This window comes from Phodopus roborovskii, unplaced genomic scaffold (assembly GCF_943737965.1).
Source record: "Phodopus roborovskii unplaced genomic scaffold, PHOROB, whole genome shotgun sequence".
Taxonomy (NCBI): Eukaryota; Metazoa; Chordata; class Mammalia; order Rodentia; family Cricetidae; genus Phodopus; species Phodopus roborovskii.
In genome coordinates this window covers 1,291,874-1,363,962 of record NW_026126559.1, presented here as the reverse complement: position 1 = coordinate 1,363,962, position 72,089 = coordinate 1,291,874, and the positions used below count along the sequence as shown (strand labels likewise).

General features: G+C 40.4%; 1 protein-coding gene across 1 annotated transcript; it reads right to left on the bottom strand.

The window, feature by feature from the left end:
• Positions 1-60,938: 60,938 nt before the first annotated feature.
• Positions 60,939-61,205, bottom strand: LOC127234846 (40S ribosomal protein S26-like). The gene has a single exon (XM_051201879.1). The coding sequence runs from the start codon at positions 61,203-61,205 to the stop codon at positions 60,939-60,941; it is 267 nt and encodes an 88-aa protein (XP_051057836.1).
• Positions 61,206-72,089: the final 10,884 nt, after the last annotated feature.

Below are 72,089 nucleotides of genomic sequence, written 5' to 3'. Positions count from 1 at the left end.
CTTCATAAAAATCGTACATACCTCATTATCCCAATGATAATCTTTGGGTCAGAGGTTAAAAAAGATTGTGTGTCAGTCTGAACCATAAAGCAGTTATGAGAATGCATAAGAAAGAGCAGACATGAAATAAGTGGTCACTTAGAGGTTGAAAGGAAGGCCGAAGTAACAAAAATCAAATCAAAGATTTGGTGGCTTGACAAGATGAAGTCTGTCAAAACTATTGCCCAGAGAGAAGATACAAATTATGGAAATGTGAGACAAGACATACAGTGTGGAAGAAAGACATGTATCATTAGGGCACCTTGGGTGTGTATGATGGGAATTGTCTCTAGAGATGTGATAATCGTGACAAAAGGTAATTTCTTGAATCATAAAATAGACCAACATTGATGGAATATTATTAAACCCAGGTACCATTTGCTGCCTTCCTGCTTCCATACCCTAGGTGTGGTGATCAATTCTGGATGTTTCAAAACATGCAAAGGAATCCATGTAGGGATAAGATGGAATGAGTAATATAATTTCTGCTCATAGAAAATCCCAGGCCTACAGATTACATGATATAACTTAGTTCCAGTTCTTACAGTAAAGATCAGTTCTCCTCAAGAAGCAACACCAGACACAGGAAAGCATCCTCCAAACTTAATTAAAACTTGTAACCCCATGGCTGAATTCTTAACTGCACACAGACACAGACACAGAAATACAGTTTTACACACACACACACACACACACACACACTCCAACAGGCTAGGGTATTCTCCAATGTCTTTGATGAATTTCCACATGTGCATGTGTTATGAGATTCCATGGTACTTGATGGGAAGTTCAAAACACATGACACAGTTGATGCTTTATGTTCATAGTGAGTTCAACAGGGAATCCTAGAATAATTCTCGGGAATCTATTGGACAACAAGCATGGAAAAAGGTCCAGGGGGGGGGTCAGGCTCAGAAAAAATAACAAATGAAAAACAAATGGATTCCTGTCCTGCTCTGAAGTAGAAATAAACATAGGGCTTGTGACTGTAATCACAGGTCTAGATGCATTGTGATCCTGACTAGAGCCATGGAGCAGCAGGTGGGCCCTTAACTGAAACAGGGGCCTTTAGGACACACAAGGGACAGCTGCACTGTCACAGAACAGAGGAAAAGATCCCAGGTCAGTATGCATCTCCAGAAGTGTTACAGGGGAATGCCTAATGCCACACAGTTAATGTTTAAAAAGAAGAAAAAATAAACCAAAGTAAAAAAAGGGAAAGAAAATTTTATACAGCACAATTAAGAGAAATGTACACATAATCAGAAATCCATGCCTCATCCAAAAGCCCTGGGTTCATGCATATAAAGAAAAACAGCCTGAACCTAAAGAAATGTCTAGAGGCCTACAAGACTGCGCCAGCTAACAATTTGAGCAACCGTGGAAAGGCTACCATAAATACCCTTATTCGATAGTGAGATCAACAACTAATGTATCCATGGATCCCTCATCTAATAGCTGCTGGAAACAGAAGCTAACAGGCATATCTAAACACTGAGTCGAACTAGAATCCAGATGCAGAGGGAGAGGAGAAGACCATGTCGCAGAAACACATAGAGACAGCTGACATGAACAAGGAGGAGCTAACGGGCCCCCAGATTGATAGCTGGGAATCCAGCATTGGACTGACACTGGCCCCCATCAATATGGGTCTCAGCCAGATTGACTGAGCAGAATAAAGGACCTCAGACTTTATAACCAGGATGTATTCCTGGTGCACAAAAGAACCTTGCAGACACATCCCCCATGGAGGGATACTGCCTTAACCTAGAGACATGAGGTGTGACACCATATCAAACCTGAGGAGCACACTTTGACTTTAAGAACCTAGTAACTAGGTAACATAGTAACAAGGTAACATGTGCCATAGTAACAAGAGGGACAGAAAAACTGTGCTGATCTTTCTTATGGACACAGGTATGAACTAGTTAGAAAATAAACTTATGATCTGCCCTAAATTCCTTTGCACTCTGATAATTCTGATTACTACAGGCCTCATCTCTACACTTAAGATATTCAATTCCTTTATCTAAAACTCATATAGGTGGGTGTTTAAAGGATGGTAGGCAGCTCTCCCTGAAACTTGGATGATCTAAGGAAATGGACTAATACCTCATGATATATGTGACAGTGTTTGTTCGTTTTTTGTTATGAGTGACATAACAACTGTGGAAATAGCTACCAGGACAGATGAGCATTGAAGTGCATCAAAGACTGTAGGAGACGATAAACATTCACATGGTGATGAAGTATAGCATAATTACAGCTTGTCCATGAAACAAAATATTTAAAACAAAAAAATTAAATGCATAAATTTCAAAGAATCATGCTGAAAATTAGACATATGCGGCCAATAAAAAAGAAGGTGAATGGAAAGCACTAATTAAATCAACAATCAATTAAGGGATGTAAATCAAACCAACAAACTCATTATTTGAAAGTCTAAGCAGATGAACAATGTCTCTTTCTCTGAGATCAAAGTTTATGTGACCCAATGTCTCAGTGCAACAGCTCTGCATCAAGCAAGCAATAGCCTCTGGGTAGAGTGAGAAGCCTCAACCCCACTGAGTTCCTGATGTGTGTGGAGTCTGCAATTCCTCACAATGGCTCCTGTGAGGATATAGGAGGGAATCAGCTAATCACACCTATCCACAGCTAGAGGGGAGAGGTGGACAGAAATTCTTCACTTTCTGTCTCCAAGGACAGAAATAGTGTTCTCACAGCCAAGACCAATTCCCTGATATGCAGCAACATGTGGGTGCTACACAGGTTTTGCTCTGGCTCAGGCATTAGGCAGAAGGAAACCATGTCTGGGGACATGGAAAGATGGGTCTGAAGCAGCAGCTTACGTGCCATTGGCAGGTCCTGTTGTCTCCAGTGTGCAATTGCCCCTGCTGTGTTCTACCACCATGGGGTTTACACCCTCCTGATTGTACCTCTGATAGACACCAAGAACTCTTGGTCTTGAGATGATGTGAAACCTCTCCCATTCAAAACCTAGGGAGGACATTTGGACTTCAGCAGCAGTAGTAACCACAAGAATGGACTCAGTTAGCTTTGGGCAGCACAGGTAAGAGATACAGGTTATGGACTAGTTAGTGAACATACAAGCTTCATTAAGGTCCTTGTCCTCAGACTCTCATACTCTCTAATGACTCCAACAACTGTGAATCTCTTCATCTCTACATTCAGGATGCAATTCCTGTTCTTTACACTCGTATTTATGGGTATCGAAATGATGGAAACCTGTGAAGATTCTAGGCCATGAGGAAAGTGTTGCTCCTCAAGATACCTCAGAACTGTTAAATTCATGAGTGGCATGGTGGGCAAGAGAAGACTCTTACCATGATAGGAGGATTTATAACCACAAGGAAAGTCTGAAGTAAGTAACAATTTAGGTGTGTATGCTCCAAGCAAAACCATATTCCTTCTCTTTTCCAGCAAATATAGAGAAGCAAAAGTCAAGGTAAAGAAATAAAGCAACGTAAAAACTGTGAAAGATAAATGGATAAGGAATAATAGAACATGGTTGATAATAAACGGAAGCTGACACACAAACTACATCTAAAACAATCTAAATCAATATTTAGAGGAAAACCCATCGCACCCGTCAGCACACTTTCGATGTTCAGGTCAGTGGTGATCACAGATGTTCAGTGTCAAAGACGGACAACAAAAAATAAAGTTCTCACGACCAAAGTCTTGAGTGAATCCTCTGCAGCCAACCAAGAGCTTCACTGCAACGAAAGGACAAGATCCAGGCCCAGCTGGTTCCTTATATGGGTGACCACTCTCATTCCTCACAATGGCTCCTTGTGATGTCACCGAGCCAGGTACCAATCACATCTAGCCAGATGCCAACATGGTCTTTTGAGTTCTTTGCCTATGTCTCCTGTCAAATTGATGCCAAGAGAGGCCCAGGTTAATTTGTCTCAGGCTTTCAGAGATCAGGCACAGCCCGGTGCTGGCTCAGCTGGTGGCAGCAGGGCCTGGGGCAACTGCTTTCCCTGCACTGATATCTCCTCATGCTAAAAACTATTTAAATATCCTTGTTATCTGAGATACTCCTACAATCCTTTTAGTGTCAAAAGCACAATCTTGGCTTATCCTGACTCAAGATCCCTAAAGGATGTACATTCATACAGATAGATAGATAGATAGATAGATAGGCAGATAGATGATAGACAGACAGATAGAACATGTCATTCTTCGTTCCCTCTCCCTCCCATGCCCACAGAACCTCCTCCTGCCCCATTCCCTCCTACAACACAGGGAGGGTGATGCCTTCCAGGAGGGATCATCAAAATCTGTCAGGTCATTTGCAGTAGGGTCTAGGCCCTTCCTCCTGCCTCTAGAGTAAGGGAGTGTCCCTCCATGGGGAATGTGCTCCCAATATCTTTTCATGTGCCTAGTATTATTGTCAGAGGTCCCTTAGACCTTCTAATTCAGACCCATGTTCAAGGAGTCTGAGTTGGTTCAATTCTGGTTTCCCAGCTATCATTCTGGGGGTCCATGTGCTCCCCTTTGTTCATGTCAGTTGTCTCTGTGGGTTTCTGTAGCCTTGTCTTGACCCACCCCCTTTTTTTAATCACTTCTCCCTCTCTGCAACTGGATTCCAGAGTTCTGCTCAGTGTTTAGCTGTGGGTGTCTGCTTCTGGTTTCATCAGCTACCTGCTGAGGGCTCTATGATGGCATATAAGTTAGTTATCAATCTCATTATCAGGGTTAGGCATTTAATGTAGCCTCTCCACTGTTGCTAAGACTTAGTTGGTCATCCTTGTACGTCTCTGGACATTTCTGTAGAGTCAGCTTTCTCTTCACACCTACAATGGCTCCCTCTATTATAGCATTCCCTTTATTATTCTCATGTATTCATTCCCTGATTCAGTCTTCCTGGTCCCACATGTTCTCTTCTCCTCACTTGCTCCTAAATCCCTCTCCACTAATTGCCTCCCCACTCCATTCCCAATATGCTCAGAGGTTCATTTTCCTTTCCCGTTCTGTGTGGAACCTTGCATGAATCTCTTCCTCCTTGTATCCTAGTTTCTCTGTCGGTGTGAATTATAAGCTGATGATCCTTTGCTCTATGTCTAAAATCCATATATGAGTGAGGACATACCATGTTCCTCTTTTTGTAACTGGGTTACCTCATTCAGGATGGTTTCTTCAAGTTCCATCCATTTGTCTATGAATTTCAAGATTCCATTGTGTATGTGTACCATGGCTTCTTTATCCATTCTTCAGTTGAGGGGCATCTAGGTTGCTTCCAGTTTCTTGATACTACAAATAATGCTGCTCTGCACATAGTTGAACACATGCCTTTGTTGCATTGAAGTGGAGCATTTGGGTATATGCCTAAGAGTAGAATCGTCAGGTCCTGTGGTAGACTGATTCCCATTTTCCTGAGGTATCACCATACTGATTTCGAGAATGGCTGTACGGGTTTGCACTCCCACCAGCAGTGGAGGAATGTTCTCCTTTCTCTTCATCCTCTCCAGCCTAAACTGTCATTGGTGCATCCAATTTTAGCCATTCTGACAGGAGTAAGATGGTATGTCAGAGTTGTTTTGATTTGCATTTCTCTGATGGCTAAAGATGCTGAACACTTTAAGTGTCTTTCATTCATTCTGGTTTCGTCTATTGCGAATTCGCTATTCAGTTCTGTATCCCATTTTTTAAAGGGTTATTTGATGTTTTGGTGCCTAGGTTCATGAGTACTTCGTATATTTTGGAGATAAGCCCTCTGTCAGATCTGGGGTTGCTGAAGATCTTTTCCCAGTCTGTATCCTTTGCCTTACAGAAGCTTCTTCATTACAGGCGGAACCATTTATTAAATGTTGATCTCAGTGTCTATGCTACTGCTGTTATGTTCAGGAAGTGTTTTCCTGTACAAATTCATTCAAGCGTACCTCCCACTTTCTCTTCTACGAAGTTCAATGTGGCTGGATCTATGTTGAGGTCTTTGGTTCATTTGGACTTAAATTTTGTGCATGGTGATAGACATGGGTCTATCTCCAGTCTTCTACACACAATCATCCAGTTGTGTCAGCACCATTTGTTATAGATGCTTTCCTCCTTCCATTGTATAATTTTAGATGTTTTGTCAAAAATCAGGTGTTCATAGGTGGATGTGTTAATATAAGGATTTTGAATTTGTTTCATTGGTCTCCCTGTGCCAATACCAAGTTGTTCTCTGGACTATAGCTCTATAGTAGAGCTTGAAGTCGTGGATGCTGATGCCTCCTGAAGTTTCTTTATTGTACAGGGTTGTCTGGGCTATCCTGGGTCTTTTCTTTTTCCATATAAAGTTGAGTATTATTCTTTCAAGGTCAGTGAAGCGTTGTGCTTGTATTTTAATGGGGATTGCATTGAAACTGTAGTTTGTTTTTGGTAAGATAGCCATTTTTACTCTGTGTACCCTACCTATCCAAGATCATGGGAGATCTGTCATTTTTGTTATCTTACTTAATTTCTTTTCTTTTTTTTCTTTTTTTTTTTCTGTGTGGTCTTTGCTTCAGTTCTTGCCTCCAAGTTCCTGTCTTGAGCTCCTACTCTGCTTGACCTTATGATGGGCTATAACCTGTAAGTCTAATAAGCCCTTCCACCCCCAGGCTGTTTTTGGTCAGTGTTTCATCACAGCAACAGAGAAGTAAAATACAACACATTGATGCTGTATTATATACGGCCCCACTTTTCCTTATTTCCCCACCTTTGTATTTTCTCTCCTTTTTTTCCCACCTCTCTTGGGCAAAATGTATCCAGAATCCTACAGTTTGTGGGGTTTTGCGTGTGTGTGAAGAGTGAACCCAGGGGCTTGTGTGTACTTGGTATGTACTCTATCACTCTACTACCAGGCCCCATGTGTGTACATAATTTGATGTGTGTACATAAACTTACATGTTTATGTGTGACGTGGAACACTTTAATTTAAAAATTAACTTATATACATAAAAATCACACATATATGAACACTCTCACACACACTCACACACAGGCGTACTCATACAAGCTCACACATGAGCACTCACACACACATGAGCATTCACGCTGCTACACACACATGTTCATTCTCTCTCTCTCTCTCTCTCTCTCTCACACACACACACACACACATACACACTCATTCAAGTCACTGTAGTTGTTTGGATGTTGGAAGAAAACTTGTGGGAATGGGTTTTTCTCCTTCCACCACATGTATTTTGGGCATCAAACTCAGGTGTTCATGACTGGGCAAAACTCAGGTTGTCAAGCTTGGCAGCAAGTGCCCTTGTGTACTGAGCTCAGATTTTTGACTTTTTTATTTTAAATCAGCTGTAGGCTATAGATTTTGTTTTAGAAATCATCTTTCCAAATTTCTCATACACAGTTCATAGGGGTGTGGAGGAAAAGGTTATGATGCAAAGTTCTGATAAATCAGAAACGTGTGACATACTGAAATGTGAACTTTTCGAATGCATTAACTCACACGCTCTTCTGGTAGGTCTGTTAGCTGTCATCACTTCAGTGGGATGACTTGGTAACAAACTTGGGATGTATGCCAAGATAATGGCTGTAATGTTAAATAACATCTGTGGTTTCCAAACAGGGACAAAATGACAATTGAAAAGAAAAATATTATAATTCACTTAGAGGTCAGTGAAAATTAAGGTCTGCGTAAATTTTTCATCTTGAGTCTGGAACCACCAACGTTCTGCTAATTGACCCCCTCAATAAAAATGCCATTTATAAAGTTGATTTTCAATATACATATATACATGCATACAAATTTATTTATTTGAAACAGAGTCTCATAGTGTAGCACTGGGTGGCCTCAGACATTCAGAGATGGTCATGTATTTGCCTCCAGAATGCTGAGATAAAATGTAAATGTCACCACTCCCAGCATATCTGTCTGTCTGACTATCTATCATCTATGTATCTATATAACTATATATCTACATGCATGCATTATAATTTTATTCCCTTCCCCTTTCTTTCCTCTAAATCCTATACACTCCTCCTTGCTGTCTTTCAGATTCATGGCCTCTTTCTCATTAATTGTTGTTACATACATACATGTATATTCACATACATATTATTAAGTATATAAATACAACCTGCTCAGTATGCATAATGTTCATTGGGTGTTTGTTTTTACAGCTGACCATTTGGTATTGTATAACCAAGTGATGTGAGGACTATTTCCCCTGCTCACGGCCTTCCTTAGTTGCCTGTAGTTCTTAGTGGAGGGCTGAGACCTCCATCCATGTTAACTGCTGTTGTCCTTGTTCAGCCAATGTTTAGGCAGTCATGTTGATGAGACTTTATGGGTGTGGCTGCTGACATTCCTAGGAGACATAATCTCACAGTAGATTCCTCAATCCTCTGGCTCTTACAATGTTGCTACCCCCTCTTTTGAATGACTCTTGAGCTTTAGGTGTGGGAATTGTATATATATGTCTTTTTAAGTAATTAAAGTGAATTCTGCAACCATTAAAACTACCAATATGGCATGGATACAAATATTAGATTTACATGATAAAAGAAAAATTTAAAACATTAAAAATTCTGTACAAAATGTAATAACTCCCAAATGATTACTTACTAAGTATTAGAATGCAGTAACTGAGGATTTCATCTGTTTTGTGGGGACAATTCATAACAGACAGTGACATTCATGAGATAAATACAGAATTTAATGTAATAAGAACCCTATGGCTGCTGAATTGCTACAATGGAAAATGTAGCCTCTCTTTTTATTACAGAGTTTTTGCCAATTACAGTGGCTGTTAATTCCTACAATTGCAGGCAAGTCATGCCTTACTTCAGGGAACAGGCTGAAGAAATATTACCTTCTATTAAATGTCACTACAGGTGTATTACTTCTAACAGCTCTTTGTTGAAATAAAATGTAAATAAAGACAAATTCTCACTGAATTAATGGGGTTCTCTGAGAACTGAAATGGCTTGTGTGATTAATGGAGCCTAGCAGGTCTAAAGTGTATATCTCCATGGGTGGGGGAGGTGGGTGGGGACGTCTGGCAGGCTGAACATAATATCCAGGGAAGGGCCAGGTTTGCTCTTCAAGTCTCCAGGCTCCTATCAGCTTGGCTGTTTCTCTGAGGTTCCCTATAGATTTTGGTGTTGGCCTGGCTGTCTGTTTCTAAGTTTTCTTTGAGTGCTCATGTCTTTGAAGGTATTACAATGGTTATGTAAAAATGTGGCCTGCTAACCAGATGACATTTTACACTGGCAAATCCACTTCCATTTACTTGTAGATTTCTCCTCAAAGAAAGTTGCATGAAGGTGCAATAAGTGGCACTCATATGTTGGTGGTAACCAACAGCACTCTAATTAGTGTTAAGGCCCACTCAACAGGAAGGAAATCCTGCCTATTACTGGAAAATACACCCTGGGGCTAGGAGGTCATGGACCTTGGCAAAGAATCTACTACCACCACTTTGTTAGAGCAGAATTTTCCTTACTACATTCTAACTTTATCCTTATATCCACCCCTAGTCAAAGAAACCTCTTTTAAAAGCAATTGAAGACCATCATGGCAAACTATACTGTATACAATGCAGAAATTAATGCATCGTGGGGAGCAAAACACCAATTGCTACATCTTCATCATAGCTTCTGTATCTATGGCTCAAAGGATATCAAGGAAGAAGGAGCAGAAGGGTTGTAAGAGTCAGACAATCAGGAAGTCTGGTGTAAAGTCTGCATAAAGAATACCAGAACAATGGAATATCAATGGACATCTTAATATGGAAGGGAAAAAATTTCCAGGGTTCCCATTCCTAGACAAAGAACTGCAGGCAGCAATGACTGCAGGGAGAGGAAGAATTAGTCTGTCCCAAGGATGAGCCCCTGTATTGGGTGTCCAGTGCAGAGTGGTTGTCTCTGAAACCATATACACTTCAGTAACAAACACAGACTCAGCAGGTTGTATTTCTTTGTAGCTGTGTATACACATATGTACACACACATAAACATGTATATGTATATTGCAATAATAATCACAGAGAGGATATAACTTTGAGATGGGGTCATATATGGAGGTTAGAGGGAGGATATCTGGGAGGGGCTGGAGGGAGGAAAAGGAAGGGGGAAGTGATGGGATTCTATTTCAATTTAAAAATGTAAAAAGGTTACATAATTTAATGAGATTTTTGAATAATGGAAATGCATGCCATTTAGTTTTTGTCCGAAATCTCTACTTGTGTTTTCCAACCCTCCCACTGTCATTTCTAAGCAAACTAGCACGTCCTTCCATGCTTGAATCTGAGTAATTACATCAATAAGACAGTGTCTTAGAGGAATTTCTTCTATATTTAATCTTGAAAGTGAAAAATTGAGACTCTTCTAAGTGTGTTTCTTACAAAACCACCTTTAAAGAACTGAGCACCTGTGTGTTTTCCTAGATTTGTCTGTGTACAAATATATCTGTGATGAGCTTCTTTACTTTGTGGGGTAATAATTAGCTTTCTCTCAGAAATTCAACCCATTTCTGTCCACCTTATTTTAGATAAAAGGGAAGTATATTTAGAAATTCAATTACAGGTGAAATGTAGAGAATTAGGTAAGGTTGGATTTGAACATATGCCACTCAGTTTAATCCCTTGAGAAATCTCAAATTGAAAATAGCTGACTTGGTCCTAGATGTCTAAGATTAGAGTGTCTAAGGGTGGGAACTAGGAATTGCAACTACAAAGAAACAACCTGACTCTTGAGTGTAGTATTACTCTACCACTGAGTTAAGTTTTATCTTTTGTTTTGAGAGAAAGTCTCACTAGGGTGCATCAGCTAGCCTTAGGAATTCTGTAGTCTAGTCAAGCTTTGGACATTTGACCCAGGTTCCCCAGTTGTTGTGATGACAGGCAAGAGTCAATAGCCTTGGCCATTAACTCATCAATTTTTGTATACATTAGTCTAGTTCACAATCTGAACTGTCCACTTCATAGTTAAAAGAATCGATCTGAGTGAGTTTTAGCCACGTGCAAAATATGAGTATTTTTTTATTTTGATACAGGGGTTCTCTATGTAGCCCTGGTTTGCCTGGAATGTGCTATTTAGGCCAAGCTGGTCTTGAACTTACAGAGATTCATCTGCCTATGCCTCCTAAGTGCTGGAACTAAAGACATGGATCACCATGTCTGACCCTTATTTTTTTATACTTGATTCAGTTAACATTGCATAAATGCTACCCTTTTATAGATTATGAAACAATCTTGTGTTTCTCTTGCAAGCAAATTTACTGAAGAGTTAGTTCTAAGAACCAGGGCTAGCAAAAGATGCTTTGAAAAATTCATTTGTCTTAGAATAATGATACACATTTATTGCTATTGTGTGAAAGTTTGGTATATATATGTAACATATAACACATATCTTATATATCTCATATACAATAATGTATAATAAAACAGAGTAATTAGGATTTCTTTCCCCAAAAGTATTTATTATTCCATGTGTTGGAAACTTGGAAAGTAAGACTGTATATGATTAAGGGAATTAACTATTACAACTAGTCCACACTTCTTGTGAGACAGCATCTCAATATGTATCTCAGCTACCTTGGAACTGTCAATCCTCCTACCTCAGCCTTCCTAGGACTGGAATTGTGAGTGTGTCTTCATACACACTGAAATTCCTTTCATATTAAAGTGGGAGATGGAGATGTAGCTCAGTGGTGGAACTCTAACCTAGCAAGCGTAGAGCTTTGGATTCAATACCAAGAACCTTAAAAAACAAAACAAAACAACAAAACTTCTAAAGCAAGCAAGCAAGAAAGCTGTGAGAGAAATGCAGCCACTGTTACTTTTGTTTTCACTCCAATTTTTGTATTTATGAGGAGTATTTATTTTAGAAACTCTTTTGGCTGAAAGTAGAACACAGCATAGACAGGTGTGTGCTGATGAGAGGTAAGGGATGGGGAAGGAGATGAAATCTAGAAACCAGAAAAATAAGAGGTAGCACAATTTTGATTCATCTCTCACAATAGAAATATGGCACCAGACATTTGTAGTTATATATTCCTCTAATAAAATGCCTAAAGTTCCTACAATACCAATAAGGATGGTCAAGAATGACTTAAAGAGTAAAAATTATGTTCAGTGGCAGCTGGCAAGGATGTTTTCATTTGCTTTATTACAGTTAAATAAAAGCCCTTCATAGATAGTTTCTTTTAAGGACTAAATTCAAAGAAACAGAAGAAAACAAACAGAAGAAGAAGCCATGCAAATTCAACAGTTTTTTTCCCTTTGCACAAGAGTAAATGGGTCACGTGTCAGTGACCTACTCCTGCAAGTCAAGTGAAGTGGATTTAAATGTGTGGATGTGTTTGAGGGACTTCTGAGTTCTTGTCACTATTGCTTACTAAATTTTAGAGACAGGATATGTATGAGAAATCAGGATGGAATGCCCCCCCCCCAGAATAATGCCTTTGGACAATGAGAAAACATGGCTGGGATTTTGCTGCTGGGATTCTTAATTTTCACCTAGTGCATGTAGAATTAATAAAGCGATCATAATGTCAGGTATAACCTTGGTGCTAGCCACTGGAATTAAGTGTTTAGTATGCATTCTCACATTCAGTCATTGCAATGATTCTATTAAATACATATTATTATGGCTCTGCTTTGACAAGTGAGGACACCAAGATGGAAAGCTCAGAAAAAGTGTCCTGTGTGAAACAGCTAGTGAAGGAATGGATTACAGCTTAGAGCACCTGCTTCTGAACTTCACATCCCCCCCTTAATTCCTCTCCTAGTGTTCTCCCTGTGTGTATATCTGTTATATTTTTATTGACACTTAATTTGTCCTCTTATCTATAGTGCTTGCCTTTAGAGTTGCCCATAAACATTAATGACAACCCTTTCTATAATTATAAGTTATCTGTGCTAACCAAGTGACAGAAAGCACAGCTTTTGTTTCCTCCTCCCAGAAACAGACATCCATCACTGAGTTGGAGAGACTGCAACTATCTGAAAGGAAGCTCAAGACATTTTAAACTATTGCATTTTCAAACTATCTGAAGCTCCTTCCACACAACATCAATAAGAAATGAGACTTTCTAAGGGCAGAAACTTATTTCTATCCTCCATCTCTAGTCTCCAACTGTCGTAGTATACAAAGTGTATAGACTGTCTATAGACCAGTCCAAACCCTACCTAAACGGACATTTTATTTAGAGTGAATGGGCAGATCTTCTAAGTACATAACTTCATTACTGTATCATGGTCACCTATCTCTTTAAAAGCAACGAATGAAACCATGCTGACTTTGATGTCTTAAAGGCTCTGGATCCAGAGGAGAAATGGGTTGTAAGCGATAAATACTGTCGGACATCCTCCAGTGGGTGCAGGTGAAGGTGGAATGGCTTGACAGACTCTTGGGAGAACATTATTTGACTTGGCTACTAGAGACACTATGAGTCTTTCCTAAACGTTTTGCCTCTTTGTGGGGATGAAACAAAGTTTGAAAACACTTTAATATCTTTAAGTCTTAAGTCAGAAGTGGTGGTACATGCTTGTAGTCTCAGCTACTAGAGAGGATGAGCAGAGGATCACAAGTTTAAGGCCTCACTGGCCTACAGAAGGAACACAAGGCCAGCAATGTAGTTAGGTTCTATAATAAAATAAGTACAAAAAAGTGGAAAAAAGATATCTGGAGATATAGCTCAGTGGTAATAATTTGCCTAGCATGTGTGAGGCTCTGGGTTCATTTTCCATTACCACAAAAAACAAAACACAAAGCCTAAGTCACTGCCACAGTGCTTTCTGATCCATTTCTATTGAATATGTGCTTCCAGATCTATACAGGAAACAGCTGCATTGTAGGTTACTTAGAGCCAATTTCTACCATTTACAATAGGGTCGCTCACATCATACACACCACACTTGTAGGCCAAGGACACAAAAGAAATATTATAGAGTACTAATTCAGGTACATACCTGATGATGATTCCAAGTGAAGGATGGCTACATTTGCCTTCACTCTTCTCTGAATTGTTTTATGAAGAAAAGTTTGGTGTTGATGAAAACCAGGCATTCAGCATTCCCAAGACTCATGAAGCCAGTCTGATATTGTCAATGTAGGTTCCAGAAACATCTTGTACTGTGTGGTTGTGCACTTAACAGTAGTAGGGAGATTTTGAAAAATAGAACTCATAGGTTTGCTTGTTTAATGAGGGTTAAAAAGTACATAGCTTGGCTGGGCACATCGGCACACATCTATAATCCTAGCATGAGAGGCAGAGGCAGGAGTATGACAAATTCAAGGCCAGCTTTGACTATACAGTGAAATTGTATTTTAAAAAAGTATATTTGCAACTTCATATTAATAAGGATTGAAACACATGGATTAATATTAAGATGACATGATTCCAAGAGTTTTTCCTGAAAACATTTTCATTTTATGTTTTCACTAAAAGTATTTATGAAGATCATCCACCTGACAAGTGGTTTGTGTTTCTAAAGGAGAACAAAAGTAACATGAACAGATGCCATCGTCAAAGAGATTAATCACTTTTTTCAAAGGGTGGTCCTCCCTTGCTGTCACCTAATGGCTTATTCCAAATCCTAGACTTCTTTCTCAAGCATTTTATTTAAAAAATTCAGACAAAGTCTCACTGTGAATTCTAGCTGGCCCAGAACTCTCTATGTGGATGAGGGCAGCCTTGAACTCACCAGGATTCACTAGTCTCTGTCCCCAGAGTTCTGGGATTAAAGGAATGTGCCAACAAGCTCAGCTCCTGTCTCATATGCTCCTGTTCTCAAACCCTAATAAATATTGCAGGCTTTGCATTCAAACCGGTACAATGTGGCCTGCAACCTCTGGTCCTCATTACCTTGTCCAAGCCACCATCTCACACTTGAACCATTGCATGGGTACTGTCTTATAGATGACTCCTGCTCCTCCCTCCTCTCCTAACCCATCCTGTAACTTCTTATCTTCTTTTTCCCCCTTTCTCCACTCCTTCTCTATTGCCTCCTCCTCCCTTCTCTCTTCTTCCTCCTCCCTTCTTCCACTGCTGGGGATCAAATCTAGGGCCTTTCACAGGCTGTGAAAGCACCCCACCACTATGCTATACCTAGAGTTTCAGACTGTTCTTTACTCAAAAGCCACAAGCCAAGTTAGAGTGAGTGAGTGATCACAAAGTTTGCAAGGGCCAACCAGCCCCAAGGGGATTCAGTACATTTTCACAGTCCCATTTCCTTAAGACTGCACTTTCTTTTTTTTTTTTTTTTTAGTGATATATATTTTTTAAGTTTAATTTTGAAACAAGCTTGTTTCAAATGTCAATCCCAGTTCCCTCACCCTCCCCTCTTCCCCTGTTCCCCTCCTAACCCCTATCCCATCCCCTTTCTGCTCCCCAGGGAGGGTGAGGCAAGATGCACTTTCTACAACTGCAGTTCTGCTTGCTGATGTCATAGTGATGGTAGCTTTCCCGCTGATTCCAAACATTGGAAAAATTTTCTTGGGTGTATTGGAAGGTAATTTTCCATTTTCCTGAATTACTCTTCTGTTGCACAATTTCCCAGTTTATTCTTCCCTCATATGTCACCTTCTGAGAGAGCCCTCCCCAGTTTACAATGGAGTCCTTTGTCCACTTACACAATCCTTACTCTTCTCTGCTTAGTTTCCTTCCTGTTGTTTCTTATCATTTGTCATTCTGTGTGCTGCACGCTTTGTCTCCTGGTTCATCTTATGTCACGGGGATGGCAGGTATACAAGGACATAACCTGCTCCCACCCCCTTCGTGTCTGTGTCTCAGTGCTTGATGCTAAGTGCCTCCTATTGCTTCTCATCACTTACCATTCTGTGTGCCTCACACTTGACCATCTTGTGTCACTGGGATGTCACTTATGCAAGGTCATAACCTGCCCCCATCCTCTTCACATCTGTGTCTCAGTGCTAGGTGGTAAGTGCTCAAGGCATCATTTGCTGAGTGTCTGCATTCTGAAGATGCCCAGGGAAGCTTAGGGCATTCTGTGAGGGTTTTTAATGGCTTTTAGCACATTACTTAATTTTGTTTTAACATATTCCTTTTAGAGTTGCTTCATTTCCTTCGTTCAGTCCATTCTTTGGGATCTGTTTTGGATGTTCCTGTGAAAAGAATTGTTTTCTTGACTTCTTTCTCAGCATGTTTGCTATTGGTGTGCACAAAACCTACTGATTTTTTGATGTTGCTTTTATGAACTTTGCTAAAAGTGGTGCATCAGTCCCAAGAGGTTTCTGATGGAGACTTTATTGTCTCTCAAATACATGATAGTGATAATTTATGCAAACCTTTTATTAGAAATAGGTATTTTAAAAACATGCTTTACCATTATTATTTTTATTATCATTATCATTAATTATTATTATTTTGCCTGGCTTCTGAAAGCATGCTTTATATCAGGGCTACTTAATTTTTTTCTGTTCATGACCCCTCTTCACCCAGGAAAAATTTGCACAACTCACCCTGTATACACAGGCACACAATCAAACATTTACTGTTAATAAATCATTAGAGGCATTTATTTAAAATAGTTATTTGACATATGAAATTTTATAATTCATCAACGATGAAAGCAAATTAGCATCCTAATGAGGTGGTTGCACTTGTTTCATTTTTGCAGAGAATTAAATCTTGGCTAACTATCTGATGCTGTGGGATACAGTGCATCCTTAATGTTTTCCAGAGTTGATCAATATTTTGATTTTATATTTGTCAGTGCTGAGAACAGCACTTCACATAAATACATAGTATAAAACTGCTGAAGTAAGTTTGTCAGACTGTTTTGGTAATTTGTTGGCAATTCTGTCATAATTCCCAAGTTAAATTCACTTAACACTTAGGCAAAATAAAACCCCATCAGCAACTCAAACAGTAATTTAAAATCACCATTCTAATCCAATACAACCAATAAACTAATTTAGACTCACATACTGTGGAATGATGGTAGGACAATGTCATCATAAGTCTTTGTTTTATGTAAGTAAACTATTATGTTTAATTTTTAAAAAGAAACATTTTATTTATTTTGTTTATTTGTGTGTGTGTGCACGCACGCACGCATACACACACACACACACACACACACAATAGTTACATAAGTGCTCTGGAGCACATGTGGAGGTCATAGAGCAACTTGTAGGAGTTGGTTTTCCCTTTCCACTAAGTGGGCTATGGGATCCAACTCAGGTCATCTGCTTAGCAGCAAGTACCCTTACCACTGAGCCATCTTGTTGGCCCAAACCATTTTCTGTTTTTATAAGAGAAGAAAATTTTTTATGTAAACAAAAGCATTGCATTTTGTAACAAAAATGCATGGTAGTTTCAAGCCTGAGCCACGGTGTCTCAAACTGTGTTTGTTGGCATAGTTTGGTGTGATGTCATGTACTTGAGAAGCGTTCAGGGTGTGTCTGATCCAAAGTCGCTGTGAAGTTGAGGGTGCTACATTGATGAGCACTGCCAGAAACTCACTGCAGTAACTGTGTCTGATTTTGAAATACATTTTGGTCCTTTATTGCTCAGAAACCTTTTACTGTTGCCAGATTAAAAAAAAAATTATTTATTTTAGGTGTATGGGTATTTTGCCTTTGTGTATGTTTGTGAACCATGTATGTGCATTATACTTGTGGAGGCCAGAAGAGAGTGTTAGATTCCCCTGGCACTGGAGTTATAGATGGTTATCAGCAACAATGTGGGTGCTGGAAATCGAACCTGGGTCCTCTGGAAGAGCAGTCAGTGCTGTTAAGCACTGATCCAACTCTCCAGGCCCTGTCACCAAATTTTTCATGACCTTTACATTTAGTTATAAGACCCCATTTGAGTTCTAGACCCAGAGTCAATGAAGCTGATCCCTACACCATGGTATTCCCACTTCTAACTAGATGAACTGATACTTCTTATCACCGTTGTTCCCCAATAATGCATCCAAAGGGATAAGAGTGGTGATGGACTTAATAAGTCCAATTCTACCCTTTTCCGAATGCATTTCTGCAAAATGCTCAAAACCACTCAACCAAACTGTGTCTCTGTGTCTAATGGGGACAATGTGGTCTTTTATGAGCATTAAATTAAAGCTATATGTGTGTACACACAGGCACATACACATAGCATCCATTACACAGTAGGCACAGAATTAATAATAGTTAAATTGCTGTCAATGATGGTAGTGGGACAGCTTCCCCTGTCGCACTTCTGGGTTTTTCTCAGTAATAAACAGCAATAGCCAGCCTAAATTGGAAACCAAGGCAAATTTGGTCAGTGACTGCTGCTTTATGATTAGTTATTTTAAACTTTATCTTGTCATTTCTTAAGCAGCATACTGAAGCATGAATAGTGAGCTCTGAAATTCCCATTAAGACTAATTACCTTTGTTTGTATTTCCCCTACACCCTGACCAAATATATTCCAGACATTACCACCCATAACTCCCATCACTTTATCTTGTCATCCAGCACCATCCTCGTTTCTACTCACAGTTGCAGCCATTCATAGATATTTGCCCAAACTTTTAACTCCCTCATCACTACCACACAGAAATATCTACTGCTGTACCACCATCATATCTTCATCTACAACTACCACTCCTAACTCTCACCATTACAATTGACATCACCACTACATCCCCAACTATTACTCCTGACTGTTTCACTATTACGATCATACCACCCTCAATTACCACTTATTTATTTATTTATTTTATATAACCAAGTCCATTTAACTGAAAACAAACATTTATAGACAATATTTGGGAAATTGGGCGTCATTCTTTCCAAACTACTTCCTGCTGGTAAGGGGCGCTGTCATGGGGGATTCTAAGAAGATGCAGAAATCCTGGCTGTAGTCTGTAAGGCTGCTTTGTCCAGCTGTTTTGAATGTAGTCAATATCTATTTTTTAAATGTAGGATCATCTGGTACTCGGCTTGATCAAACCACATTAGTCTGGAAGGAATCCACAGCTTTTCATTTTCTGTGGAAACAAAAATAGAAATCCTTTGCCCCAGTAACTTGTCCTTGAACTTAAATTTTGGAGTCAAAGCATTTTTTTAAAATTTAATTTATTATTTTACATGTCAATCCCAGTTCCCTCTCCCTCCCTCCCTCCCTCCCTCCCTCCCTCCCTCCTTCCCTCCCTTCCTCCCTTTCCCTTTTACCCTCTCTGCCCTCTCACATGCACCCTAACCACCCTCCCCTCCCATCCCCCCACCCAAATTCCATATTTAGGGGAATGCCATCCAGTTGGGGTCATGTAGCTCTGACAGGTCATGTGAAGTAGGGACTAGGGATTCTCTCCTGTCTCTAGGTTAAGGCAGTTATCCCTCCATGGGGGATGTGTTAGCAAAGTCCTTTTGTGCACCAGGGATACATCCTGGCTCCACTGTCTGAGGTCTCTTAGACTGCTCAGTCCTTCTGGCTGAGACCCATATTCGGGGGGGCCTGAGTCAGTCCCATGCTGGCTTCCCAGCTATCAGTCTGGTGGCCCGTTAGCTCCTCCTTGTTCAGGTAAGCTGTCTCTATGTGTTTCTGCCGCCTGGTCTTGTCCTCTCCATCTGCTTCTGGGTTCTAGTTCGACTCAGTGTTTATGTATGGGTGTTTGATCCTGTTTCCAACAGGCATTAGTTGAGGGCTCCATGGATAAGTTAGTTGTTGATCTCACTCTCTGGGAAGGGCATTTATGGTAGCCTTTCCATGGAAGCTCAAATTGTTAGTTGGTGGCAGTCTCACCATATAAACAAACTGAAAAAGAAAAACCATATGATTATCTCCCTAGATGCGGAAAAAGCCTTGGACAAAATTCAACACCCTTTTATGATAAAGGTCTTGGAGAGGTCAGGGATAACAGGAACATACCTAAACATAATAAGAGCAATATACAGCAACCAACTGCCAACATCAAACTGAATGGAGAGAAACTTAAGCCAATTCCTCTAAAATCAGGAACAAGGCAAGGCTGCCCTCTCCATATCTCTTCAATATCATACTAGAAATTCTAGCTAATGCTATAAGACAACAAAAGGAGATCAATGGGATCCAAATTGGAAAGGAAGAAGTCAAACTGTCTCTATTTGCAGATGATATGGTAGCTTACATAAGCAACCCAATAAACTCTACCAGGAAACTCCTACAGCTGATAAACACCTTCAGCAAACTAGCAGGATACAGATAAACTCAAAAAAATCAGTAGTCAATTACCACTTCTAATTGTCACCATCAGCATCATGACCCTAACCACTGCCTATTGATAATATTGAAATATTATCAGTGCTGCCATTATCATATTTACAATGACCAGAACTGCCACTTACCACCAGAACTGTCATCACCAAATCCTCAACTATGCCCTAGGTACTACTCATTACTACTACTATCACCACCATCATATCTGCCGCCACCCCAACTACTATTACCACCATCACCATTCACAGCTACTACTGCCAATATATATCACCACCTTTTAAAACTATCATGTTGATTACCACCCCTACTCATGTCTACCACCTCCACTACCATTACTACCACCCACAGTTACCACCACTGTCAGCACTACCTCTTATAACTGTCATCATTGTAACTCCTCCAAATACCATCATAATCCACAGCTACAACTACAGCCACACAACTAATTTAACCCACCAGTGCCACTTACAATTCCACAAATGCCTTCTGTCATTCCACAAGCAAAAAGTCTAAGTTGCCACTGGAAAACTTTAAGAAGACTAGTTAGAAAAATATTTCAGAAAGCAATAAATTCTACTATTTCCTGCTAATCCAAAATGTTCCTAATCTGCTTGTAGTCTTATGTAATTAATGTTTTCTATAGCTGAAATTAATTAGGGATAAGACATACCATACCAATGCCAAAATGCTACTATACACCTATTACACAAACGGCTGATGATAAGCAAATTGACAACTCTATAACTTCTATTAAGTAGAAGATTCTGCATTTTCTATTTGTCTGTGCTATACAGGTTCCATTCATCCTAAGTGTCAATCATACTTGTATAGGGAAGAGTAAAGAATTGCCTTTTAGTATTTTTTAACAGTAGAATATAAATGTATTCTTTTTTTATTTTTTAAATGTGTTTTCCTTTTTTATTTAAATTTGAAACAAAGTTGTTTTACATGTCAATCCCAGTTCTCTCACCCTCCCATCCTCCCCTATCACCCCCACCAAACCCTAGCCCATCCCCTTTGTTCCCTAGGGAGGGTGAGGACTTCCATCCGGAGCCTTCAAAGTCTGTCATATCATTTGGGGCAGGACCTAGGCCCTCCCGCATGTGTCTGGGCTGAGAAAGTATTCTCTTGAAAGAATGTGCTGCTCACATACTTTAATTTAAACTTCTTAATTACTTTAAACATTGGAGGCATTACTTGAATTGGGATGAACTAGACAGAAGGTAGTTTCATTCATTCAATTCTCATATTGGTAAGGCCACAGAAGAGGCAACTACTAGGGAATATTGCATTTGACTTGACCCAGATATGGTTATGGAGCCTGAAGCACAGGGCTTCCCATTCCTCCTCCTCTTGCTCCTCTTCCACATCCTCCTCTTTTTTCCTCCACCCTATCTTCCCCTTTCTCTTCCGGATTATCTTCCTTATCTCCTGGCTCTTCTTTCTCCTGCTCCTCTTCCTCCCTTTGCTCCTCTTCCTCCTCCTGTTTCCCCCTCCTCTTTTTTTGAATTTAGAATTCTTAATTCAGACAAATCCCACAGAGGAGGCCAAATGAAAGCGAAAAGAGTGTGCTTGAAACTGAGATAAGGTTGGGGCAGGAAGTCTTCATATGTTGACTCCTTTCCCTGAACCCTAAGCTTCTGAGAAAGCCAGGTTCAAATGTATGCCGTACCTAAATTGTGCTGTTAGCAGGAGACTAAGCAATGCCCACCTTCTGTGAAGTGCAAGGCCATCACTGTAGACTGAGCTGGAACACTGTCAGGCCCTGCCTGATTCACCGGGCACCTTACTCAATACAGACACCACTGGACTCCCAAGAAACATCTAGTGGAAAGGCAGAGACAGATGTATTGGGCAACTTTGCTTGCTCTAGCACAGGAAAGCACAGGTCTAGCACAAGCTCTGAGGAGACTTAAGAGGAAGGGAGGGTGTCCTCATATTATGTGATGTTTTCGCTTAACAACCAAACCACTTCATCTGGTAATTTAATCAAAGGGATGTCTTTTACTACCTTTAAATAAATTCAGCTTATTCACTGGCCATCTAGGGAGAAAATAGTTTTTTCAATTTAATTTTTTAGTTGAAAAAAATTCTTCTCTCATTCTGACCATGGTTTCCTCTTCCTCTTCTCCTGCCAGATCCCCCATCCCCTAGATCCATTCCCCTTCAACAAAAACCTTTAAGAGATGGCAGCCAAACAGGACAAAACAAGATACAATAAGACAACTTGATAGGTCCCATGTCCAGGCTGGACAAGGACACCCAATAAGAAGAAAAAAGTCTTAAGAGCAGGCAAAAGAGAGTCAGAGATACACCTACCTCCACTGTTAGGAGCCCCACAAAAACACCAAGCTAGCAGCTGTAATGTGTACTCTGAGGACCTGGAGCAGACCCCAGAAAGCCCTGTGCTTGCTGCTTCAGTCTCTGTGAGCCCATGTGAGCCCTGTCTAGTTGATTGGGTGAACCATGTTCTCCTGGTGTTTTCCATCCCCGCTGACTCCTACAATCCTTTTTCTCCCTTTCCTCCCTTTCCAAGGGAAGGGACAGTAAGGAGATCTCTAATTTAGACTGTCTCTCTCACATAATGTCTGGCTGTGGGTCTCCCCACCTGCTTCTATCTACTGCCAGAAGAAGCCTGTTTGATGACTACTGAACAAGGTGCCAGTCTATGAGTGTAGCTGGATGCCATTAGGAATCATTTCATTGTTTTTTTTTTTTTTTTTTTTTTTTTTTTTTTTTTAAGATGAGTTGTGTTTGGTTCTACTCTAAGTCTTTGGAACACCCAGTTTCTGGTTCCTGGCTGACCATGCAGTGTTGAACATGGGCTCCCACTGTGAGCCTCAAGTTAAAACAGATATTGGCTGGCCACTCCCACAAGTTCTGTGCCACCATTGTCCCAGCACATCTTGTAGGCAGGACAGATTATAGGTGGAGGGTTTTGTGGCTGGGTTGGCTTTCAAATTTCTCTTTCTGTAGCCTGCAGAGTACCTTCTCACACCAAAGGGGCTAGAGTAGAATGTAGGGGTGAAGGCTCCAAGCCTGTACCAGCTGTTTTGCTTGCTGGATAACCTGGGACACTGCTTGCGGGGGGGGGGGGTCTTGCTTGATTAAATCATGTTCGTCTGGAAGGAATCCACAGCTTTTCATTTTCTGTGGAAACAAAAATAGAAATTCTTTTCCCCAGTAACCTGTCCTTAGACTTAAATTTTGAAGTCAAAGCATTATTAAAATATATAAGTTGGATTGATTTAGAAGTATTGATAATCAAGTGTATTTTAACAGTTATTGTTCCTTCCTTAGCAATTGGGCAATTCAAAGACAACACAATAGCATTCAGTGTCCATACTCTCTGTGTGCTTTCCATCTTCATGTGGCTTTTTATTACTCTATTTCTTCTACTCCTATTTTTTCATTGTTTTTGGAGACAGGGTTTCCCTGTATAACTTTTACCTGTACTGGAATTCACTCTGTATAACAGGTTAGATTTGAAATCACAGAGATCTGCTTGTCTCTGCCTTTCTTTCTTCCTTTCTTCCTTTCTTCCTTCCTTTCTTTCTTTCTTTCTTCTTTTTTTATTTTTTATTTTATTTTTTAAAACCACTTAATCCTGTTTCTTTTTCATTCCCAAGCCTATGTATATTTTTCAACACGTTGTAAACCTTTGGAGATTTTTCTTTATCTGAATCTGTCTTTACTGTCTTTATCTTTTTTCTGGTCTTTTATCTGCTAAAAAACAACATTGCTAAAATGAAAGCCACAGCTGTTTTAGCTGCCATCTATCCAAGATGGTAGGGGTACATTTACCACCAGCACTGAAAGTTGTGCTCACTGCCTTGGTCTATGCTGCCATCAAGCAGCATGCTGCCGGCTTGGAGATGTGGTCACTGCCACTGCCACTGCCAGTGCCAGCTGCTGGTAAGCACCATGGAATTATTAGCAGGGCCTCTTTAAAGAGCCCTGTGGTTTTTTGCCACTTATGCTGAGTCAGGAAACCCTTAAAGGAGCCTTGCGAGTCTCTAGCAAAACAGAGCCCGCCCAAGAAAAATGATGCTACCAAGAAGCCTTTGTCTCTGTTCTTTTGTTTCTAAAATCTGCTTTTGAGCTTTTGTCAAGTTTTAAGTGGAAGTTCTTAGTACCCATGTTGTAGGCACCATTTTGTTATGAGCAGTTTCCTGCCAGCCTGGTCCCACAGCCTCTTCAGCTCCAAATAACACCCAGAGACACTGTATTAATTATAAAACGATTGACCTGTTACTAGTCTTTCTTATTGGCTAGCTCTGTCTTAAATATTAACTCATTTCTATCAATCTATGTACCACATTTTTCTTTATCTATTCTTCAGCTGAGGGACATCTAGGTTGTTTCCAGTTTTTGGCTATTGTGAATATAGCTGCAATGAACATAGTTGGGGAACTGTCCTTTTAGTAGGATGGAGCATCCTTTGGGTATAATCCACAAACATATACATGTAACTCATAAATCTTGCAACTAGGAAATGCAGGAATTTGATTAAAAAAGTGAAGCAAAGTCCATGAGAAGACTCAGAGGGTAAAAGTACTGTACTTGTCACCATATCTAATGACCTGAAATTCAGGCTTGTATCCAGGACTTGAATCCAGGCTGTCACTGGGCATGTACACACTGTAGAAGGAGAGGACAAGCTACTACAAGATGTCATCTGATCTGTTAATGTGTGCCATGGTGTCACCCTCCCACCCAGTAAATAACTCATAAAAATTTAAATAGTACTTATTTTTAGATAGAATCTTGTTCTTTATACCTCTATCCTGTATTCTATGTAAGCATACTGTTTGTGAGAAGTGACATGGTTAAAAAGCAAAACAAAAACACTGTTTTCATTAAATGACCATCTTGGAGAAGGGAAGGTGCCATTTGCTCTGATGGTAGAACATAGCTCTTTGGAATTGTGTCCCATGTGAGCACAGCTACTTTCCTTTCTGTTGAACATTCATTTTTAAGACTGAATTTAAAAGGAGAGGGAGATAGATAGATAGATAGATAGATAGATAGATAGAGACAGATACAGAGTTAGGTTTTTGGAGCCAAAATATAATTTTTCATTAAATATATGAAGCACAATTTTTCTTAGTTTTCCTTTAAAGAAAGTATGGACCACAGACAGCTTATACTTAACTGTGAAGTGGGAAGTTGCTTCATTTCACACCCAGCCTGTTGAGGACTAGTTTTCCCAAGAGCTACTTTGGATTACTGTCTTTGACAGAATTCCTTTGCTGTAGAAAATAGAGTGGTGGCCTCCACAGTGAGGTCATGTTAGCATGGTGACATTCCAGTTGAGTGGATAAATTGGGAAAACCATCTTTTTAGATGCAGGTGATTTTCCTGGTAGTGTATAAGCATTTGAGGACTTTGGCTGTTGCTGGTGTATACATTCTCAGTGTATTATTAGGAACAAAGAAAGTGACTCACCTTATTTCTCACCTACTAAATGATTCTTCATACAAAGCTAAATTAGTAAAATGAAAATTTTGTAGCTGTTTCTGTAGCCTTAAAACATAGAGTATGCACAGAAATTACTTTGGAAATTGAGTATGTCCCTCTTACAAAAGAGAATGTTGACTTCTGAGATATACACAGAGGACATAATATACACAGTTCTCCAAAAGCTTTTGTCAACATCAAAGAATATGACAATTATTTTATATTTCCCAACTGTGACCATGGTGGACCACTTCCCAAATGTTTGTACATGCACCAGTCAAGAGACCTGCCCAAGCTAAGCTATGTTCCTGGGATTGGTAGACTTCTTTAAAAATCCATAATGATGAATAGGGGTCTACACTTTCAGAGAATTACTTCCTTAGTTTGAACAACCAGCCTGTCACAAGTAACCCAGGTCAGTTAGAAGAAAACCTTTCTCCTATTGACAGCCTAGGATAAGTATTAGAAGAAGAGATTTTTCCATGAAACACAAAGAAAGTATTTTCTCTGGCTAGGATGTGGTTTGGGTCAGTCACCTTACTCCTGTCCCTTCTGTTTCCCAAGATCTGGGTGGTGGCTAGTGGATGGCATTAACTCAAAGACATTTCCTATTTTTAACTTTTATTGTAACAGTTAGGACAAATTTGAAGGGCACCAAGAATGAGTTTTGTAGAGTCAGTTTTCATTGCTACTTGGAATAGATTATAGTACTGGTGAGCCAATGACCCTCTTGGCCTGTGTCTGATTTCAGCCCTGTATGCGATTCAGACTGTCTTCCCACTGCCAGTGTCCAATCTCAAGGGTCTCACTTTAGCAGTCAACTCTAGCTCTTCTGAGCAGCAGGAGCTCGCTTAGCCCCTGTACAAACTTGGCTCTGCAGCACAAAGCTCAAAGCTTCCCTGGAAAAAAGTATTTACGTGGAGAACTGCAGAACCCACACACAAAACACAGGTTTTCAGACACAGAGAGCATTCCCTACATATAATGGCTCATTTAATGGCCAGTGCTTGCATTTGGTTGATATCTTACGACTTGTGGTTCTAAACACACACACACACACACACACACACATAAATATATGCCATACAGAATACTGTTGTCTACCAAATGCTGATCAATAGATTGATGAATATGTTCTTCAATAAATATTTGTTAAACAACAGTAACACTGACAAGAAACAATACCTGGGTCTTTGGGATCACAAGGCAGACTTTCTAAACAAAGAAGCAAGCAAGCAAGCAAGCAAGCAAACACAGCAATCCAAAACTGACACACACACACACACACACACACACACACACACACACACACACAACCAAGCAAGAACAAAAAAGCACACGCAATGCCCCAGATTCTGATCCACCTGCTGGAAGTTTAGCAGTGAAGAACTGAAACACATTACCCTTCATGAGGTTTTTATGCAAGAGGTGGACAGAGATAGACAGGGAATAAGAAAAAGAAGTCCTAAAATAGCCAAGATAAAATAATAGAGCAAAGTTTGATGCTTACTATGAAGAAAAATTGTAGAAAAAGGAAAAAGTTTGCAGTTTTAAATAGCATGTCAGAGAAGGCCTCTTGAGATAGTGAATTGGGCAAAGATAGGATGAATGCACACAGCTGCACACAGCAGCCCCACATCTGGAAAGACAGCACGGTCAGCCCACATATTTAATTTGAGGATCTTGCTTTAAGCCTGGGGCACAAAATTAATGCTTAGAATACGTGCTAGAATGAGAGCAAGAGAATGCAGGTTGGGTGTTGAACTAGATACGGCTTTGCTCAACTGTGGAAGAACTGTCCATAAAGATGAATTACTGCCAAATCTTTAAAACAGGCTCACATGTGTGCACACACTCCAAATGAATCTCACTACATGGCCTTGACTGGCCTGGAACTTACCAGGCTGGCCTTGAAGTCACAGTGATCAGCCTGCCTCTGCCTCCTGAGTGCTTAGATTAAAGGTGCGTGCCACCTTGCCTCCCACCCCCCACATACATAAAAATTTTTCTTTTCTATTTTAAAATTTATTCTTCTCTCATGCATTACATCCTGACTGCAGCTTCCCCTCCCTCCACTACTCCCAGTTGCTGGAACCCTCAACTCCCCTCTCTCCCAGACCCACTGCCCCCCCCAGAGGATCTTCCCCAGAAAACAGCAGGTCTTCTAGGAACTTCAAGTGATTTTGCCACAAGATCCAATAAGGTGATACAATACCCACCACGTAAAACACCATTTTAAACCATTTTTAAGTCTCCAGCTCAATAGTGCTATACCTATACTGCTGTGAAGCCAATCCCTGGAAGTTTTTGTGTCTTGAAAGAAAAATAAGTAAATCTCCATTAACCTATGAGTTGCTGCAGTCCTTATGCCCCCAACCCTGGCCATCTTTATACTTTCTGAATTTTGAAAATGATTTTCTGTATCTCTTTAAAAACATTATTTTTTTAGAATTATTTAAAATTCATATATATGAATATTTTGTTTACCTATTGTCTGGGCATAATATGCATATCTTGTGTTTAAGGAGTTTAAAAAAGGGAATAGGATCCTCTGGAACTAGAGTTATGGATGGTTGTAAGCCATTCTGTGGGTGCTGGGAACTGAACCTGGGTCCTCTACAAGAGCAGCAAGTGCTCTTGATGTTCAAGTCATCCCTCCAGCTCCTTTATATGAATTTGAATGGCTTGGTAAGTCATAGAAATGAATTAATAGAGCGTTTATCTTCATAATTTTTTCTATTTCACTTAGCATAATGCCCTCAAAGTTTAAGTTTATTCATATTACAATATGTGTTGGAATTTCCTACCTTTTAAACTAACATCCAATTGTTTATACTTATTACCTCTAGAATTTCATTCATCCAGGGTTGGAGAGATAGCAATAGTAAGGCGTTCGTTCCATTCTTTTGCATATGGTTCTCTGTTTTTTTTTTTTTTTTAATTTAAATTGGAAACAAGTTTGTTTTACATGTCAATCCCACTTCCCTCACTCCCCCATCAGTATTTATCCCTCGTATATGAATGGACTTTGGGAACCCATCCTACATAGAGGGATACTTTCTTAGCCTAGACACATTTTTTTTTCCAATGACATTTGTTGAAAGGCTGCCCTTTCCCCTTTGAATCATCTTGGAAACTTGTTGAAAAATCACTTGACTAGTGTGTTCAATTCCCTCACGAAGTAGAAAAAAATCACTTGACCATATATGTGAGGTTTTATTTGTAGCTTTCCTGAATATTTTGAAGTGTCAAAATAAACCAGAAAATCAGAACGTCACCTATAATGGTATTTTCAAGTGTAACAATGCAAATAAAACAATAGAAAGTAAATCACTGCAAAACAAAGAAACTCAATATGCAAGCCAATATTTTAGCCCACTGAATATATTAGCTTGTTACTTTTGCTTTGCCAAGGACAAACATGAGTGGGTGTATGTGTTCTTGCAAGAAGTGCTCTCTGTGGGGTTTGCAATGAGACTCACTTTTGTGAGAAAGCATCAGTATGGAAAGCAGAGTATCAGGTTTTGCTAGAAGAGTCAAGCAAAAATTAAAGAGGGATTCCAAAACCTTGTATCCTTTGAAAGTGTAGGTGACTTTCAATACTATTCATTTATTTCTCCCTAGACCCATTCCTGAGACCCTGACAATGAGAAAGGGAGAAAAATCAGAAAATTTGGTGACAAATACTTGCCCAGTGCCTTAGAAATATTAAATTATTGTCTTATACATGTTTCTGTATAGATTGGCTTTTCTTCCATAAAATCCCCAAATGCTTTAGATTAGGACCAAGTAGGGGATTTATTTTAGGTTATGAAGAAAATGAGTGACAGAATCAGAGATTAGATATATTTGCCTCATTTTCCAGAACTTTCAGAATTATGTCATGACTATACATTATCTCTACATGACAGTCTCCTGGTGGCAGAAGCAGGCAGCCAGGTGACTGAGCAAAAGAGGAAAGATCAGGCTTCTCCATTAGCCCATTTAAAACAATTAACAAGATCAAAAGAGAATTAAAAAAAATCAAGAGGAACCTCACCTTCCTGGCTTTGCACTGTGCTGCTACAGAAATCCATCAATTTATGCAAATGTCTGCACCCTGTAATTAGATTTTTTTCCCCTTTCAATGGAGTTCCTAAAGTGTGGGCGCTTAGTAAGTGATGACAATTATTATTCTGCATAATAATAATGAAAAATTTGAATAACCATAATTACTAAAACAGCAGTTTTTCAACTGCCACCTTTTGAGAATCCAAAGTGAGTTTCTGAATGCTTGCACAGGAATTTTGAGACCTGCATATCCCTGATGTCAACAAGTCTCATGTGCTTTTCTGAAAATTCCAAAAGCAGGAGGTGTCCCACTGAGTTACAATTCAAGAATAAAATCCAAAAAGGCCCCAATTTCCTGCCTTCAGATACAGTGAAATCAAGGTTAACTATGTCATTTAAGTCCTGAGCCAAGTGAGATCTCATCAGTCTTAGTGTGAGCTTTCTCTGGTGGAAGTCTCATTTTCATTAGCTTTGGTGCTGGTACAGGAGGCTGAGTCATAATGACATGAGTTAGTGTCCATAGACTAAGCACTGTGCGTGTGTGCTTCCTCTTCCCAAAGTGTATGCGGATGTTACTGTGATTTGTAACGCTCGCAGAACCATTTAACAGGCTCTTGAGTATTCCTAAGAACAAGAGCTGCACTAATTGCTGCAGATATAGCAGGGAACCGAATGCCAAAGCTGTGCCCTTATGAAGTTCATCCTGATGGAAAGACATGGACTGTAAAAGGCTGAGGAACTAAAGCAAATATGTAATATTTAGTAAGACATCCACCAGAAACAACACCCAAGGTGATGAGGGGAGTATGGGAAGTGGCTTGCTCTTTTCTATTGAAAAATTTGGGCAAGGGCTCAATTAACTGAGGGGAAACCTTTTGAGTACAGGGCAACAGGAGGTGAGAGAACCAGTTGTGGGCTACCAAGGATGGGATGCTAATGTGCCTGGTAAATTATAATTTGTATGAAATTCTTATTCAAGAAAACTATGTCCACCATTGTTAGAAATCTTCAACCTGTCATCAACCATAAGCTCTGCGATGATAGCAGGGATCTTGCCTGTTCTGTGCATTGTTTCATACTCTAGGGCAGCTTTCAGTATTCAAAAAGATAAAAATGATACATTGAATGACTGAAAAGCATAAAACAAAGACCTTCTTGAATATCTGCATCAGTATGTTCTTTTCTTATAATGTATCCTCAGTCTTTGTTGTTAACTAACACCTTAGCATTGCTCTGACCAAAGTGCTTTAAGAGAACATAAAATGGGGATTTGTTTGGCTCACAGTTCATAGTTTTTGGCTTCATGTTGGGCAGAACATCATGGATGCAGGGACATATGCTTAGGAAGTCTTTCACCTCATGGCACATAGAAAACAGAAGACATACCCTTAGTTACCTTCTTCCTTCAGTGGCCTCATCTCTTGAATTTCCAGAACCTTCCACAACAGTGCTAACCAAAGAAGGTTGAGCATTCAATATATGACAGTATGAATGACATTAGCTAGTCAAGCCATAACAACTTTTGAATATTTAAAAAATACTTTTCTTTTTTCCCCTTTTATTGAAAACAGATTCTTTTCTTATACAATACATCCCAATTTTATCCCCCGTTCCCTTCACTCTTCCCAGTCCTTCTCACTTCTCTTCCCCCCTGGACCCACTCCTTTTCTGTCCCTTACTAGAAAAAACAAACAAACAAACAAACAAAAACAACAAACCAAACCAAACCAACCAACCAACCAAACAAACAAAAAACCCAAAAACCAAAAAACCAAAAAACCCCCAAAAGGTTTTAAGAGATAATAACCACACCTGACAAGGTAAGATACAACAAAATGAAACAAAAGCTATCACACTGAGGCTGGATAAGGCAACCCAACAAAATGAAAAGGGCCCCAAGAACAGTCACAAGAATCAGGAACACCCTCATCCACACACTAAGGAGTCCCATAAAAATACTAAACTGAAAGCTACAATATATACACGGGGGACCTGGTGCAGAGCCTTTGCTTGCTGCTTCAGTCTCTGTGAGTTCATATGAGCTCTGGGCATGATGATTTAGAGGGCTTTATCTCTTTGCTGCCCTTTATCCCCTCTGGTTCTTATATTCTTTCTGTCTGCTCTACCATGGGATTTCCTGAGTTCTGAGGGGAAGAATTTGATGGAGACATCCCGTGTAGAGCTATATGTTTCAAGCACTCTCTCTCTCTCAGTAATGTCTGGCTGTGGGTCTCTGCATTTATTCCTGTCTGCTGCAGTAGGAAGTTTCTCTGATTATGGTTGAGTATAGCTGAATATCATTAGGAATCATTATAATGATACTTGTTTTTTGAAAAAGGAAAAACTAAACACTCTTTTAATGGAAGGCAATGAGTCATAGAATTCTATCGCAGAGAAATTCAGCAGCTATTTCCTTGAGTTTTTGTAAGATGCATTTATTGTAATCAACAAACTGAACACCTAGAGCAGAGTTGGTGGAGGCAGAGCACTCAGGGGTGACCCCTAATAGGTACATTTTCTTTTACATACCACTTTGCTCTCCCTGCAGACCCCACTTTTGGAGTGCATCTGTGATCCAGAGCAAGTGCAAACCAGATAAACTTGTGACACTGTCAGTCTTCTAAAATGCCAACTGCTTCCATGATCTGTTGGGAATGGAGTAGGATGAAACTGTGTTTAGCCACCTTACTCTAAGGTCTTGACATGGCCTTGGGCCCTGTCCTTTCTTCTGTCATAATGTGTCAAAAATCCTAGGGAGATTTCCCTTCCAAAGGTTCTTTAATAACAGGCAGTTAAAAGATGAGTAAAATAATTAAGACAGCTCGATTTGACATAATCAAGAACGGTTGCTCTGGGAGCTGGGGAAAAGGGTATAGCTGGCCGCTTCTGTAGCAAAGCTATTGAATTGTAAATGAATGGCAAAGGGAAAAATCAGAACTTAATACAGAGCATCAAGGCCATAGGAGGCATCTTGTTATGCTGCAAGAGACAGGACAGAAGAAACGGGATGTTAGAATCCTGTGGATGGAAGAGACAATTACAAAAACTGAAATAGGTGTGTGTATGGAGATGGCGTGAGTGTCAGGGAGGCTGGGGATGGATTGAAAAGGCTGAGGGAACCAGGGGTGCTCCAAGTGAGGACCTGGCATGGTAAGTAGGTCTAAAGTAATGAGAATGCTAGTGAGATGAACAGCATAGTCCATAGGTTAAGAGTCAGAGTTGTGAAGTCAGTAGCAAATTTTATTTTACCCAGTCTCTACCTTGGCTGCCTGTTGTGGTTGTATGTTTTTTTTTTTCTGTTTTTCTTCTTCCTTCCTTCCTTCCTTCCTTCCTTCCTTCCTTTCTCTCCTCCTCATTTTTCCTCCTTTGGCTCTTTTTTTTTTGGAGCCCTCTACCCAGCTCCAAAATAAATCTACACATGGAAACTTATTATTACTTATGAATGCCTGGCCTTAGCTTGGCTTGTTTCTAGCCAACTTTTCTTAACTTAAAATTATTCTGTCTACCTTTTGCCTCTGAGCTTTTACCCTTCTCTATTTCTTTATAGCTTTCTTTAGTTCTTCTTCTGTGGCTTGCTATGTGGTTGAGTGGCTGGCCTCTGGAGTTCTCCTCCTTATCCTATTCCTTGATAATTTCTTCTCAAATTTCTCCTTATTTTTATTCTCTCTGCCTGCCAACCTGCCTATCCTTTCTCCTGCCTACCTATTGGCCACTCAGCTCTTTATTTGACCAATCAAGTGTTTTAGACAGGCAAAATAACACTGTGTCATCGAATTAAGCAAATGCAACATAAAAGAATGCTACACATCTTTGCATCATAAAAATAAATGTTTTACAACATAGCCAAACATAATACATCTTAAAGTAATACTCTATATAACAACCTGCCCACCAGATCTCAGTTTTCTTGCTTGTACAATGAAGGGATCTGTGAGAACAGGGGTTTGTAAAGATTATGTGGAGTCATATTGGTGATTTGCACAGTCTTCAGACCCAGTAAGTGCTCAGCCATGCTGCCTCTGTAAGTTTTTATTCCATTCACATGTAAATTTATGTTTATTTTATGTGCATGCATATAAGTGCACTGCATACATGCTTGGTGCCTATGGAGTCCAGAGCATATAGAACCCCTAGAATGGGAGTTACTTGTAGACACCTTCCTGTAAGCTTCCCTGTGGGTGCTAGGCAACAAAGAAGTCAGGTCCTCTGAAAGAGTAACAAGGGCTCTAAACCACTGAGCCATTTTTCCAGCTCCAAACTCACACATGTAAATTTTTGAGTAATGACACTGTTCTAGAAAAGCTAGGTAAATTTTGTCATGAAGTGACAAGAAGCTCAGTGTGGCTCTGAGGTTGATGATGTCAAATTCCAGAGGGACTTCTGGAGGTGCAGACCCCCCCTTCTGAAACTCTCCTGCTGTTCCAGATGTTGGCCCCAGTAGCCTTACTTCTAGGTATATGGCATAGTGAAAGACAGGACTGAACCCACATCTTTCTGAGTGCATGAAAGATTGTAATAAGGTTTTTTAAGTGTGATAAAAAATGTCACAGGGAGTAGAAGTGGCAACAATCAATTTCACTTTAACGATTCTAAAAAGTAGTGATGCTACACTGCATATTTAAAAATAGTTATTAAAAACCAGGCAAGCCTGTTTCTGATTCTGGAAATGCTACCACTTTACTGGCTATGACATCTGGGTAAATTCCTTAACCTCCATAAGCCTTAGTTTTCTTATCTATTAAACAGGGATAATAGAGCACCTATTGCTTAGAGCTATAGTGGGGTTTATAGAAGCTAATCCATGTAAAGGGGCTTATCCCGCACAATTTCAGATTGCTGGTTCAATAAATCACTACTATTTGTCATTATTACTTAAAGACTTATTTTATTGTATCATTGTTGTTATTTTTGAGACAGGGTCTCATCATGTAGCCTAGGCTGGCCTTGAGCTTGTGATCCACTTGTCCCAACCTTTAAGGGGATCAATGACAGGCATGTGATGTGCCACCATGCCTGGCTCGCAACTGTTTTATAGATACTTTGTTTGATCTATGTATTACCTTCATAATATTGGCAAGGCATATACATACCGTTTGACTTTTCTGAGGAAATTGAGGACTGAAAGACATGGATTTCTCAGATGGCAAGCAGAGTCTCAGCTTCAACAGTTATTCTGTATTTTCCCGGACTCTTTCACTCAAATGCGGTTTCAGAGGCACCTTGACCACTGCAGTAAGTGAGCAAGCCACTTTGCTTAAGTCTGAAGGGTTCTTCTGCCCTTCTTCCCTCTCGCCTCTCCACGGAACACAATTTAATGAAAAGCACACACGCTAAAGAGAAGATTCGGGCTTTGGAGCCACAGGGAACAGTGTAAGGAAGGGCTTGGTGGAACGCCATGACCTTTTTGTGAGCTTTTGATTGATTAGTCTCTTATTTCATCATTGGCCAGACCAGCTTGTGTGAGGCAGAGTGCTGGTGTGTGAGCGTGGGGGCCTGAGTCTTATGGAGGAAGAGTGCTCCTGAGGTTTGCTAACTGTGGCGTTTTTCTTTGATGTCTCCCTGGCTCATTTCCCCATCCACCACATGCAGATAATCACATCATTTACCTACGGTTTGCTGTGGGATGTAAATCTGGTAACAAGCTTGGCACATCATAAATGCTCAATAATCATTCACTGTAAATAATTTCATCTTTCTGGTCCTTGCTTTTTCTCTTCTATGAAATAAGAATAATAAGATGCTGAGAGTTTTTTGTCATACTTAAATGGTATAATACACAGAAAATGCCTGCACATTACACTAACTAGATAGAAGTCACAGTAACATTGACAATGTCAGTGATGAGAATATGGTGATGTGGATGATAATGATGTGTGGGGTGATTTCATGTCCTCCATTGGAACCCTGCCTTTCTCCATAAAAACCAGTCCTCTGTTGTGTTTCCAATTTCTTCTTCCTCCCTGCTGCCCCTTCTATGCGCGAACAACCTCTCCTGTTTCTGATGTGAGTTCCTGGACCCCTCCCCAGAGAAGGCTCAAGTCCTCCAATTAGACCAGTACCAATTGACCCAGGCCCTTTAGCAATCTCGGTGCCTTCCACATTAATTTGACATCTGCACTTCACCTTGAAAATATGCTAATTGCAGTAGGGATCTAAAGCCTGCCCCAAACACAGGTTTGCAAGTCTACAGTATGCTAGGAATAATTGCAAATTTAATTCCCTTCAAGAAGATGTACAAAACCCTGACCACTCCCATCAGTCCAGAAGAAATTAGAATGTCTGAAATCAAGTGAAATGAAAGGAGAAAAGATTTCACTTTTAAGGAAAAATGCCCTCAGCTTTATTATGCAAAATCTCCCTGAAAAAGTTTGGTTCAGAGGCAATGATTTCTGCGCATTCATTTGTGTGAGGTAATTAATTTTTCAGAATTAATACTGTGAAAAATAGCTGGTCCAATTCTGTTTTCAGAGATGAAAGTCATTTAAAAATAGAAGTAAATATAAAGGAGAATGGTAAGCAAAAAAAGTCACAGTGTTTTATTGTCATCAAAGGGGCACTAAGCCGGGCCTGCATTGCCATCGTCTAAGAGAACATATAACCTTAAATTTGAAAAACAACTTTATTGAGGTATGTTTTATGTATCATAACAGTCTCCTATTTCAAGAGTACAATTCAATGATTTTAGTAACTTTACTGGTTAGGACAACCATCACCTTAAATCAGTTTTATATTATTTCCATTCTTCTAGAAAATTCCCTCATGTTCACTTGCAATTAATCCCTGTTCTTACTCCAGACACTGGTAGCCACTTTCTCTGTAGTTTTTCCTTGTCTGAACATTTTGTATAAATGGGCTCATATGGTACATGGCCTCTTGTGTGTGGCTTCTATAACTTAGGGTAATGTTTCTCAAGTTCACTCATGTGTTCATGCTCTAGATAGCTTCTTGTGATTGTTTCATGATGTTTTATCATATTGGCAGAGCACAATTTGGCCTATCCACACACATATATCCCTGCAGATGGTGGCATTTAGGTCACCCCTGTTTTTCCTTGTTCTGATAAAGCCTTGTTTTCACAAGACCAAATGTGCTGCACAGTCACATCTTCTATTGGTTTCCTTTTGAGCCCCAAATACATGGGGAACTGTAGAATGGAGTGGAAGAAAGTACTGTTGACAGCATTCTGCAATGACTATTAAAAAAACCTGTTCCATTAGTATACTGCACTATTATGACATTTTCATACATACACATGACATTGATCACCTCTTCATTGATAGTTCCATTTGAAGTATCTGTGTTCCTCAGATGTCTTTGACCCTCTCTAACACTCTACTTCTGAAGACTGTTGTGTCTAGAGTCTGGACACCCCCCAAACCACCAAGAGACCAGATCTGGTGCAAAAACAGAGTCTTTTTAATTACGAGTTAACTAGGGTCCTCCTTCCATCTGACACAGTGGGTGGAGTAGGAAGAACCAGAGCTGCAGTGGGAAAGGGAATATATTGGGGATAGATAAAGGGGGGTGTCTTGGGGTCTGATAGTTGCATAGTAACAGTCTCAGGACTGGCATATCTCCAGGCTGGGGGAACCTCTTCTGAGTTGATTGTTCAGCTGCAGAAAGGTTGTTATGTGTGGAGGTTGCCTCAGGGCCAGCCACCTTCTGATTGGTTCCTTACTGCATGGAGGGTATCTGGCAGTTTCTTATTAGTAATTAGGGAAAGGATGGGGGTGGGGTTCAGCACATCCTGCTGAGTCAGGGGCCTACATTTTGCTGGTTCTTTTCTGCAGCCAGTCATGGCTGCCAAAGCTGGTGGTGGTGGTGGGAGCTAGGCGATGATCTGGGCCCTTCAAAGATGAACAAATTTTCTGCCTAGTTCAGGTTCATAACTAACAGAGGACATATTATTTTAACAGGAAGTAGGGAAGGGGGCCTGATAAATATTCTACACTGTGTGTTAGAGAATTAAACTTCCAGCTCTGTTCCTCCATGCTTACACTTTAAAAACCCTTTTTGTCACTATTTCCTGCTCAGCTCAATTAAGGCAATATATCAAAAGTGTATGGATGAAGGACACCTAGGTAATGTTATTCATTCCACTCATTGTTGCCTACATTTTGAATGTAAGTGTGATAGTATCATGAAGAACACAAAAGCTGAGAAGACTGTCACTTCATGGCTTCCACTTTGTTGAAACATTATCCATGTTGCATAGATTGGAAAGAGTTGTATTTAGAACCCTAAATGGTTCCTGCAGCTCTCAGGTAACAAATTAGGGAGGGAAGGATTGAGTGTAGGGAACACACACACACACACACACACACACACACACACACACACACAGAGAGAGAGAGAGAGAGAGAGAGACAGAGGCAGAGACAGAGATAGAGAGATGGAGGCAAGGAAGTAGTAGGGAAGGGAGGGAGATTGAAAAGTAAAAGAAGTAGAAGTTTGTTCATTTCCAGATATTTTGAGTTGCATAGCACACATGTGATTGATTTCATTTTCTCTTGAACATTCAGCATTTGCCAAGTGACTACAGCTTGCTGAGTGCAGAATCTTTAACTATTAGCTGGAGACCCAAAGATAAAATTTATTTTCATCTGCTTGATCATTAAAAATATTTACTGAGTAACAATTATGTGCAAGCAACCAAGATACTAGGAATTTAGAAACAATGTATGCCTGGTGGGACCAGCAACCAATGGGGAGAGAGACAAAGATCAGAAAATGAGCTATACAAAACACAGAGATGGAGTGAGAAATGGGGTAGGATGAACACACTTCTGTAGAGTAGGAATAGAAGGAGGGGCTATTGTAGACATCCCAGGTGACAGTCAAGCTGAATCATAAAGGAGGAAGGAAGAGGGAAACAGTGGGGAGGAGAACATTCTAGGCAGCTTAGTTCCTGTCCTCAGATAAGTCAAGGGTTACTGGGAAAGACAGTCACGGCATCAAACATAAATGATCTCATTTTGAATGTAAATCACACAAAATAGTCACAGGCACTCTGTGCAAAAAGAAAAAGAGCTCAGAATGATTGCTTGCATGTAGCAGAAAAACACAGGTTTAATGACTGAGTTGATAAGGAATCTTTAGAATGGGCAGGTGGGCATATGACTGACGGGCTGGCAGGAATGAATGAAAGGGAAGGTGGACTTAATGACAGACAAAAATCACACACATTTTGTAATCCAAGAGCTGTGTAGGGGTAAGTTTCATAGAACAAGGAGGCCAGAGGTGGCTGGGAACATTTTCTAGCCTTATGTTTTTTTTTTTTTTTTTTTTTTTTTTTTTTTTTTGGTTCCCCTTTAGGGGCTGGCTCTGAATGGTCTTTTGAATTCTAATCTGAGGAACCCTTCCTTACCCAATTTAGGCATAAAATGAGAGCATCTTCCATTTCTATGACAGCTGCCTGGCGAGCAGAGGGAAATTAATGAACTGGCACGAATGGCCTGTAGGTCAGATTTTCCACACAAATGACGCATGAAGTGCTTGTATCTTATAAGATGGGATTCTTGAGAGGCAGGGGAGGCAAGATATGTGACCTAAAGTCACTGAATGAAAGCTCTCTTTAGCTACCAAGCACACAACACACAAATGTATTTGTTGCCTTTTTTCTTTATTAGAGCAAAAGATGCCTTTAGAAGATTAAGGAGAGACAGTGGAATTTATCTGGACCTTATCCAGGTTGCAATACTCTCCTCTGTTATGTCACATGGTTGTCCTGATGGTTGTATTCATTATGTGACAGTGTCACAGGTCAAAGCCAAATAGACATTACTATTGAAAAAAAGTAGTCATACCGTGCACAACTGGCCAATTTCTAACCTGATGGAGTCTCAAGATATCTAGAGAATAAACAAGGGTGGTCCTGGAAGCCTGGACTTTTCCATTTCTTTCCAGAATTATTTACTTTTGTACCAGGAGGAAATGAATACATTCCATCAATGTAGGAGCCCCAGAGAGCAAATACAATTTCCCAGAGCTCAGGCAGCAACTCCAGAAAATGCCTTTAAGCTCCCTGCTCATGACCAGTAAAGTCCCTTTTTGTCTGATAGCATTAATAAAAATGACACATGGAGCCTTTGCTCAAGTGGCAAAGTGGGACATTCCTGGTTCTAACCTTTGTTTAAATCATTCTCCTAGTATATTTTTTCCTTTCATTTCAAAGTGGAATTAACATACCCGGAGGCCACAGGGAGGCAGTTACCATAACAGGCCACAGCCCCAAATGGCTTTAATAAGCTCTCCGTGGGAAGAGAGCAACTGCCTTCTATCAGGCAGGGGCTTCTGGGTAGACTGTGCCAGTGCCTGGTTCTGACAGCAAAGATGATACCAAAGAGTGAAGTGGAGTCATACTATAGAAATTAAGCTCATTTATTTGAATGGTCATTGCCTTCTAATTTCTAGTTTTATTCTTCTCTGGTATTGGTGCCAAACACAGGAAACTGTCTTTTCAAATGTCTTCTTGGGCCCTACTTTCTGTGCTGAAAGCCTTGGGATCACTGTTTTTTCCCTTCATCTTGCATTTACCACGATTATATCACATGTTGAAAACATCTATACATCGAAATCATTGTTTTGGTTTGTCATCTGAGCTCTGTGATACAAAACAGTGGAATCCTGTTTTCATGATTCCCCCTGCCCCATTTGTATTTATTTCTAATCTAGGCAGCAAGTTAAGGATTTTCCCCTATACCAGGAATTTTCAGAATTTACACTCCTTTCTTTTATCACTACTTCCAGTCTTTCTTGGTCTATACTACATTTGCTGCATATCTGCTGCATTTCTTCAGCTAGTTCCTGTGAAAACTTTCATCATGTAGGAATCCTACACTCCTTCCCAGAGTCCTACAGTTAAGGTTTATTTAACTCTCTCTCAATCTCTAAGTTCAGGGAAATGAATATTCCTAAAACCCTATTTCATTTTCTACTTTAAACAAAATTAAGAGCCAGTAAAATAGTTCAACATGTCTGCTGCCAAACCTGGCAACCCAAGTTCAATCCCTGGGAATCCACATGGTGGGAGGAGAGACATGACAACTGCAGTATGTCCTTTGACCTCCACTTGTGTGAATAAAGAATTAAAAAATTTAAAAGAAACACAAAAGAAAAACAAAATAAAAATTGAACAAGTAAAACTTTAAATTTACACCTGGGGGTGGTGGTGTACCCCTATAATACCAGCACTAGGGAGGCACAGGCAGTCAGATGTCTGTGAGTTGTAGGCCAGCCTGGTCTACAGAGCGAGTTCTAGGACAGCCAGGGAAACCTTGCCTCAAAAAAACAAAAAACCAAACCAAACACACACACACACACACCAAAAACAAAAACACCTTGAAATTTACATCTCTTGTAAAGAGAAAACTGCCCATGGGTGGACAGTATGATATCAGATTCAACATTCCAGTGTCAAAGAGGGCATTCTCTCTCTCTCTCTCTCTCTCTCTCTCTCTCTCTCTCTCTCTCTCTCTCTCTCTCTCTCTCTCTCTCTCTCCCTCTCTGCTCCCTGGCCACTATGATGTGAGCTGGATTGCTATGCCATATCCAACCTGCCACAATGGACTGAAACCACTAAAACCCCAAATAAAAACTTATCTTTATTCTTTTAAATGTTTCAGTTATTAGGTCAGAGCAATGACAAATTTTAATGTATGAATTGGTACCAGGGAAGGTGGGGGGGGGGGTCATTACTGTGACTTCCTGACGGGTGGTTCAGAACTCGTTGGAACAGATATTTAGAAGCAATTTGGAGATAGACACAAGATAGAGAAGTTATGAAAATGCTGGGCATAATAGGTGATTCTGGTAAGAACTGAGCCACCCAGAAAGCTAACAGAAATGTGGGGCAGTAAAATCTGCTCATGAGGTTTCTGATGGGAACAAAAACTCTATTGAAAACTGGACTAGAGACCATTCATTACATTCTGGCAAAGCATTTGCCGACTTCTTGTTTTAGTCTCCAGATTTTGTGGGAGGCTGAGCTTAAAGGTGATAAATTAATTAGTGTGGTATAGGGAATTCCAAGGCGTTCCAGTTTTCAGGCTGTGACATGCTTTCTTTACTGGTTATGCTTGGGCCGGTTTACAACGAGCATCCAGAGTCAAAAGAAGAGTATAAAGACTTGAGAAGCATGCAGTATGGCTTGCAAAGCCTGTGTAACTAGGGGAGACATGGTTCCTGAAGAGATTAGCACCATTAAACAGAAGTCAGGTGCTTTGCATTGGAGCAGTAGGAACAATGTCTTGAGGGCTTTTGAGCTGTTGTAGGCTCAGTGGTATGAAAATGTAAACTCATCTGAGATTTTCCCATGAGAAGAGAGTGCCTCTGAAGCACCCTCCCCATACAGGACTGCACTGGTTGCTCTTTCCTCAGTACTGTCTTGTTATTCTCAACTACACAGGTGCTTAGATGCCAGTGTTGCAGTGGTCCAAGGAGGCATGGCAAACCTTGGCATTGTTTAATTTGTGGTTATGCAAAATAGAAATTGTAGGGTCATGGAGATCTGATCTTCCACCCACATTTCAAAGGAAATCCTGGGAGGCCAGGCAATACACGACAGGGTGAGAACCACAGTAGGCATTCCTAGAAGGGTGATCAAGTAAGCTGGGAGGGTGAGGCCTAAGGTGCCGCAGGATGCTGGAAATGATAAGATTGTCTGCTAAGGAAATCTGATGGGTAACAAGTGTAGTGGGAATCTAGTAAAGTCATTATATCTAGGGCAAACATTAGAATGTGTTAGTGGGGCATTCCAAGAGGAGTGGTGATACAGACCACAAATGACAAGGTCATGTGGATGGGACTATTGTAGCTTGTTGAAGTTCACATCACAACATTATGTGTCCTGGAGACTGGTTGTAGGATTTAACTGTTACTGATAATTTCAGTCTAACATTAGACTAATGTTTCATTGATATCTAGTTCCTCTCTTTTGAAGCAGGATTGTGTACTTGATGCCACTCTATATTGAAAGTATATACCTTGTTTCTGACTGTACAGAAGGGCTCACAGTTATGGGTTTGGTTCAGAGTTTCAGAGGAGACTTTGAACTTGGATTCTTGAACAGTGCTGGAATTGTTAGAGACCTTTACAAATAGATTGAATGTGATCCTCTTGGGTGCAGAATGGAATATTATGCTTTACAGAAGGGGTACTCAACCTGTGGTCATTCACCTCTTTGGGTGTTGAATGACCCGTTCACAGGGGTCACCTAAGACCATCTGAATATCAGATATTTATAACCTTATTCATAAGTAGCAAAATTACAGTTGTGAAGTAGCAGTAAAAGTAATTTTATGGTTGGTCTCACCACAACAAGAGGAACTGTATTAAAGAGTTGCAGCTTTATGAAGGCTGAGAGCCACTGGTTGACAGAGATGTATTTGAGTGTCATGTTGACTTGTGATGGTTAATCTTGATTGTCAACTCCATTAGAGTAAGGTGTGCCTAGTAGTTTAGTAAAGCATATATCTGGGTGTGTCTGCAATTCATTTCCAGAGTTGGCTAAGTGTCTTAGTTAAGGTTTCTATTGCTGTGAAGAGACACCATGACCATGGCAACTTCTAAAGGAAAAACATTTAATTGCGGTGACTTGCATTTTCAGAGGTTTAGTTCATTATCATCAGGGTGTATCATGGTGTCATGCAAGCAGACATGGTGCTGGAGAATTCTACATCTTGATCCAAAGGCAACAGGAAGTGAACAGAGACAATGGGTGTGGTTTGAGCATACATGAGACCTCAAAGCCTGCCTCTACAGTGACATACATCCTCCAAAATAGCCATACCCACTCCAAAAAACCCACACCTCCTAAAAGTGCCACTTCTTTTAGGAGCCATTTTCTTTCAAACCACCACACTAAGCAAGGAAAGAAGGCCTTCTCTGAATGTGGGTGACATCTGGTGTGACATATCTGGTCTGGTATCCCATGTTGGCTGTGGCCCTGGAGGGTGAGAATGAGTAGAGGTAGGAGATATGAATATGCAGGTGCAGGTGACATGATCCAGTGTATTTGTGTTTGATGTGTGTGTGTGTGTGTGTGTGTGTGTGTGTAATAGAATTCCTGTATTATGTGCTATACATGTGTTTTTGCTCCATGCATTTACTTGTGATAGACACACGGAGCTGTGAGTTTGGCTATACATGTGGTATCTTCACCGACTCCCCTTTACCTATTAGATTTGCATATCTCAACTGCAGAGCTTGATTATTCTATAGCTCAGAATGGTTCTTATGAACAAAAGTATTTGGATTCTGAGATCAGCTATATGGAATCATATTATATTTCTTGTCAGGGTGTCTTGCTGGGGGTGCGGCTGTGGAGAGATCTCCCACTACCATTTGGAGGCATGCTGAGACTCACCCTTGGAGATCAACATGCTTCTAAGATCGTATTGTTCCACGTTAGTCACACCCTCTCCTCTGCCTTCTGACTTTATTCTTTGCCCTCTAATAACAGAATCACCAGATTCCCATTTTAGCCTTTTGTTGACTCACAAGCCCCAACTTTCATAATTCTCAAGGAGATTTAGAGACTTGGCAGCAATTAGGGATCCTTTTAAAATGCCAAAGCCAGCTTAAATGTATTTTCTCTCCAATAATGTGTCATGTTAATTTGAGGGTCTGTTCTGCCCACAGCTTTGTACTTGGCCCAGAGTGAAATGCTTCATGCCTCCGCAGGGAGGGGATCCATGTGAAACGTTCTCATTAATCTCTTTAAGGAGGCTGCTTGCCAGAGCATCACCATACCCCACAGTGATCAACTACAGGTGCTCAGGGTTGTCCCTCTCTGAGTCTTTCTTGTCCATGATGGAGGCAGAGATGGAATCTCTTGTCTTTGAAGTCTTGGTTTTTTACCCTAATAACCAGATATATGGCATGCAGCCCCTTTCATCAGACCCTGAGGTACCTGAGGGCCAGGCCCAAGACCTATTGTCTCAGGTTGCTAAGCACTGAGAAGAGGAAATATTAGACTTGAGGAAGGAGGAAGGAATGAAAGAAAGAAAGGCTTAGAGACCATAGACACTCATTTACAGTGCTTTACATGATAGCTGTACTTGATCCATTCACCAACTCCATCTACAGGTTCTATCACTACCCCCAGGTTAGAGTTAGCAAACAGGTACTGCAGGGTCACAGGTTTATCACAGCTTCACTCAGTATTAATGGATAAGGCTGTAGTAGACCCAGGAAATCAACTGTAGATATGAGCTATAACCATTTCCCTCTTGTCTCTATGGGTTTGGCTTCTTCTGCTTCTATAGGCAGGTATTACTGTGCAACACAGGGAAGAATGACTTCAGTCTAGCTCATTATTCACAACGTATTTTTCTTTTTTTCATTGTATATTTGTAAATATATTTTTTGGCAGAAAAATGTATATCACACTCCAACTTCATTAAACTAAAAAGAAATTCATGAGAACCTAAATATTGCAGTCCATGTGTAAGGTAAGGTTCTGTAATGACTGGGCCTTCATAGTGCCACCAGCAATCTGTCTCTTTACCACCTTCAGGTTCTGCTTCCTTGTTGGGAAATTCACTTTTTAGGTGGGCTTTGGATGCAGTGGAGTGAAGATGGTTTCAAACAGTTCTGGAGCTGGATCTTTGAAGTGCAGCAATTCCAAAGGCAAGGAGGAGGATTTCTCTCCCTGACAGTTCTTATGGAAGTCTGTCATATGGTTCTTTCAGGTTTGGCTTGGTGTGTGTGCACATTGAACTTATCATTGTGTTGGCTTGATGGTATGTTCAGCTTGGCAGGGCTGGCCTTGTCTGTCTTCTACTGGAAAGTCAGGGGAAGGACTGTTCTTCAAACCATAGGGGCTGAGAATGAGGAAAGAGTGGTCCCCAAAGACACAGAGTATGTGAGCAGCAGGTCTCTTACCTCACCCAGACTCTTACCCGTCTTGTTCCTTTGCCTTAATCTGAGTTATCAAGGATAGATCTGCAGCTATTTCAAATAAGGAGAGCTACACCATGTTTAATACTTGAGGGACTAGGAAACCACAGAGAGAAAAGCATGCTCATCAGACACAGAATTCTCATGTAACCCCAGCCAGTGTCTCCCTCTGGGCCAGAGACATGCATTTAATGACATCTTTATGCCATTAAAAATGGCCTATTTGAATTCATAATGAGAAATAGAGCTATAACCCTGGATGACTTCAGAGGGTAAAATCTTTGGGGAACTCTATTTATGGTACAAGAAGAGATGGCTTAGCAGGGATCTGTAAAAAAACAAAAGAAAACAAAAAACAAAGAACAACTGAACAGAAATCACTTAGGTTTGTTAAAGGAGAAATATAAGAATGAGGAGGCATGTGTTAGCAAGGTCCTTGCGAACACATCCCCCATGGAGGGATAACTGCCTTAACCTAGAGACAGGAGAGAAGCCCTAGTCCCTACTTCACATGACCTGTCAGATCTACATGACCCCAACTGGATGGCATTCCCCTACATATGGAATTGGGGTGGGGGGATGGGAAGGGAGGGTGGTTAGAATGCATGTGAGAGGGCAGAGAGGGTAAAAGGGAGGGAAAGAGGGAGGGAGGAACGGAGAAATGGAGGGAGGGAGGGAACAAGAGGGAGCTGGGATCGACATGTAAAATAATAAATTAAAAAAATTGCTCTGACTCCAAAATTTAAGTTCAAGGACAAGTTACTGGGGAAAAGGATTTCTATTTTTGTTTCCACAGAAAATGAATAGCTGTGGATTCCTTCCAGACTAATGTGGTTTGATCAAGCCAGACTGCCTGAAACAGAGTACCAGGTGATCCTACATTCAAAACAGCTGGACAAAGCAGCCTTACAGACTACAGCCAGGATTTCTGCATCTTCTTAGAATCCCCCATGACAGCGCCCCTTACCAGCAGGAAGTAGTTTGGAAAGAATGACGCCCAGATTCCCAAATATTCTCTATAAATGTTTGTTTTCATTTAAATGGACTTGGTTATAATAAATAAATAAATAAATACATTTTAAAAAATGTTAACACAGAAAAAAATCATCTCCTGAAAAATCCATGTGAAGGCAGATGTCAGCCATGCCAAGAGCACCTTGATCTAGCCATGGGATGGGGAAGGAATAAAAAAAAAAAAAAAAGAATGAGGAGGTATTTAAAACATCCAATATTTGCAATCAATTATTAATACAAGAATACTAAAAGAATGAACAGTAGTTTGGAAGCATAATCTCTCTTTCTCTCTCTCTGATAGTCTACAATGCATGCTAGGGCAGGTCCTGTTAACTCAGATCTAATCCCTTTTGTTCAGACTTCATAATTTCTCATTCTTTACTAGCTAAAAGGATGTGGAGACTGTGGAGACTGAAAACACTGGAAGTATTACGGTGTACAGTTTCTATGTAATAAAGATGAGAACAATGTTAAACTGAGAAAGTCGTGAGTTTCCTCATGAAGACTATGGATAGATTCTACATGCATTTGTAATGGTGTTTTTTTTTTTTTTTTTTTTTTTTTTTTTTTTCTTGCCGAGTCTGTATACATTGTGATGCATCTGCTTTGAAACTTCAACGTACACGTTAATCACACAGGTCTCTTGTTAAAATGCCAATTGTGAGTCAGAAAGAAATGTCTTTCTTTTTTCTACATACATACATGCATACATATACACACACACACACACATATATATATATTGCTTTTATCACGGTTAAATAAGGATCATGATAAACAAATAGGTCGAATAGATGTTTATTCAGGGAGAATTAACTTACAAACTAGACAGATGAACACCAGGAAATTTCACAAGATGCTCTCCTGTCCGAGTCCCGCCAAGAAGAGAGCTTTTTCTGGCTCTTCCTCTGACCTCCTTCCACAGGTCACTTCCGCCCATGGCTCCACCCCCAAATGGGCGTGGTCAGCGCCACAGAAGGACTATCTCACTACATGCTTCAGATGGTGAGGGACTGGACCAATTCTCCCTAGTATTGTATCAAATCGGGGGAGGGTCAATTCTGTACAGCTTTTCCTTCGCTGCCTTCGTGGTATCAGAAAGCCCAGACATCAAAACAGATAGAGGTTGCAACAGGACCATGAACCCAGACATGGGCCCTGGTTGGAACCCAGACATGGGCCCTGGTTGCAGCCCAGACTTAGACATCATCATGACCCTGCGTGGCATGTGTCAGCCTGCTCCTCACCACTTTTACCTCTTCAACTATGCCTCTGTCCACAAGACATGAACCATTCTGGCTCTCTCTCCCTCCCATAGTGCACCTTACATTTGCTCACCGTAACAGTGCCTGTTTACCTGGCACTTCCTGTGGGTCTTGTTGTCTGCTCAGTCCGTCATGGCGCGGGGCAGGACACTACATTCAAGAATTATAATGATGCCAGACTGCCCAGTGGATATGTTTATGGGTGAACTTCTTCCCTCTCCAAGTCTAGTGACCTGGGGTGGAGTTGTGTTTGTCATACCTGGTCCTCCAGAGCCAGGCCTAGAAGCAGTGAGTGGGCTCATGGGTCACTTCTTTGCTTTCTAATGAGAGGAAGAAAGAAGACACAGAGTTCAACTTAGGCAGGATCTGTGAGGTGATGAGTGAGGAGGAAACCATGATCAGAATACATTGTATAGAAAAATTTATCTTAATAAAAAGGAATATTCCGCTCACAAAAAGATAAGAACTTGGGGAACAGTTTAATACTTTATTTACTTAGCAGAATAATAATACTAGGTCTCAGGTGGTGTGACCTAGCCAGCCAAGGAGTTTTTGGCTTAATTAAAAGTACCAGGCATGGGTTCCAGCTTGTAGAATGGGCTTTAAATCCAAGCAGACATTGGTTGGTTATTTCCATAATATTTGTGCTACTATTGCACCAGTAGGTACATCTTGTCAGGTTGATGTTAATGTTGCTTGCAAGGTTGACAATTTGGTAAGACTGCTGATTGCTTTGATTGCTTTTTCTCCCCCAGTTTCATGCATGGAACTTCCCAGCTAGCCAGTAAGGATGAAGCTTCCAGGTAGGTATGAGCTTAATATCTTCATGTCTATGTTCAAATATATGGCATTTTCAGCATTAGGATTTTACCATCAAAGTTTGGAGGATAACCAAGAGCAATGGCAATATCCTATAAGTAGTAAGTAACCCATGCCTGGCACTGAGCTACTGAGCTTTTTTTTTTTTTGTAGCCTGTGGTATCTGGAAGATGCATTGACACCATTTAAATCACCCTTATATGCATGTATGCATATATTTTAGAAAGCTTCTACAGTAGTAGATTTTTATAAGGTGTTTAAAAAAGTCTTTAGTGTTGCTTATCCTTTCCCATATTCTCTCCTCTGTCCTGTTCTCCCATCCTTGGTGCTGCACAGAAACAGACCATTTAATTGTTTCATTTTCCCCCATCATTTTCTATGACTTCACTCAGGGTCTCATTATTCTTGAACATATCAAACCCATTAATAGGCTCTGCTCAGGTAATCTCCTCTTCTGCAACCACATTCCCCCTTACCTGTCAAATTCCTGTTTCAACTACAAGAGTAAATGGAATTGGTTTGATCCTTGGTCCGAAAAGTTGGATAGTGATGGTGAAAGCTTAGAAATCTTGAATCCTGGAGATTCTTAATCAGCAGGCATCCAGGAGCCTGCGTTTCATAGACATTTCAGCTGAGTATGATGATTCACCAAATGTAGAAATCTATGAATGAGAGCTCATTTGTTTTTTCAGCAACAGCTGTGACAACAAAGAAACTTGCAATCAAGTAGCTTTACAGTCTAAAGTTTCATTTCTTACTTTCTATCCAGTGTGAGTTAGAAGAACCAGGAGAGAGGAATCTCTGTTCCAGCCAACTGATCAGGGACCCAGGCTTTCTTCAGTGTTTCTGTGTTCTATTAAATTTCTACAGAACCTAGAATAAGAGTGTAGAGTGAGCCTGGCAGGTAGAAGCTAGCTCATCACAGCATGTGAAAGCACAATGATACATTTTTAGGAATACTTTGAGTTGGTTTTGAAATGAAAAGTAGATTGTAAAAGTTAGATTATATGAATTTATGATTAAATAACATAAAAACAAAACACCATATTTCTTACTTTATTTCATTTTATTGCTATCTTTATTTCTGAATCTATTTATTTCTAAACTCATTAGAAATATTGCCTATTGCATGTCAACCCCCCATTTTGTTACCTTATGTTGGCAAGATTAGAAGACAAGCAAGCATATTTAGGCTATAGGAATTGGCCAACACAGTATACAAAGAATACTTTTGCTTGTGCCTTCCCCAAATAACTAATTTTAGTTTGGGTGTCTAGACCCAGAAGTGGGAGAATCAGTCATGACATCACCTAGAGGCACAAGTTTATCAGTAATATAAGAACCAGAGTGTTTGAAAATGTCCTGTCAGAGAGCTCAGTCATTGAAATGATTTCTCTTAGGAATGACACTGTAAATATGTCCTATGCATGAGTGTGTGTGTGTGTGTGTGTGTGTGTGTGTGTGTGTGTGTGTGTGTATTGCCATTTGTGAAATTCCCAAGACTCTTGTACAATGCAATAGTCAGGGTACATTATGAAGACAGGACCATGGCTTAATATGTTCATTGGTATTTCTATTTAATCATGTATATTGCTACTGAAATTTTTCCCTTTTCTCAAGACCTGTAATTTTATATTGATCTTACATTTGTGAGTCAGGGTATAGTATGTCAATGAGAACACCTGCTTTGGAGGATAAACATATTTAAATATCAACCTTTTACTCTGATTGGTTTTGAAAGTTGGACTGATTAGATACAGATATTTTAAATCATAATTTCTAAAGAAGAAGCCATCAAAATCAGTTATATAATTAATTCTCAAATATCTCATTTATCAAGATGATCAGAGTTCTCAAATTGTTGCAACACATATGTGTAAACTGACCTGGGTCTCTTATGGTTTTATACATGTAATACTTAAATATTTAACATAGATTTGGATACTTCCATAGTACTAATATTCTCTGTGATGTATTTGTATATTATTTCTGTTTTGAGCTTTTGGGTGGTCTTATGTTCTAGTTTGACTAGTGTTATAGAACGGAAATATGTGCTCAGAAATCTTCCCCAGGTTCCTATGGAAACAGAGAGGACATACTGAATACTATTAAATGGAAAAACCAATCTGTAAAATCTGTTTTGCATGTAAGGCTTAAGTGAGACCATGTTTTCCCAGTTCCAAGTCTAACCATGTCATCATTGTGCAGCATAGGGGATGAAACATGATGAAGCTCCATTCCAGTCAGAATGGTTGTCACCAAGAAGACTAAACCAATGCTGGTAATGATGCTGGTGCGGATACATCCCATTATTGGGGATGTAAATTATGACATTGTATGGATATTGCTCAGAAAAACTTAACATAGAACTGCCACTGATCCAGCTGTGCCATTCATGGGATATACCAAAGGAATCTAAGTCAGGTCATCACAGTGCTGCCTGCATATCCATGTTTTGTGCAGCACTGTTCATGATAGCCATGCTGCAGAATCAGCTTAATTCTGTGAACAAAGGAATGAGTAAGGAAAGGGTAGCATATATGTACCAAGTAAACGGCCATAAGCTAAACTATTCCATCTCCAGGAAAGGATGGGTTGGATATCCTTATGTTAACTGAAATCAGCCTGACCCATAAAGATGAATAGCCCATGTTTCACTCAAAAATAGGATACCAATAATGAATACATGGAGAAAGAGAGTGAGTGGTAGGGGTGTTTGTGAATATGATCAAAGTGCCTCTTGAGTTTGGATGAAAGTGTTATAACGAAACCCACCATTTATAGAATTAATACCCATTAAATAAACACAGAACTTTTGATGACTGACCTTTGAATTAGCAGAGTTCCCAATACAGTCACATTGAGAGATGAGGGTAAGTCACAGCCATGTGAGCTACTGTTTAATGCAATAGTCATCTTGTCTATTAATAAACACAGAACACCAATTTACTTCTTGGACATTGACAAAATGCTTTAATAGCCTTTCTCCTTGCAAGGGAGCTGAGAGAGAAACTGTTTCACTCATCACCATTGTTTCAAAGAACAGGTCTTATCAAATACAGTACTTGAAAATATAAGCAAATGAGGATATTTCCTCCATGGAGTACTTATTAATTATTGTGGAATTACTTTTCACATTAATTATCTCAATAACAAGGAAACTTCTTTTTAAAAATTGGGAGCTTATATTTTATCCCTGGCAGCCATGGTGTGGAGGTTTGCAGATCTCCTTATGTAACTGGCCAAGGACACTTGCTGCTCACTCAGGTCCACAGCAGCTGTGTGTCCAATTGATGTTTCCCATTAGCTTCTCCCAGCCAGTGAGTGAGTGAGTGAAGGCCACTGAGATAAAATGTTCCAGGAGAAGGGGCTTCTCCAAGGTGAATTTTCCTTGTGGACTCATCTTTAGCTTTGCCCAGTCTTCCTGAGACTTCATGCAATCTAGGTAGCCTGAAGCCAGCATCCCTTCCACTCATCATTTTGGACAAGACTGCTCAGTCAGTGCTCTGATCATTTCCTTAGGCCCTTAGGGTTTCCTCATCATTTCTTTCATGGAGGTGTTCCTCCGAATAAGATCCTTGAATGTCTAGTCTTCGATTAACCCATTATTTTCAAAGACTTTTTTTTTATTGATTGTGAATTTTACATCATGCATCCCAATCCCACTCATCTCCCTGTTCCTCCATATCTACCTTCTGCCCTTGAAGTCTCCTCTACAAAATTAAACAAGCAAGCAAACAAACAAACAAACAAAAAAAAACCACAACCCCCCAAAAGAAAGAAAAAGAAACCTCATTATGGAGGCTGTGGTGTTACACAATATATACCTTTTGCCCAAATAGCTTTCCTTGTAAATGTTCATTGCAATGAGTCATTGGTCTGGTTCAAGGCCTCAATACTGGATCTTCACTAGGACTCCTCTTGGATACCCTGTTGTTGCTCTGTGTCATGGAGATCCTGCCACTTTGGTTCTGCAGGACTGGCCCCTTCACATGCTCCAGCAGTTCTGAGATGGGGTAGATATTGGGGTGGGCCAACTCAAAGCCCTGGATCTGGATCTGGGTGGTAGCTGAACTGGTCAGCCTTTCCTTCTCCTGCACACACACCACTGGGGCCTGTTCTCATGCTTTGCCCAGGTGAGAAGTGGGACCAGCTCTTCTGCCTATGACAGCTGGCAAGGGGCAGGGCTCTACTGTGCTGCCCAAGTGCAGGGCCTATTCTTCTGAGTGCTGCACCTGACAAGGGGTGGGACTAGCTCTCCTATCATGCCCCTGAGCCCAGCTCTCCCATGCTGCCCAGGTGAGGAGGAAGGCTAGCTCTGTGCAGCCCTCAGACACAACACGATACCTGGGGTGGCAGCCCAGATCAGGGACACCCACAAGGCCTTTGGTGCTAACATGAGTTTTGGACATTGACCCTGACCCCTGTTGCTGCAGGACCATGGACCCAGGCATGACCGTTGGTGGCAGCATTTGCTGGGACATCATCATGGCCACAGGTGTCAGCATAGGCTATTCACATCAGGATGTTCCTCATTATCCTCTTGTCTCCAGGTCTACCTCTCTTCATAACGCACAAACCATTCTGCTTCTCTTCCTCTCCCATCTCTCTACCACACAGGGGCACCTGCCCTGCCTATACCCCATGGTGTCTTACACCCTACTCATGCCCCCCAACTCATTCTTTTTCATGTGAGTTAAATTTATTTTAAACAGATACAAGTCATTTGATTACACATATTTCACTTCACTTTTAAAATTAATTTCTCAGGTGATTAACAACATGGTGATGGAAGGTAGTATGCACAAACATGTAATGCTTCAATACTTGTATACACCATATAATGTTTAAACCAGGTTAAACACATCTAACTTCACAACATTTTTATCCAGTCTGTGTGGTGAAAACATTGAAAATCATTTCCCACCTTTTGAAATACATTATCATTATCTGTCATCAGTCTACTGTGCAGTAATACAGCAGAACTTTTATTCCTATCTAACTATAATTTATGATGCTTTTCAGGTGGAATACCTTTAACCTGAGAATTTAAGACAGACTTGCAAAAAGGTAATTTTAATAATTTTATTTAAAAAATACATAATTTATGATGCCCTTAAGAAAGATTAATGAAAAATGTCTAATTTTCCTTGTGGGTTTGCCCTATTATTTAGCTTTAATTTTCCATGTTTAAGGAAGCTGTTTTACCCTAAACCTGTTAAGTAATGAGTTTCCTTCAAGGACTGTCTTGTTTAAGCTTTATTGATTGAAAATACATTTTCCCAGAGGCCATGCTTTTCAAGATGTCACTTATCTGGTGTACACCGAAGAATGGAATTTTTCATCATATCATAGCTGAGAATCAGTAGGTAAAATTTTACCAGGCATGGTCAATCTATCTGTTAGCAAATATTTCATCTCTCTCTCTCTTCCCCTCTCTGTCTGTCTCTCTCTGTCACACACACACACACACACACACACACACACACACACACACACACACACACACTTTTATTAATTAAAATTTGCATGTGTATGTGATATATACTGACTATTTTCATCCCCCACCCCTACCCAACCTGCTGTTTCACATTCATGTCTATTTATTTTGTTCTCTGACCCACTGAGATCAACCAGAGAAGTCTAAGTTACAATGAGTTGCAGCTGTTCACTGGAGCTTGGTGGATTCAGCCACAGCTAAAGACAGTTCTTTCTATTGCAGGTTCTGTCAATAGCCAATAGTTCCACAGTAAAGGGTAGGGCCTCATGAGCCAATTTTCCTTCCTTGACTGATGACTGATAGGGTAGGTCTTTTGTGGGCCCAGAGAAGCTTTGATTGTTACAGTCTGGCAAAGGTAGTACCTTCAGTGGATTATCTAAATTTGGGATGATATACAAACCTGAGCAGTTGAGGAAAATCTTATTCTATTTCCCAAGTGCTGCAATTACAAGTGTGTACCACCATACTCAGTTTATTGGGCTCTGGGCATCAAAACCAGGGCTTAGTGCATGTCAGACAAACACTCTACCAACTATGCTGCATCTATTACCCTTCCACTGACTTATTTCAAACACCGACCATGGGAGTGGATGCTACTTTAGTAACTTCCTGTATAAAAGTTGTTAATAGTGAATGAGTTCTTGGCTGGGTGTGTCTCTTTCTCAGGTGGTCTGCTAGGCATGATTCTAATGAAGCTTGAAATTAACATGACTCTGTTGATTCTGCTGGAGTCTTAGCAACATAGGTCTGTGGTTGTTTAATAAGGGAGCAGCTAATTTCTGGCAACATGTCTTGCTGTGACTTTTGACAGGAGAAAACATTATTAGTATAGTTATCTTAGTATTGTCTTTAGCTTGTGAATTTTTAATGAGTGAACATTAATGTGTGTGTACATGTTTGTGAGTATGTGTTTATACATGTAGTGGGTCTTGTAGATACATCTTAATAAATATTAAGTTGATGACAACCATGTTAGTCTGTACATGTTAGACTTCACAATCCATGTCTCCATGCATTGTGTAGTTTAATCCTACATGTTCTTCTGAGAAGTAGATGAAATTACCTCTAGCTCTTCAATAAAGGGGTTGATCAGAGGTTAAACTAGGTAAAAGATCCTACAGTGCATAAAAGAATGTAAGTTGGGAGCTATGGCATCACTCCCATAGGCTTATCAATATACATCACCTCTTCTTTGATGCACATCTGCTGGGGTCCATTGTAAGTGGACCTGTGTAAAGGTCCTGGGTCCTGGGAAAGAAGACCACACACTGTTTTGTCACACGTTAGGAAGGACACAAGTCCGTTCGACTCAGCACTGAGATGTGTACCCATGCTGGGGATGTTCCCAGGTCTTCACTTCATTGACTACAGAGGATCTTTGTGCATTCTTCTAATTACCTTTGGAGAGTAGTCTGTCCTATTTATTGGTATGAAGTTATTTATTTTATACTTTGGCTTATAGCTGCATCAAAATTTTGATTATGTGTTCATATATAAAAATACTTAAATGAATCTTCTCTAACTTTGGATGGCCAATAATCATCATAAAGTTTGAAATGTGATCATTCTTCTGTGTGTACCTGTGTGTGGGAGGCATGGGTGTCACTTTGCACTCAGGGGTCAGAGGATAACCTAGAGTGGTGGTCCTTGCCTTCTACCTTGCTTGGGACAGGGTGTCTTTTGCTGAGAGCTAGGATGCCAGGCTGTCCTGAGAGTTTCTAGGAAGTCTCCTGTGCCTGCCTCCCATCTCCACATGAAGGCACCAGGATTATGAACATGTGTTACTGCATCCTGCTTTCATGTGGATTCTGGGGGTCCACACTCAGGTCATCAGGCTTGTGGGGCAAGCACTTAACCCATCAAGCTGTCTCCCCAGTTCTCATTCCTTTTCTCTTAAGAGTAAAGGAAAACAATGCTTTTGTGTGTTTATAAAGTGCTAGGCAATGGTTAGTCATTTTCATATAAATGATCTTGCTTTCTTTCTGTGATAACAGTGTAAGAACAAACAATTTCCATTTTTACAAACAGTAGGGGGTTTCCTAGAAATAAACTTCCTTTTAGTGTTTTCTGAGAATGTTAAGAAGAAAGAACAAATTATTGTGGAGGATTAAATTTATGTCAGTTTGTACAGCACAGGTAATTTTATCTCGGTTTTATCATTTGATCTCTGTAATGTGATAAGGTAAGCAGTACAGGCCATAACAGCCCCAGTTTTGGAGACAGGGGAGTGAAGTATGGAAAAGGCAACACCCACCCAGAACTCCTGTTAGAGGTGATGAGAGGCATGCTGGCTAATTTACAAAGAAGTTTTTACCAGCATCAGGATAATGAGTATCTGGGGACCCCAATGAGACGAGAAAGGAAGGTGCATGGCTCTCCATTTTGAAACTGAGTGAACATGAGTTTAAGAATCAATGGAAAAGTTGAACATGAAATAGACTTTTAGATGTGACATCTGTGCATGTTGCCATGGCTGTAAGTCACCTTCTAACATGAGAATTGAGCCCTGTGGAGTCTTGAAGCCCTTCCTTTCTTTCCTGAGGAGGACCCCGAATTTCAAGGTATCTATGATTGTCTATAAGTAGTGTCAACTTGTGAAAAGTAGTTGCTTTACATTCTATGGAGAGTGCAAAGAAATAAAAGCTTCTGACATGCCCCTCTGGGGACTTGTACTGTGCTGGGCAAGGTGGTACTTGGGCCAACTTAAGCCACTCTGGTAGTGACAGCAGGGCTTGAGTAGCTGCCATATTTTGGTACTAAGTTGGGAAAAAAAGTTAACCAAGAGATGGGGTCAAACTGCATAGAAAATAATGCTAAACCCATATCCCATGCCTTGAGTGGCAGCCCCGGGGATTAACAAGTTTGTATCAGAAGCTGTGCATTATCAAAAGAAAGAAAGAAAAAAAAAAAAAAAGGCTGCTGCAATGGCTTGCTTCTGACACCACAAAATCTTTCTCATTAATAATAGACTTCATTATTTAAATTTACTGCTATAATTTTTAAATATCAAATATTAAGTTGCTAATGAATTATAAGCAAGTCTCTAAATAATAAGAACAAGTATTTATTGACAGGGATTTAAGATAAGTGAGATATGTAATTTCTTAGTTTAATCTAAATATAATGAAATTAGAGATACTGTAAGTCCATACCACTTCCAAAATACACTTTTTTGTTTCTTATGGGATGTGATCTCACATAGCTCAGGCTGGTCTTGAAACTTATTATGTAGCCAAGGATGACTTTGAACTTCTGATCTTCCTGCTTTCACTTCTCACGTGCTTGGATTCTGGGCATGTACCATAGTGATACTTGACTCTATTTTGATCATATTCCTGATAAACTTTACTTCTTTGCTTTCCTCTCCAGTTTGCCATATGGCTTATAATAAAATTGAAAGTGGCCCTGATGGTTTGGCAAATTTTGTACTTTGAACACTGATGTCATGAAGATACAATGACATTTAACATGGAATTCAATCTGAAGTTGCCACCTAGCTAAATATGTTACAAGGTAATGAAGACAACACTACTTCTCTTTTAAAAACATCATGTCTTTTCAAACACATATGTACTCACTCATAAGCAGATATTAGCTGTTAAGTAAAGGATAATTATGCTACAATCCACTGACCTAGAGTGGCTAAATAACAAGAAGGGCTCTAGGAGGGATGCATGGAAGGGGAAATAGAATAGTTTCTGCAGACTAGGGACAGGTGAGGATAGGAAGAGGAGGGGTCAGGTGGAAAAGGAGGGACAGAGGAAGAGACTACTGGGGGAGACAACTGAAATTAGAGGGCACTTAGGGGATGATGTGGAAATGTAGCATAATGTGGAAACCTTGCTAGAGTCACTAGAAAGTCACTAGCAAGGACACTTAGTAATGGAAGTTATGGAGCCTGAACAAGCTGTCTTCTATAACCAAGCAAGGATGCTAGTGTTGGGACTGGGATGCCAACCTAGCCACAAAACTTTGGACCTACAATTTGTCCTACCTGCAAGATGTGCCGGGGCAATGGTGACTCAGAGCTTGTGAGACTCATAACTGGTTTAACTTGAGGCCCACACCAGGAGAGATAGCTCATGTTTGACACTGCTTGGGTGGCTAGGAACTGGAAACTAGATGGCCCAGAGACATAGGATTAATGCCTATCCCAATCACCATCAGAGAGACTTCCTTTGGCAGCTCATGGGAGCAGATGTAGAGAACCATAGCCAAACATTAGGTGGAGCTCAGGGAATCCATGGAGGAAGGTGGAGGAAGGACATAGTAGCTTAGAGGGACCAAGGATACCAAGAGAACATGGTCTACAGAATCAATTAAGCAGTACTCATAGGGGCTCACAGTGACTGATGTGCAATCACGGAGCCTGCATGGGTCTGCACCAGGGTGTTTGTGGGACTACTAACAGTGGGAGTAGGAGTGTCTCTGACTCTTCTGTCTGTTCTTGGGATCCTTTTTCTCCTACTGGGTTGCCTTGTCCATCTTTCATATGAGGGCTTATGCCTAGTCTTATTGCATCTTATTGTGCCGTATTTGCTTGATATCCCTGGGAGGCTTGTTTTTTTCTGAAGGGAAATGGGGGAGCAGTGGACGTGAAGGAGAGGGAAGATGCGAGGGGGGGATTTGGAGTAGTGGGGAGGAGGAGTCTGCAGTTGACATATTGTATAACAGAAGGACACATAAGAAAAAAAGAAAAAAGTATGTCTTTTATTTTTTGAGAGTAATATAATTATATGATCACCCCTTGCCTTTCCTCCCTCCAAACCCTACTATAGTCCCTCATTGCTGTTTCAAATTCATGACTTCTTTTTCCATTAATTGTTGTTAATAAACATGTATATATTCACACGTACACACACATATGTGTGTATCTACACACACATACACACACACGTATCTTACATACAACCTTCTCAGTTTGTACAATATGACTTGTGTATGTGTTTTCAGAGATGACCATTTGGTATTGAATAGAATCAGTATTCTATTCCCTGGGGAAGACTCTCCCTCTCATTGGTAAGACTTTACTTTGTTTGGTAAGCTTCTGATTTTCCTAGGAGACACAGACTCACAGAAAACTCCCTGATTCTCTGGCTCTTATAATCTTTTTGTTCCTTCTTCCACAATAATTCCTGAACCTTAATTTGGGAGCTGTTATGTATCATAGATGTTTGTGTTGGGACTGTTCTCCACAACTCTGCATTTTGATTGCTTGTGGTTTTCTGTAATGGTTTCCATATGTTTAAAAGAGGAGCTTTCCTTGATGGGGGAGTGAAGACTGCACTTATCTATTGGTGTAAGAATAAATACTTCGAATGTAGTTAGGGATTATGCTGGCTTAGTGAAGTGGTGGTTCTAGGCTCTTCTCAAAGATAGTTGACTTCAGTAGCTCCAGAAATTGGCTAGGTTTACAGTACCAGGCATGAAGTTGTTCGTTTTCAGCAGGTCTTAAATCTGATTAGAGAGCTGTTGGGTATCACCAATGTATACATGGCACTACTGTACCCTTATAGTTATCATGTCATGCTGGTTGTTGTGGTTCATAGAGTCATAGCTAGGCATGATGGTTGTTGCTTCCTTCCTTGGAAACTCGCATGATGTCTTCCAATAGTATGAAAGCTAGTCCTTAGACCTGTAGGTAAGTTCCAGCTCAGGGACTTCTGGGCCCTGTGTCTGAAGTGCATAGTGTCTTCAGCAATAGGAATTTACCTTTCACCTCTAGGGGTCAAAGGCAATAACAATAGCCTGTATGTTTTGGGAGACTCTTGGGCAACTCTGACCACCAACTCAAAAGAGGGCTTCTTATGCCTGGTGTTGGGTTTTTTGTTAGGTGGTCTTCTGCTCTCAGAGGGAGCATTGTTAGTTCAGTCATCTAAACTTTATATGTGTATTTATACACCGACTTACAAAACACTATTACTCTCAAACTCCTTGTGTAACTATGGTCTTAAGAGTGAAGTGGGATGGTAACATATAGCGCTACATTACCTAGATGACCAGGATCTATATACTGGATGGCTCAGAGGCCTAGGGTAGGATCAAACACAACCGACAAAGTCAATGAAATTATTCCTAATGATATTCTGCTATATTCATAGGATTAGAAACTATCCCAATCACCATTAGAGAGGTTTCCCGCAGCAGCTGACAGGAGCAGATACAGAGATCCGTAGCCAAACATTAGGCTGAGCTCAGGGCGAGGAATAGGGTGAGGTAGGATTTTAGGAGCTGGGGGGAGGGCGGGTCAAGGACAGTACAAGAAAACATGCAGAATCAACTAACCAGGGCTCATAGGGACTCACAGAGACTGGCAACATGGAGCCTGCATGGGTCTGCTCCAGGCCCCTTGGATACATGCTATGATTGTTTAGCTTGGGGTTTTTGTTGGACTCCTAACAGTGGGAGTGGGAATGTCTCCAACACTTTTTACCTGCTCCTGGGACCTCTTTTCTTCTACTGGGTTGTGGTTGTTATGCAAGTTGCTATCCTTCAGAGACCTCTTTTCTAAAGGGAAACAGGAACAGAAGATCTGGGGGAGAGGAGAAGTCTGGGAAGTATTGTGAGGAGGGGAAGGAGGGAATGTTGCAATTGGATGTATTTTTTTTTTTTTTAAAGTATAAGTGTTTTTTACTTGTCTTCACGAAGCCATCTCTTTACATGGGTTTTGGAGGAGGTCGTGGCACAGCACCAGCAGGTCTAAATCGTGGCGGGGGTGTTCAGTCCTTCCGGGCTTCTCAAGATCGATTCCTGATTACTTTGCTATGGATGGCACAGCTCACACAGTAGTGCAGCTTAACATAGAGCTTGGGAAGCACATAGGCGTCGAAGACGCTTGCTTTGGATATGTCCCTGACGACAGCGGCCTCCAAGATGTTGCGGATGACGAATTTCTTAATGGCCTTGTCCTTGGGCACGCAGTGGGCGCAGTTCGTGCAGCGAATGGGCTGCATGTGGCCGCTGCCCTTCTTGGCACACCCGTTGTTCCTCCTTTTTTTGGTCATCTTGGAGCCAAGACCCGAAAAGAGCGCAGTTGGATGTATTATATAAGAGAAATAATAAAGAATTTCCAAAAAACTTACTATTCAGTTTTTAATATGAGTATTTCAAATATGTGAAGTGATCATGTAATTTGATTTCAACATTGAACTGTGTACCTGCTTATTGCATATTCATTTGTCCTGGAGTAGTGCTTTTGCCCTGTGTGATTTTATGAAAGAATCCTGCTTCTGAGCAACACTGGTGTCTATCTACTTAATGGGAGAATTGCTAAGTGCCTTCTCCAAGGGAAACACCCTTGTGTGGGGGAGGAGTGGGATATGTGATTTATGCACACTATCCTGCCAATGATATAAATGTCCTCCTTAAATTTGCTTTTGATGGAAGCTCGCCTGAACAAAATTTGTTTCACATGACATTGCATACTGTACTCCAGTTTGCAGTCATAATCTTGTCAGAGTAGATTATCACATGATTGGAGCAGTGAAAAAATGAATGGGGGTTTAAACTTTTATGAAAAAGCACTTATATTGTGGAATAAGACTTTTTAATGGAGTGTAGGCATTAAACAGACCTTGTATTAGGCTCTGAAATTAATGGGTGACTGTATAGCTTTCTAGTTTTCATAGCTTGATAAGATTAATGCTTGCTTATATAGCAAATTCAATGGCTCATTTAATTTCATATGAATGTTTAAAGTCAAATTGCTTTTGGATTAAGTCTAAACTCATTACTCATTTTAATGTCTGAAAGAACTTTCATTTTTCTTTCATTTTATTTAATCAAGTGCATCGTCATTAAGTAAAGGCTAAGGACCCAGATAGCTAAAATAATATGAAAAGGAAATTTATTAATTTACGGTGAAAAGAGACTTATTTGTTATAAAATTTATTTAATCCTTTACGATGCTTATGTATAGTGTTATTTGAGAGCAGAGAGATAATTATAGACTGTAGTCATGCTTTCAAATACCACATTGAGAAGCTGCCCCATCTGGTTACCTGATAGTCAAAGCTCAGTCCTTGCGCAAATATTGTTATTGATTCTTATTTACGCAGATTTCTTGTGTTGTGTCAAGCCTGCAAATGCTTTAGGCATTGATCAAGCACTATGGAGGACTCACCACTGAAAAACATGACATTCCTGTTCTGAAAGGGTCAGGGAGTCTGACACTAGGCTGCAATGCTCTCTCCTGGACAATGAATGAGGGGGCTTGCTCCTTATTCTGCATACTGTCCTGCATACTGTCTCACAGACTCTTCCATGAAGCAGGAACTCTGTAGCAATGTCCATCTTGAATCACCAGTCACTTTTCTGTGGGTCCTGCATGTCCAGTTTATATAGTACAAAGTCAAACATTCCAGACAAGAGCAGTATCTTGTCCAAATGGCTAGTCTTGCCATATTGGAAGTAAACTCCATAACGAGTTTCTTTAATGTCCATCTTTTTTTCTGACGCAGGATCATTTCTGAAGTCTTGTTTCCATAGGTATATTATCCTTTGGCTTATGATCAGAAAAGGAAAATAAGTATTTGAGTATTAAAATTTATAATATATGTCATACTGATATATTAATCATAACTATAGGACCAAGCACTATTGTCTTCTGTCTGTAACGAGTACAGGTTTTTCCGCCTGCCACTGCCTGGTCTTGTCCTGCCGCTGCGCCAGCCCCAGATAATGCACGGAGACTCTGTATTTGATACAATACTGTTGGCCCGGTTACTTGTTTCTTATCGGCTAGCTCTGCTTTAGTTATTAACCCATTTGTGTTAATCTATGTATGTCCATGTGTTCTTCTTACCAGGAGCCGGCTGCCGCATACTGCTCTCTCCAGACTCTCCATCTTGACTCCTCCTTACCACTTCCTCTTCCTCCTTGTCTCCTAGTTCCTCCTATCCTCCTTTCCTATTGGCCAACAGTGCTTTATTTATTAACCAGTATGAGAAACATATACAGAATGACATCTCCTATCATCTGTCCTATCTTTTCATTTTGCATAAGTAACCATCATTATCTCCTGTTGAGAAACCGGTGGTGGTAAACACTTTTTGAACACAGCTATGTTTCCAGACTTAACCAAGTGTTGTGAGAGCAAGGATAAGCTGCACTGTTGTGATCATTGCTTTGATTGAGATTTTAAACTTGACATTGTCTATAATGGTGCTTGGTATGTAGTTCAGTGATCAATAAATATTTGTTAAGTGCGTTAGTGACATAATGAATGAAAAAGCAAGAATTGACTCAGTGAATGCTCTGACTTCAGTTGTTCATGAATGACTAAAGGTATTAGATGTTTTATTCTCCTATATAGATGATAAAACAAATTAGAAAGGTTAAATCATTTTCTCAATATACACTAGTGAAAGTTATTTCCTATGCCCAAAGTACTCAAGACAAACAGTATTTCAGATTTTGTTTCTCTCCCATAGTTTGGAATATGTGTATATACATAATGAAATATTTTGGGATTAGAACCAAGTCTAAGTAAAATTCACTGATTTTATTTGTACCTTCTATTAAGCAGCCTTCTACCATTGTAACAAAATACCCCAAACAATCGACCTACAAAGAGGGAATTTTAATTTTGAGTCATAGTTTTAGATGTTGCAGTCCATGCTTACTTGACTCTGTTACTTTGATGAGTTATCATGTCATGGGCTGCATCAAGTTTGGGAGGTCAGGGAGCAAACCTGGGTTTATGCTCTTGTATTTCCTTAAAGACTTCTCACTATGCCTCATCTTTTAAAGGTTCTACTATCTCCCAATAGGGACAAACCTTTAACCCTTGGGTCTTTGAATGATGTTCAAAGTCCATACTGTAGTGTACCACATATGCCACAATTACATTTGAAATCACTTTGTTCTTGAAATAAAATTTCCATGGTATGGAATCTTCTACTGGAGGGCTCACGTTTGCACTCAGAAAGTTTCAGTTTTTGTAGTTTGGATTTTTAATTAAGACATCACATGATTTCAGCCTGTGCAGGTAATGTAGTATGGCTGAGTTCAAGACTTAGTCACTGACTATTTTTCCTTTTCTTTTCATTTTTTGAGACAGGTTTTCTCTGTATTGCTTTGGAACCTGTCCTGGCACTCACTCTGTAGACCAGACTGGCCTGAACTCACAGAGATCCATCTGCTTCTGCCTCCCAAGTTCTGGGATTAAAGGTGTATGCCACCAGTGCCTGGCAACTGTCTGTTATTTTCTACATTGACACAAATGGAGAAGATAATTTTAATATCACAGTAGCCCTCAACTGTGTATTTCACTTAGAATTCTTTCTAAGATTACCAGCATTTATATCCAACGTGTATCAGTTACTTTGCTTTCATAACAAAAAACCTGGCAAAAGTGGTTTCAGTGAGGAGGGATGATTTTGGCTCAGAGTTAGAGGGTTTTGTGGTGGAGAAGCCAGGGTGGCAGGAGTGTGAAGCAGATGCTTATATTGTGTCTAGAGTCCACATGTATACACACACACACACACACACACACACACACACACACACACCTACCTCTTTGTTCAATTTGTTCTCAATAGCCAAAACCCCTACTTATAAAAACATAACTAGACAGCCTCCTCGGACAAGGGAACCCCAGGCCTCTTTTTCCCTTAGGCATTTTCACCTTAGATAACAATAGGGCTCGGGATTTCTTAAAAGTATGATCCCAGATATCAGCCTCAGTATCACCTTGACACTTGCTACAAACACGTATGCTCTGACCTTCTCCAGGGCTGCTAAGTCAGAAACACTAGGACAAAGTCCAGCTCCTGTATTTTAGCAATCCCTACCCCAGTGAATGCACTAACACTTACAGATCACAGATAAAAGGAAACAGCCTTGGGATGGGTTCCTAGAAATATAAGGGCATATGCCATGTCCACACTCTTTTGAGATCCAGATGGTTAAGCAAACCAGCATCCCAGCTGTCACTGTGGGTTGTGAGAGTGTGGCTAGAAGCAGAGATGCTGAGCTCAACCATGCTGAGGCTCTGAGATTCATTTGTCCAGGCACTGTAGGGCAAGTGCATTTATGTCTGAGGCTAGGTTAGGTTTATGAGGGGATGTTGAGTTAGAAATGGGCTGGAACTTACAGGGAGGGTTATTCTTAAATGTGAGAAAGATCAATAGTATGATGTAAAAGCCAACAATGAAATTTGTTATAGAGTGGCAAAACTTATATGGTCCTAATATAAAATTTTCAATAGCAAAAAAGAGAAAGGAATTATGTGTCATTTCTAATGAGCAGCCTAAAGCCTCTCTGTTTCCATGCAAAAAGTAGCACAACGGGATTTTATTTTTCAAACCACAGGTAGATTGGCTTAGAGAAACATATTAGTTAATGAATTATTCAGGGTGATTTCCTAGGCTGGGGGAGAGGCACACCTGTCTGAGATGCTTATAGACTTGATTAGATAACATTTGTCAGCTGCATCAGCCGCAGGTAACTCCTGACAAGAATTGTATTTCCCTGTAGGTAGTGGAACCAAGTGATGTTCCAAATTTCACGGGGCTGTTAAAGAGGTTTGCAGGAGTGTCACACTTAAGAGGCTGCATGGTGGTTGTCAAGATAATCAGACTATTTGCAATCACTGGTTTCTGCTCTCCGGCCCCCACCTACCCCATTCCAAAATGGTAATGTAAAATAGTTAAGAAGAAATGACACATTTGCATGCTATAAATAGATCACTTGCAGTCAAAGTGTAATAGATGTGTCGTTTCCTTGATAAATTTCTATGAATTCTTTCCCTGCCTCCACCCTTTCTATCTTTGGGTATAGCTCTTGCGTCGTGGATACACCATAAGCTAGATTTTCCCTGCCAAAATCTTGATTTCCTGTGCCAAATTGCTCATACACAGGTGACTTTCCGTTTTGACTAAAATGTCTTTTATTTTAGAAAACTTTGCTTCTTCTGTAACATATCTTTTGGAACTGTTTTAATAATACATCTCCCACAAATGTATAATGTTATTTGTCACACTGAGGCAGAAACATCTGTGATCTTGCTTTTTAGTGTATTCAGTGAGAAGGCAGGGTTTAAGTCACAGCATATGGTAAAGACCTTAAAAGTTAGAGCAGTTGGGTTCACACCCAGCTCTGGGTGGCCTCGGCCATGCACCTGGCCTTCCGCAGGTAGAATCAGTGCCCACTTCAGAAATACTGTGGCTTTTAAATAGACACAATGTATGGAGTGTTTCTGCTCAGTGTTAAGACATTCCTCATAAAAATAATCTTAAATTAAATATACTTTAGTTATGATTAGTGTGTGTGTGTGTCTGTGTGTGTGTGAGAGAGAGAGAGAGAGAGAGACTGAGAAGGAGAGAGAAGGAGAGAGAGAGAGAAAGAGAGAGAGAGAGCAAGCAGGGCTTGTGTGCAACTGTGTACATGTGGCAATCAGACAATAACTTTTGGAGTCAGTTCTTCTACTCTGGGTTCTGAGATGGAGCTAAGGTCATGAAGTTTTCCAGAAAAGTGCTTTTGTCTGCTGAGCCAGTTCACCAGCCCAGCTTAGATTTTTTTTTTTTTTTTTTTGGATAGAATTTAGGAAAGTAGGCATCAACATCCGTGTGATTTCTCTTCAGTACACTTTTGTCACTCATGTCTGGAGGGGCTTTTTATAAGGACCCTGCTTTGCTTTCAGAAGGGAGAAAGAGAGAACAAAGAACAAGTTGCCCTCTGATCCCTCATTCTCCTTCTCTTCCCTTCCTTTAGTCTCGTTACCTTCACACTGTTACTTTTATGTCAATTATTAATGTGTATGCTTGTGAGATTAGGTGATCAGTTAGTGGGGGCTGTCTCTAAATGTTGAGAACTTATTTAAAAGCATTGCTTGCTACATTTTCACTGTGAAACTTCAGCCTTGAGAAGAGAGGGGGGAAAGAGATGTTTGCATTTATGGCAAAGACAAAGTAAAAGATATGCCCGAATCAGAGGCGCCAACTGCACACTAGCTAAGGACATCATTCTGCACACAAATCTGGATAAGTGACTGAGCAAACAGACCCAGCTCAGCCAGAAGTTGCTGTCGGGGAGCACACCCTCTCTCCCTGCTCCTCTGCCAGCTCCTTGCTCAGCCTCCTGAGCTTCCCATCTTCTTCCTGAGGTGAACCCAGCTTCAGAGTGGCCAGCTCTGCCTTCAGCTTCAAAAGTGAGTGAAGAGGAGAATTAAGTAGCCATTCCCAGACGTAATAACATTAAGAAATATTGCCTCAGACTTAAAGATTGCCCCCAGATTTTTCTCAAGTGCTGAGGAAATGAAAGCAGAAAATTGTTCTGTGCCATTTTTGGAGCTCACTGCTATTAGAGACAGATGATAAACCTCACCAAATTGGCACTCCATGCAACTGGCCGGAGCGGAGAGACATCACTTGCCCTTTTTAAAACAGAGTTAACATGGCAACAAGCTGATTGCAGCTAAATCATACCCCCCCATTGAGTCCCTCTGGGAGGCTGCCGGCCGAAAAGGATAAATATAAATATGCATGTGAACGTGTCTCGTGTTTCCTTACTTAGATCCCTCCAAAAAGGAGCATGAAGGACATAAGCGGCCCAAGCTTCCTCCTTCCTGCTTCACTGGAATGTGAACTCAGATTGCCTGATTCTTAGGCAGATTTTTGGTTTCAGATTCCCCACCAAAGTTTAAACCTGAGCTCCTGCTGTTATGTACTAGCAGAGTAATTTAAGCAGGTACTTCACTAACCTGGCCTTTGAGGTACAAGATTTATTACATTTTCAATGATACTATCCTTCCATATTGGCAGACTATACTTTATTCTTTGCTTGCTTAATTTTGTTTTTGTTAGTAGGATTGCCTTAGTAAATGAGGGATTGAGAAAAGGTCAGAGGAGGAAAGCCTGGAGAGGGAAAACAGAGAGCATGTGTCATAGCTAGGTTTATTTTTATCGCATGACCAAAAGCAACCTGGGGAGGAGAGAATTTATTTCATCTTATACTTCCAGGCCATAGCCTTTCGCTGAGAGAAGTCAAGTCAGGAACACAAGCAGGGCAAGAACTGAAGTAGAGGCCCTGGAGGAATGCTGCTTACTGGCCTGTTCTCTCCCACTTTCTGTGTTTGTTTTCTTAGGACCGCTTGTCCAGGGATGGTTCCACCCACATTGGCTAGGCTCTCACATGTGAACCATTAATCAAGGAAGTGCCCCACAGAGTCACCTATCAGCAGTCTGGATAGAGGCATTTTCTCAGTTGAGAGGTTCTTCCTCCCAGATAACTCTAGCTCCAGTCAAGTCCACAAAAAACAAACCAGCACAACACAAAGAAAATGGAGCAATAAAGAGACAAAGAGAAATGGAAGAAGAGAGAGAAGTAACAGGGACAAGGGAAGTTGAGAAAGCCCCATGGGTGTGGGGTCAGGTGTGGTTTCAAAATTTCCAAGAATGGGAAGTAGTGATGGGGAATTTGAGAGGCAATTATGAATTATGCACTTGATCCCTCTTAGTATTTTTTTTTAAGAAAAGCATACCGAAAATAGGTTCCTGTAACATTCCCATGATTAATTTGATAGGTAATACTCATAGAGAGTGGACTCTAAGAGCCATGGTTTATGTTCAGATTATACATATGAACACTTCTTTTAGCTACCTAGCTTTAAGATGAGGCCTTGCTATTTCTATTTTATATATGTAGTTCTTAGAGTTACATATAAATTATTGGTTGAATATATCAGGTCTTTCATTCAGATTTATGGGAATGCCAGTCTTTTTCTGTCTAGCTAGATTCCAAAAGAATGTATGGGATGAGAAACAAATGACTGTTAAATATCAGGGACTGCTTTGTGAGGAAGCATTTGTGTTTTGTCAAGTCATGGTTGGAGGAGGCCTTGGCGTTGACTGTGAACTAGTTGTTGCCATGCATTCACTTACTGGTGCACATTGTTTTAAACTGTAAATTTTATATACTTCAAAGATTTGGGGAGACAATTATAAATGAAATAGAGATGTGTGTGGGAATGGGTTGGCCTCTGTTCTCAGTCATAATGAAAAGACAGGTGTTCATCATCGATGGGGAAATCAAGGTGCCAGAGATCAAAGTACTTGATAGGAAGGAATACAGTTTTCTGAGGGCCTGTGCTGAGGGACAGACTGAAAATGAGTATGTTAGGTTGTTTTTTGTTTTTGTTTTATTTTGGATATTCGTGAAGCTAACTGAGAAGAAGACATTGAAAGGGAGATGTGAATGAAAGCTGGAGTTGAACCAGGCAGTCTGGGGAAAGATCAGGTCACACAAATAGCAATCCTTCCAGGCAGGTGCATTCCTAGAATGTGCAAAGAACAAAGGAAGTGTGTGGGGAGTGTAACTCAGGGGAAAAGATAAAGAAGGTACAATTAGGAGGATGGGCCAGGCCTGTAGTGTAAATCTAAGTAAAGATTATAGATATTGTTATTAATATGATGGGAGTAGTTGGGCATTTTTGAGCAAAGGAGTTGTTTGATCTAGCACATGCATACCAAAATATATGAGTGTAAATATCTCTACACACACACACACACACACACACACACACACCATCAGGTTATCCTTTGGGGGAATAGATTGAAGGAGACTAGAAACAAGGAAACATCCAGGAAGTGTTGACAAAGGTCCAATAAAAGATGCTGGAGGTTTTGACTTTGACTAGGGTGATTTTGAGGCAGGAGGTTTTGCGGTTGAAAGGCAAGGAAAATTTGGGGTATATGAGAAGAGGGAAAGGATGAAAGGAGAATCTTATCCAGGAACCCTGTTATAGATGTTGCTAGTGATAGGTCAGACTCTCAGCCTAATTACCCGTGGCTTGAGTTTTTTCTCCCTTCACAGCCACAGACCTGTAGTTTTCTAGGAATCTCACCAGAAATTCCTTTTATGGGAAAGTCATGTACTAAACCCTGGTGGCTGCTGGTTTTCCATTGTTACATTACGGTACCATCTAAGGCATCTTTGGCGTTACCTCATGTATCCCTCTCATCAAGAGAGAGAGAGAGAGAGAGAGAGAGAGAGAGAGAGAGAGAGAGAGAGAGAGAGAGAGGAGAAAATAAAGTTTCCCAAGAACCTTTGGGATGCAACTTCTTTTGTGAGAGTCCCTAAATGGTGTGCACAGCTAGTGGTAAGACAATGGATGGACTGTTTACTCTCACTCAAGGAGCCCATACCACACTTGGGTACATCTTACTTTCTCCTACTCTCCACGGGGAAAAGTATAAGCCTATCTAGGTTTTTCTGAGCAAGTCTCCCCTGAATTTTCATGCTAAGCCTATATTAAAATATCATTTACTGGGTGAGAGGGAGAGGGAACTGGGATCAATATGTAAAATAAAAATAAATACATAAATAATTTACTATTTAATTTTTATGTATTTTAACTTCATTATAAAAATGTACAAATAGGTGGTTCCCCTAACCCTCTGATTGAGTGGACCTGCCCTGGCATACCAGACCATCCAGAGCCTGCTGTCCTCTCAGTCTTGGTCCTCCTACACCCTCTGCATGAGCTGAGTATTTGGCCAGCTCAAGTCAAACACCCTCCACCCTCTTCTTGGAACTTCCTGGGTCGGCTAGGCACATAGCAGACCCACACTGGCACATGAAGCACCCAGATCCTGCCCTCATCTCAGTCTGGCTCTGTGTCTTGACACCTCCTACAACCGCTGCTTGAGTGGATCCACCCTAGAATGCCGGACTATCCACAGGCTGCCCCCATCTCAGTTTTGGCCTCCCCACCTCCTCTGCTTGAGTCTTGGTCCCCACTATACCCTCTGTGTGAGAACACCAAGAGGGCTTAGACAATCCAGAGTTACTGACATAGAAGTCCTGACCTACCTACACCCATCGGGAGAGTAGAAAGAGAGAGACCCCGCATACATCCACTGGAAGAAGGGATGGGAAGACAGCAGTACAAGAACATATTCAACAATAGAAAGACCAATATGAATCTAAGGACTGTATACCAACAAGACCTGAACATAGCAACACAGATGAAAAAGAAGAGAATGACCTTAAAAATCAACTTCATGAAAATGATGGAGGCCCTCAAAGAGGATATGAGAAAATCCCTTAAAAAAGTAGAAGAAAAAACAAACAAAAATTGGAAGAAACAGAAGAAAAGATGGACCAAAAAATGCAAGAAATCAACAAATCTCTTAGAAAAAGCAAGGAAAGCCAAGAAAAAAACAATCAAACAGATGAAGGAAACAATTCAAATAGTTCAAGACCTAAAAACTGAAATAGAGACAATAAAGAAAACACATACTGAGGGAATAATAGAAATAGAAAAGCTGGATGCAAACATAACCAACAGAATCCAATAGATGGAAGATAGAATCTCAGGCTCTGAAATAAGCTATAGGAAATAGATTCATTGACCAAAGAAAATCTTAAATCCAACAAATCCTTAATACAACATATCTAGGAAATGTGGGACACCATGAAAAGGCCAAACCTAAGAATAATAGATATTAGAAGAAGGCAAAGAAGCCCAGATCAAAGGTGCAGAAAACATGTTCAACAAAATCATAGAATGAAGCAAACTTTCTCAATTTGAAGAAGGACATACCTGTGAAAGTACAAGAAGCTTACTGAACGCCAAATAGACTGGACCAAAAAAAAAAAAAAAAATATGTCCCCCCGATACATTATAATCAAAACCAGGATGTATCCCCTAGTGCATGAATGGACTTTGGGAGCCCATTTCCCATGGAGGGATACTCCCTTAGCCTAGGTACATGGGGGTGCTAGGCCCTACTCCAAATTACTTGACAGATTTTGATGATCCCTCATGGAAGGCCCCACCCTCCCTGGGGAGTGGATGAGAGATGGGATGGGGGATAGGATAGGGGGTCCTTTGGAGGATGGGTGGGAAAGGGAATTGGGATTGATATGTAAAATAAGATTGTTTC

Excerpts from the sequence above, each read along its gene's own strand:
- LOC127234846 (XM_051201879.1), bottom strand. The coding sequence starts at position 61,205 with ATGACCAAAAAAAGGAGGAACAACGGGTGTGCCAAGAAGGGCAGCGGC.